Source organism: Cornus florida, unplaced genomic scaffold (genome assembly GCF_030987335.1).
Source record: "Cornus florida cultivar Cherokee Brave unplaced genomic scaffold, ASM3098733v1 CherokeeBrave_3.0.0_Hap2_Chr01, whole genome shotgun sequence".
Taxonomy (NCBI): Eukaryota; Viridiplantae; Streptophyta; class Magnoliopsida; order Cornales; family Cornaceae; genus Cornus; species Cornus florida.
In genome coordinates this window covers 88,581,972-88,654,060 of record NW_026775571.1, presented here as the reverse complement: position 1 = coordinate 88,654,060, position 72,089 = coordinate 88,581,972, and the positions used below count along the sequence as shown (strand labels likewise).

At 32.9% G+C, this 72,089-nt stretch overlaps 5 protein-coding genes and 1 non-coding gene across 8 annotated transcripts; 2 read left to right on the top strand and 4 right to left on the bottom strand.

The window, feature by feature from the left end:
* The first annotated feature begins 10,960 nt into the window (after positions 1–10,960).
* LOC132305135 (serine/threonine-protein kinase-like protein ACR4) lies at positions 10,961–12,662 on the top strand. The gene has a single exon (XM_059802819.1). The coding sequence runs from the start codon at positions 11,307–11,309 to the stop codon at positions 12,306–12,308; it is 1,002 nt and encodes a 333-aa protein (XP_059658802.1). The 5' UTR covers positions 10,961–11,306; the 3' UTR covers positions 12,309–12,662.
* A 5,661-nt stretch (positions 12,663–18,323) lies between these two features.
* On the top strand, positions 18,324–25,092 carry LOC132305123 (NAC domain-containing protein 73-like). 2 transcript variants are annotated; one of them, XM_059802805.1, is made up of 4 exons: positions 18,324–18,408; positions 18,604–18,823; positions 18,994–19,186; positions 24,252–25,092. In XM_059802805.1, exons 2-4 carry the CDS (start codon positions 18,674–18,676, stop codon positions 24,803–24,805), a joined length of 897 nt encoding a protein of 298 aa, XP_059658788.1. In that variant the 5' UTR covers positions 18,324–18,408; positions 18,604–18,673; the 3' UTR covers positions 24,806–25,092. The 2 variants fall into 2 exon arrangements, with proteins under 2 accessions (XP_059658788.1, XP_059658795.1); XM_059802812.1 differs by lacking the exon at positions 18,324–18,408 and having other exon boundaries at positions 18,467–18,823.
* Positions 25,093–28,890: 3,798 nt separating this feature from the next.
* Positions 28,891–43,945, bottom strand: LOC132305110 (uncharacterized). Of its 2 annotated transcripts, none has more exons than XM_059802792.1 (14): positions 43,523–43,945; positions 40,275–40,436; positions 39,874–39,939; positions 39,556–39,699; positions 39,278–39,391; positions 38,734–38,835; positions 38,421–38,606; positions 36,877–36,966; positions 36,674–36,808; positions 35,323–35,445; positions 31,943–32,028; positions 31,257–31,869; positions 31,063–31,140; positions 28,891–30,169 (listed from the first exon to the last, which is right to left on the bottom strand). In XM_059802792.1, exons 1-14 carry the CDS (start codon positions 43,769–43,771, stop codon positions 29,123–29,125), a joined length of 3,195 nt encoding a protein of 1,064 aa, XP_059658775.1. In that variant the 5' UTR covers positions 43,772–43,945; the 3' UTR covers positions 28,891–29,122. The 2 variants fall into 2 exon arrangements, with proteins under 2 accessions (XP_059658775.1, XP_059658779.1); XM_059802796.1 differs by lacking the exon at positions 43,523–43,945 and adding an exon at positions 42,375–42,524.
* A 788-nt stretch (positions 43,946–44,733) lies between these two features.
* Positions 44,734–44,805, bottom strand: TRNAQ-CUG (transfer RNA glutamine (anticodon CUG)). The gene has a single exon. It is a non-coding gene; the product is annotated as a tRNA-Gln (tRNA).
* Positions 44,806–51,217: 6,412 nt separating this feature from the next.
* On the bottom strand, positions 51,218–52,983 carry LOC132305102 (probable O-methyltransferase 3). Its single transcript, XM_059802785.1, has 2 exons — positions 52,104–52,983; positions 51,218–51,823 (listed from the first exon to the last, which is right to left on the bottom strand). Exons 1-2 carry the CDS (start codon positions 52,881–52,883, stop codon positions 51,524–51,526), a joined length of 1,080 nt encoding a protein of 359 aa, XP_059658768.1. The 5' UTR covers positions 52,884–52,983; the 3' UTR covers positions 51,218–51,523.
* Positions 52,984–59,094: 6,111 nt separating this feature from the next.
* On the bottom strand, positions 59,095–60,863 carry LOC132306516 (trans-resveratrol di-O-methyltransferase-like). The gene is made up of 2 exons (XM_059803960.1): positions 60,068–60,863; positions 59,095–59,777 (listed from the first exon to the last, which is right to left on the bottom strand). Exons 1-2 carry the CDS (start codon positions 60,845–60,847, stop codon positions 59,475–59,477), a joined length of 1,083 nt encoding a protein of 360 aa, XP_059659943.1. The 5' UTR covers positions 60,848–60,863; the 3' UTR covers positions 59,095–59,474.
* Positions 60,864–72,089: the final 11,226 nt, after the last annotated feature.

Genomic DNA, 72,089 nt, shown 5'->3' with positions numbered 1-72,089 from the left:
CTGTTACCACCGCCCTTACCTCTCCCTTGTCTAGTCCATGCAACTCTTCTTCTCTTATTCCCTTTAAAAGTCTCATCACTTCTTCCTTGTATTGTCCCTGCTGCTCTCGCTCTCCCAGTCTCTTATGTGGTTGCAACTCTTCTAACTGTCTCATTCATATTACCTCTACCATTCCTATCACCTCCTTGATTCTCAACATCTTGAATGTCACCACTAGAAATATGCAATATTCTGAGGGTTTGAAGGCCTGTCTCCCTTGCTTTTTGGTGATCTAGGCTCTACTCGTTGGTTTTTGCATATGACAATGAGCTTTATACTTTCCACGCATAAGGTAAGGTCTTTCTTTGAATATATTCTTTGATTTAGATGTACCTTCACCATGAGCTTTTATTTTTGTTTTCTTTGGCCTTCCAAGAGGTTTCCTACCTATTAGAGAGATCAAAGGCACAAGTGGCAGTTTCTTCATGTGCCTAAGGACCAATGGATTGAACGCGAATGCATATGCCTTCAAAAATGTTGACCTATGGTGGTAGGCATCAACATATTCTTCAATTGACAGTTTTGTTCTTAGTCATAACAGTAATGGCATACTTGCATGGGATACCTATGACATTCCATTCCTCGCAGGTACAACTTTTCTCTTGTAGATTTACAGACTTATTGTCAATCTCAACTTGGACATCATAACAAGATAATGAAGAAAAATATACTACACAGTTTTTTTTATTCCTTCTTGTTTGCTAACACTTTAGCCTTTGCAGCTGGACACAAGAGCCCATTTTGTTACCCCATGTATTCCCTTCTCTCATGTAACCTTGATATTAAACCTTTATAATCATCTCAAACATTGTAATGATGGGCTTGTCTCTTGCCTTTAATATATGTGAATTCTATTATTCACACATATTATTACTATTAAGACAACACTTAGAAGAATTTGTGAACTTAGACTTGGTCCAAAACCTAAATGAGATTCTGCACAACTAATCATATACCTCACCATTAAGTTCCCTTATGTTCTATATATGTTTCTCAAACTCAGGTTTATTGAATGCATTTGCAGCATTCCACATCATTTGCTTCAACTTCATGCCTGGATATTTCTTTTTAAATTTCTCATGCAAGTGCCTGACACAAAACTTATGATTTTGACCATTATCCAAAGATGTAAGTGCGTCCACTAAGCCCCAAAGGTAACATATAAAACAATTTCCCTGTTAGCTTGACATATAAACTGCATATGAGTGCATTTGAACAAAATAACTGAATTATCTCAAAAAAAATAAATAACAAATTTATCTTATGTTTGTCTGGAATCCAAGTTATTGCTTTGTGGGGACTAATAACAACCGTCAACCCCTCTATGAACCAATACTAGCTGTCTTTAGTCTATGTTTCAACAACAGCAAGTGCAATGGGTTAAAAACTGTTGTCTCTATCTCTACCAACAGTACTAAACAGAATCTGATTATAATAAGTCTTTAAGAAACACCTATCCACTCCAATAAAAGCCCTACAACCCTCCTTAAACCCCCTCCACATTGCATTTAAAAAGAAAAAAGACTCTCTCCAATTAGTTGACATCCTATTAAGCTCCAACTTTGTCTTTACCTTGCAAATACTACCAGGGTTTTTATTCATTACAAGGGCAAAATATTCTCTAATTTTGGAAAACTGGTCCTCATGGTGACTTTTAATAATCTCTAAGGCCTTCCTCTTTGCTCTTATCACTTTAAACCTAAACACTTTAATCTCCAAGTTATCAGCAACATGGTGTTGGATACCATCATTTTTTCATTTAGGTAACTTCCTAAATTTGTGCACATACTTCTTTGCAATGTAGGTTAAAGTTGTTCTTCAGGGCAATCAAGATCATGAGGTTTAATTGTACTTAGCTCAAAGCTGCCATTTCCTCTTAAAGAGGCATGTATCCTCTATCCACATCCATTCACACATATAGTAGTGACCATTTTTCTTTCATTCTTCTTAAACCTTAAGTCATACCTGTAAGCAATAACATGCTCTCTCAAGACAGCTTTAAATTCTTTAGCATTAACAAACTTCATGCCTATAACCAATTCTTTGTTCCTCTCATGCTTTGCAATTTGGTTTTTGGTTATCTAAGTGCACTATTAATCTCTTTTTCATCAGATTCACCCTGAATACTCCATAACTCATCACTTGATGCATACAGGGACACATCATCCAATTCCTCATCATCCACTTCAATATTACCAAACTCATCATTCTCAGCATTCTGATTTTTATCATTGCCATCACTGTCAGAATTCTCATTCTCAGCATTCTGATTTTCAGCATTGCCATCACTGTCAGCATTATGATTTTTAACATTGAAAACACTGTCATTATCAGTGTCAACTTATTCTTCCATTGATCTAACAACTTCATTATCCTCTTCATTTGGCTTACTGACATAAATGTATATCAGTGGAATATTTTTGTATGTCTCAAACATAGCCATCACACTTAGGTCATTAAAAACTTGTAATAAATACCCATGGATAGGATCCATGTAGAAAATCTTGCTGTGTGCATTCAAATGAAGGATTTTGAGCATGCCTTAAAGTTCACCATATGACATTATATCAGTGTCCACTTTATCAAACAGCTCAAAGTCACCTCCAACATACTTGTTACGCTTGTCGAAATTGCCCGAATAATGCAAATGAATTAAATGACTTGTCTCCATGTACTAAATAGTTACAAAGTACACAACACCACTAAGAATGAGTAAAACTCTGAAACTATCCATGCATATCAGAGCAGGATCTATAGATCCGTCATACAATATGCATGGCATGGACACTAGAAAATTATGGTTAGTATACATGTACAATAAAGAACAATGTGGACTTTAAAAAATAATAAAGTTATTATAGATATGTAATATTAAAGTCAGTATACATGAACAATAAAGAATAATGTGTAGCAATAAATAATAAACAAAATAGCCAATTTGACAACTTATAGTAAAAATATATAAATAATAATAATATGTTATGCTAGGGACCACATAAAAATTGATCCGAGAGAGTATAACAGTGTAAACCAATTTAAAAGATGGAAAGGAAAAAAAAACATTGCTAATTTAGTAATCCTACCTGACCCAGATATCAAATAAGAATATTTGTTCCAAGAGACCACAAACCTTTTAGCAAGGTCTTGCAACAAAGAAGGATGTAAATATACATATTAGTGAAATTAACTCTAATACAAAAATCAAGTTTCCTAGTTTTTAACTGTAAAAAGAGGTAAAAAAAATTGGAAGAATGAGAATTGTACAAGTTTTCAAGTTAGTGTAAAATTCAGCTATTTTTATGAGCCATAACAGCCTATATGCATGACACTACAAACACTTTAAAAAAAAAAAAAAAGTGGTAGCCAATGCAAGACCATAAAGGTATAGCTGATTCAACAAAAACTCATTTTCTGACTCAAATTAAAATTTTCTGACTCAAGTTAAAATTTAAGAAACAATAAAAAATTATTTTCTGACTCAAGAAGGAGACAGATGTAGGGGTTTGCATTTGAATAATACGGACATGTACACCAAATCAATATCTAGTTCAGCAGTCAAAACTAGGGTCTTTGGTCTCTAATCGATAGAGAAAAAAAAAAAAACAAATAGAGAGAGAGAGAAAAAACCCCTAATCAAGAGAAAAAAAAAAAATCCTAATTGAGAGAGAGAAAAAAAAACCCTAATCAAGAGAGAAAAAAAATCCTAATCGAGAGAGGAAAAAAAAACCCAAATCGAGAGACAGAAAAACCTTAATATAATCTGCATATGTAATCATTAATATAGAAATCATAAATCAATACATCACATGGACATAAACAAAATACAAAGATAAATAAGGGTTAGAGAGAACTTACAGTTTCGCATAAATACATGAACCAATCTTAGTTTCTGAATCAATGAGAATAGACCTACCGTGCTCAGTTTCTGAATCAACGAAGTGGATGAAATATATCGCGATCAAAACCTAAGGTCTTTGGTCTATCTGTCAAGAATGTGAGATCACGATCGCCATCGAAACCTAGGGCTAAGGTTTGTGGCCTTTTTCTCTGAAGAACGCGAGGCAGATGGAGGACTTGTGAAATGATGGAATGTGTTGTAGACTTGTTGTAGTCGTGTAAATGGGTGTGCAAAACGAAGTCACTATTCATTGTCCTTTTTGGTCTTTTTACAAAATTTTGTATTTTTATATATTTTATAAAATTGTTGACTAAGGGTACTTTAGTCAAGTTTGGTTTTAAATGTGCCGGGGTGTTTTTTGCACTTTACCCCTTTATATTAAGATCAATAAGTTTAGAGTGGTAAAAAAACTGACTATGCTGGTTGTCAGGATAGTACAAAATCCAATTTAAGTATTATTTTACTTTTATTATTGTTGAGGCTGAAATTCGCGCAGTCCGATATGATACTGTTTTCCTGCAAGGAAGAGAGGAGAAGATCGATGAACCTTGACGACACCGGTGTAGTGCCTGCCAAGAGCTCTCTGACGATTAAATTAGTCACGGAAGTCTAAAAAGAAGGCAGGGATTAATAATAGTTTTTACGTCGTACCTTCTTTAATGGCTTGGTGCCCTATTTATGGCTGTCGATTGGAATCAAAATCGTTCCACTGATATCGATGGTTGATCTTATCTTCCGCTTGTGCGAAATCATAAGAGATTTATTGCCAGATTTATCGGGGATATGATTTAATCCTTTTGACCTACTTCAGTTATAGTATGATTATTCTTACCTGTTGAATCACGTCAGATTTGATTTCATTATCCTTGATAATGAAATCTAATCAATCTTATCGAGGGTAGGGTAGGTTTATATTTTTCCCTATTAGTTGCCCCCATTCCCAAGCTTGCATGTCTAGCTTTGGGAATGTAATAAATAATATATATATATTATTTTTTCTAACCTCTGTGAACAGTACCCGTGGGTATTATTCATGTAAATAGTTACTCAGGATTTTTTTTTCAACTCCCGTGAACAGTACCCACGGGTACTATTCATGTGAATAGTAACTCAGGGAATTTTTTTTTTTTTTTTTTAAAATATCCCTGTGAACAGTACCCGCGCGTATTATTCCCGCGGGCACTATTCACTTGAATAGTAACTCAGGAATTATTTTTATTTATTTTGCACCCGAGGGAACAGTACTCTTCCTTTGATAAGGGAATAAATTGTATGAGTTTCACTCCTTAATAAGGGAATTGAATTTTACGAGTTTTACTCAGCTCGTCCCTTTAGTAAGGGAATTGAACTTTACGAGTTTTACTCAGCTCACCTCTTTAATAAAGGATTTTTATTTACTATCCCTTATTATAAGGGGATATTAATTACGGGATTCATCCAACCCGAGTCCTTGTAGTACAGGACATTCATTTATTATCCCTTATATTACAGGGATATGGATTACGGGATTCATTCAGCCTGGGTCCTAATAATACATGATACTTATCCCCTATAGTCCGGGGATATAGATGACGGGATTCATTCAGCCCGGGTCTTATAATACAGGACACCCATTTACTATTCCCTTATAATACGGGGATACGGATTACGGGATTCACTTAGCCCGGGTCCTTATAATGCAGGATACTCATTTACTATCCCTTATAGTACGGGGATACGGATTATGGGATTCACTCACCTCGGGTCCTTGTAATACAAGACACTCATTTACTATTCCTTATAGTACGGGGATACTGATTACGGGATTCACTCAGCCCGGGTCCTTATAATACAGGACACTCATTTACTATCCCTTATAGTACGGGGATACTGCACGTATAAACTAAAAGGAATTTTATTAAAGACCATCATTGCCTCAAGGCTTATTAAAAACAAAATAACACGTGATGGAGCTACCCTCCATTTAAAATGATTAACTAAGATGCCCCCAGTTTTTATTGTGAATGACTTGATAAGGCTAATTCCAACCGTGAGACAATTTCTAGTCGGTATACTCATCTGAGTCATTCTCATGATATGTGCTGTTGCTCTGGCTGAAAACGATTTCTTATATTTGGTATTATTTTCATCCCTGGCGAGAGGGGCTGGCATCTTCTTGTCCTCTCCTTCCTTCCGTGCACTCATGGTGTTTTCAGCGTTGATGTGTTTTTGCGCTCTGACCAACAACTCTATCATGCTGGTGGGAGGTTCTTTTGATAAGGAGAACAAGAATCTAGAGGTTTGGAGTCCTCCTATGAAAGCGGTCAAAGCTACTTTGTCGTCCGCCTATTCTACCTGCAACATCTTTGCGTTGAATCGGGTGATGTATTCCCGAATCGACTCTTCCTTTTGTTGCTCCACGGTAAACAGGTAGGTAGCCGGCCTCCTATGCCTCTGACCTGCAATGAAGTGGCTCACAAACTGCTTACTTAATTCTTCGAAGGTGTTGATGGTTCATGGCTTTAACTTGTTAACCAAACTCTCGCTGATCCCTTAAGTGTAGTGGGAAAAGCTCGGCACATGATTTCATCTGGTACAGCATGTAAATGCATAAGAGCTTGAAAAGTTTCCAGGTGATCGAGGGGATCTTTGGTCCCATCTAAGCTTTCGAACGAGGGTATCTTGAACTTGCTAGGTAATTGACATTTCATAACGGCGGGGCTGAAAGACAGGTTGGTCCTTTGTACCAGGTCATTTACGGTGGCAGGACCTTTTCCTTTCATAGCCTGCATTACATCTTCCATTTCCCCTTGAGATCCTTGATCTACAAGTCGATATGGGTAACTTTCTTTGTCTTTTCCTTAAGACAGAAGGCTATGCTTTCAGGAGGTTGGGAACTCCGTGGGAGAGATGGGTGAACCACCTCTCTATGTTGGGTTCCCACCTGGCTTTGTTCCACTTCAGTCTCATTTTGGGGGGGATGATTATCCTTCTCTTCAAGATTCCCATTACCTCTGTTTGGACTTGAGAGATCTTGTCTTGGATTTGTTGAACCGGTGGAACAAGGTGTTGCAAGAGCGTTGCATTTTGCTGGATCAACTGGTTCATACCCTGACTCAGAGTTTGAACCTGCAGTTCCAACGCTGCAAGCCGTGCCTGGTCGTTTGGGATGTCCAGGTTTTCACCCGACTCTACCCCTTGACCAGATCCCTGCGACGGTGTTCCTTTGGTAACCATACCAGACTACAAACGTATATACCCAACGAGTAATTAATTGATTCAAGGGAATCGTCGTTCTCACAGACGGCGCCAACTGTTGAGGCTAAAATTCGCGCAGTCCGATACGATACCATTTTCCTGCAAGGAAAAGAGGAGAAGATCGATGAACCTTGATGACACCGGTGTGGTGCCTGCCAAGAGCTCTCCGACGATCAAATTAGTCACGAAGGTCTAAAAAGAAGGCAGGGATTAATAATAGTTTTTACGTCGTACCTTCTTTAATGGCTTAGTGCCCTATTTATGGCTGTCGATTGGAATCAAAATCGTTCCGCTGATGTCGATGGTTGATCTTATCTTCCGCTTGTGTGAAATCTTAAGAGATTTATTGCCAGATTTGTCAGGGATATGATTTAATCCTTTTGACCTCCTCCAGTTATAGTAGGATTATTCTTACCTGTTGAACCACGTCAGATTTGATTTCATTATCCTTGATAATGAAATCTAATCAATCTTATCGAGGGTAGGGTAGGTTTATATTTTTCCATATCAATTATAATTGATGAAAGCGAAATTTATTTGCATATTATAAGACCACGTTTCATGCATTATAAAATATCAATTTTGGATTTCAGGTCAATACCGCTATAGTCTTGTAGTAAAGAAACAATAAGAGTTCAAGTTGGTCTAAAATATGACCGTTAAAACCTTGTTGTAAAATAGAGGATACATAACCAACTAGTGTCTGATTGAGCATATTGATACACAACCAAAGATTGTTGTTCCAATGACTAAGGGTTTGCCACTTATGTTGTATAGTAAGCATGCATGTTTCTCTTTGTCGTATTGATTTACTTATTTTAGGGGAGGTTGTATTTGGCCCAGGTAAAGACACTATTATTTTGTGATCACAGTTATTATCCTCATTTATTAGATTTTTCATATTGGTGCATGTGTGTATGAAAAATTTGTGATTTAAGTGTCTTGTTTTGAGACATGGTGTGTCCTTATTGAGACACGGTAAGACACCCATGTATATCTTTTATTAAATTTATGCATTGAAACCATGTATTCTATATATTGTTGAAATTCCATACCCAATTATTGGAAGTAGTGGAATCGAATAGAAATGAATAGATTCTGGTAAGTTCGGTTAATTTCATGCATGATTGTGTAATAGCAATGGGAACAGTGATGTTATCACTCACTTTTATGGACTTTTAATTCAATCTTTTTTAACCCCAAATTTGTTCCCTAAATACAGTTTAATTCGGTTCAATCCGATCTTGTATCTTGGTTTTTGTACACCCCTACTATAACCAATGGACATTGTCAAATAACAGTAACAATTTGTGCAGGGATAATATGAATTTTGTAAGGAAACAAAATGGGTATAAAGCATATGATAGCAATTATGTGGATTAAATCTCTATACATGCTATAATAAACAATTTTTTTTTTTAGCTATATTCATGATTAGTCCTGAACTACCATGACCTTTGTCTCTTGTCAACCCAAAACTAAATCATTTTACTTTTTAAACGCCTGTTTATCAACATTAAACCCAAATATATAGCATGCCTCACTGTCATTGAAACCGAATTAACTAGATATTGAACTACCAAAATGTACCACTTTCTATTATTGTCCACTCCTATAAATTATGACTTTTCTCCTCATTCTCCATATGCATTAAAATCAATCCTACATCACAAACTCTCCATACATTCTACAAACAAACATGGCTGCTAGTAAGACGGCAATGTGGTCATCCTGATGTGCACACTGGTGGCGCTGGTGCTGGCCGGTGAGCAGAAATCAAACACGGATTGCGTGTCGCGGTGCTACTTCGAGTGCTTGCGAATGATAACATTTTCAAGGAGTGAATGCAGGAGAAAATGTCCCATTGTTTGCAAGAATCCCAGTATGGGCATTTCTGAAGATGCCACCAGATATAGCACGTCCTCCATGCCTCATTTTCAGTAGTGTGGTGCAACACCCTCAAATGGAAGTTACAAATCTCCCAAGATTAGTTTGGGAGCCCAATAGGAAGGAAACAAAAAATTTGTTGAAGTAATGGGCTGAGCTCAGGCTAAGGGACTTAAACCTGAAATTGGGCTGAAAAGAACTTCACTCTAGGTACTTTTAATTCAAGTTGAGCAACTGTGGACTTTAGCCCGGTTCAATCTAGCCCAATTAACGACACTTGGGCTTACTCATGAGTATTGATAAGCTTCTTTCCCTGGGCTGATGATCCATGAAAAGTTTGTAGGTTGGGATACAGTGTACCCATTCTTTTGTCCATAAGGTTTTTGAATTGTAATTAACTAATTTCTCCTATTCAATCCCGAAAAGGGCCTTTGCTCTAACGATGTAACCTTCCTATCTTTAAAGAAGAGGGGAGGGGTTTTAGTTCCGGAATGGATAAAAAAGTATATTTGCTTTCCCGCTGGGGGTAATAAAGTGATATTGGTCAAAATATAACTCATTTTCATCAGTTTGCATGATTTTACTATAGTAACATGAGTTATTTACGAAATTAATTATGTGGGGGTTATTTGTCAGTAGTTAACACTCAAGCAAAATGTCAGATAAAGCTGATAAAAAATTGACGCAACAAGCTTCCTAATTGAGTTTGTACTTTCTCAACAAGAGAAATGACATTCAAGTTTTCTTAGGGTTGCGATGCTTCACAAATTGTCATACCACTTTAATTGTACGGTTGAAATGACTTAATTTGGCTGTTGTTGGTATGTTCCTTTCAAGGAAGTTTAGTAACAATGAAGTGTCATGAACAGCAGCATCGTACATATTGTTGTTTTGTTCAACAAAACTTGTTTTTTTAATTTCTTAGATTAACTTCAGACAAATAAGGGAAAACAAAAACCATATATATATCTTATATAATTAGTTAACATGAAATGGTATTAAATAACTTGTACTACAGTGGGATCATGGTACTCAAAAATTAAAACTTTCAAACAAGTTTCTTTTTAAAACTGTTGTTAGTGATGCTGATGTAATAACAGAAATTGATTAGTAAATTAATTATTCTATCTCATAAATGCTGAACTCTTTTTGCACAAGTTTATTAGTCAATCATTCTATCTCACCAATTCATCGAAAACTCCTTGGTTGTGTAAAAACGAAATCAAACTTGTAAATAACCCACTTTATATATATATATATATATAGTCAGAAATTTGGTTTTTATCCTTTTGGCACCTAACGTCAAGTCCCCAAGCAAACAAACAAAACTGTGGTTCCACGAATTTAATCATAAATAGAAATAACGCAATGCTAGACGAAGTGGACAAAATAGTTTAAACCCTGTCAAACATCCTACAAATCACAATCATTTGGTTCAAATTTTTTTTTTTTGAATATTTGTTTCTTTGACAATCATTTTTCAAAAAAACAAATATATATAAAAAATATAATTAAAGGTAAGAAGGAATCAGGCACAATATGAATGTCGTGGCCCACCAGTAATGGTGGATCCCACAATTTATGATCCAAGTAATAAAATTCGTAAAAATAAAACAGAATTAAGTCATGTTGTGATTTGTTCGAATCTATAATATGCTTAAATAATGTAATAATTTTTTAAATAAAAAATTATTGTATTACATGACGGTATCATTCCGTCCAATTACATTTGTTCGGATGATAAGTTACATTTATTTGTGTGAAAGTTTGTAGTTGCAATTGTAATAATTTTAAAAAATAAATAAATAAATATATATATCTATATTCTTTTTGCCTCCACGGGTGGTGCTACAACTGGTTGTCTTGTAACTTTCCTCACAACATTTTTACAAAGAATATTTTCCAAATTCCAACAAAAGCAGGCAGCTGCCCACCATCAACCAACACAACTAAACCTAGCCATAGATTTCCAACTTTCTCACCAATCCGCCCCAAAATTCAAAGAGCACACATTTACTCAACTAGATACCTCTCTTTTTTCTCTCACTTTACTCTTTTATACCCTTTACCTTGTCCCCTTCTTTCACTCTCTTATATGAAAAGCCAATTCTCACTCTAGACTTTTTTGGGTAGCCACTCTAACCTATGTCCCAAACCATATATTTTCCACCCAACCAAACAACCGCTCAGAAAATCAGCCCAAACCACCTTCACACATCACTAGGAAGATCTCTCTCCAACCGTCATGACTCACGCCAAGAACATCGCTTATGATACAGTCCTGGCCATCCTTTCCATGTCTCTCGTAGCTCTTGTCATCATCCTCTTCCTCTTTTGCAAGAAAAAGCCCGTTGAATCCGAAGAAAGTCTTCCAACCAAGCTCTCTGCATGCCCTTATTCATTAATGGACATCCACACCGCCACCGACGGCTTCAACCACCGGAGAATTATCGGGGAAGGCCGAATCGGGACCGTGTACGGAGCCGTTTTACCAAACAGCGAGCTCGTTGCAGTGAAACGGATTCATCCTCAGCTTGTTCTGACCCAAGCCGGATTCGGGTTTTCGTCCGTAGTCAAATGGTTATCCTTGGCCGACCACTCTCACGTGGTACCCATACTAGGGTTTTCGGAAGCTCCGGGAGAGAGAATTATCATAATGGAGCTAGCGAGCATGATGAGTTTGGACTTCTACCTCCACCAAAACTCGGACGGAGCGTCGCTCTTGGATTGGGACCGGCGGCTGAGGATCGCGGCCGGAGCCGCCCGGGGCGTGGAGTACCTGCACGAAGTGATGGTGCCTCATGTAGTGCATGGTTGCATCAAGCCCTCGAATATCTTGATAGACGTGAAGTTTTGTGCTAGGGTTTGTGATTATGGGCTCTCTTTTTTGGGACCAAATGAGGTGAGAGGGCTCGAAGGGTATGTGGACGATGAATATAGGGTTGAGAGAAAGGGTTGTTCGAAGGAATGTGATGTTTATGGATTTGGGGTTGTTCTGTTGGAGCTTTTGAGCGGGAGGAGAAGTGAAGAAGGGTGGTCACTAGTTCATTGGGCATTGCCTTTGATTAAGGACACCAAGTTTAGTGAACTTTTGGACCCTAGACTTGTGATTCCCTCCAATTTGAAGCCTCTTGTTAGAATGGCTAAAGTGGCTCTGGCTTGTGTTGCAAATTGTAGAGAAAATAGGCCTTCAATTGTTCATGTGGCGGCTATTTTGAACAATCTAGAGATGGATCAATGTTTTTGATCTTTTAATGTGAATAGATTTTTAATCAATTGAATTTTCTCGTGAGTCAGATCAAGAAATTGAAAATTAGGTGGGGTTTTGACTTTGATTTTTTGTGGTAGACATTGCATAAAGGCGTACGTTAGAGATGTTCCACGAAGAATCGAGATTGTGAGAATTTTGAAATGGATAGGTTGGACGGTGACTTGTCCTTGGCGGTGAATTTAATTAGTCTCCGTTTCCGTGTGGAATTGGGGAATATCTCTTGGTGGAGAAGGGTGGCCAATTCCATCAAATTTCACTTTGTAATTACTTTCATTTAAATATACAATTAGACCTATTATATTCATTCATAATAGGATCGTACAATGTTTATATGTGTGACTCTGTGTGTTTATATATATATATATATATATGTATGTATCAGTAGTTAGCCCAGATATTTCCAACTGATCTAAATAATTGAATTAGTTGAAAGATATGTCTTGAATTTAAGATAGGTCCACATGCTTACCTCCCGAAATTACGTACTTTCATTTGGAAGAACTGTGAAGGTACGTTAAATAATAATTATATTAGTTGATGGAACAAATGAATTTGTTTATCCTTTTTATAATATTAATCATTCAAATGTGGAGATGATATACCTACCAAGTTGGTGGAATGTTTTGGATCCTATGAATCACAACAGGTGAGATAGACTATAGCGGGTGCGTATATATATTTGACTAATAAATCTTAATATTATTTTTTATTATTAAACTCGTGATAAGATATGCATCGACTGTTTTCATATGAGCGAGAAATGACGTTATAGTGATGTCAACCTTATTATATAAACTAGTTCGACTTACAAACTTTGTATCATTTTTCCATATGCATGTGATGCTGCTTGGGGCAGTTGAATTAGGCTTTACTAACATTTGGTGACCAAGGGCATGAGACAGATGGGCCAAGGTTGGGTTGGGCCAACTGCCAAAGTAGGCTCAACCGTGTTGGCAAGAAACCAGCTTGCTAAATACGGCCCTGAAATTTTTTTGCTGAGCCTGATTTAGCCATTTATGTTCAGTGGGAATGCCACGGTGAAGACTGAAGACTTCATTATCAGTAATATAGGAGTTGGAAAATTAATAGTCCAGAACATCTAATATAATGTTTGGTAAACATTGTTTCTATTGTATTTGCTGTATATATTATATTAAATTTCATATAATCACTATTTGCTACTAAGTTCGGGATTATGATTAGGGATGACAATTTGTACTGTCAGAATTCATTTTTAACGGCACGAGTATGGAAATCGTTTATGTTTCGTAAGGACAAATATGAATTTAGATTTTAAACTGTCACGGGTTACGGGACGAGTACAAATTTTGACAAACATCCGCACCGCTCCTTTCTTTATACTTTAAAATATATATATATATATATACACACACACACATTGTATAGAATTTATCAATTTATTTATACAGATAAAAAATAAAAATAAAAACGTAAACAGGGAACAAGTACACTAATCTCTTAATGGGGCGGGTATGGTCCTATGAATTATAAAATTAAAACCCGTCACGAGTATGAATTTGTTCATAATTAAACGGAACGGATATGAATTTAGACAAATTCGCTCTATTCCCGTCTCGTTGCCATCCTTAATTATGATTGTTATTGGATAGGTGGACTTCAATTTATTGGGCATGGACTAAGCCCAGCAATTAGACAGGCATTGAAACTCCTGGTTGCTGGGATGGAACCATCTATTTATTTTGAAGGACATCTTAAAAAAAAAAAAAATTAAATTAAATACTGATTAACCCAAATTGTGAGAACTAACGTTTTTTATTTTTTATTTTTATAACTTCTAATAACTATAAATGCTGCATAAATATGTAAGATAAATTCGTGAATAGTTAAGGTTGTCTTGTCCACGAAACAAGCTAATTATATATATATATAACAAAGGACAATACTAGTCTATTCATCGGTGAGAGTAGGAAGTTTTTGCTTACCATACAAAAGTAATGTGACAAGTGTCCTTAAAATAAATAATAATAAAAATTAAATAAATTGAATGCTTACCGGGTCAATCTAAAAGGATGCAAATCAAATCCTAATTTAACTCTCTTCCTTTCTTTCTCTCTCTCAAACTAGCACACTAAAACCCTAATATGCTAATACCGGAAGTTTTTACTTTTATCTTTCATAGTTTAATGTGTAATCTTTATATATACTTATCAATTGTTTTTATCTAAAAGTATATCCAATTACATAAAATCTGATTTACATGGTTTAATAGATGATTTGTTGATTGCAGGCTGGATAGATTGTTATTGCTTATTTCTGGTCTTCTTTTTCTTTTAGCAAAAAATAAATATCTATATATCATTTCATTTATAGTTATTCTTTCTATTTATAATCCACAACTTTGTTTGTATCTTGTAATATTATTTTATTTAAGAATTTTACCTTAAAATGTTTTTTTCCGACAAGATTCTCTTCTCATCCACTCTGTGGACAAATAAAGAAAATCAAAGTAGCATGAGGGGGAGGGGGAGGGGCCAGATTTGGATTACATTGGGTTTAATTCGGATAATCTCTCAAATCTTTTAATTTTTATTATTTTATAATGTAAGGATACATGTTCTACTAATTTTGCGACATATCAGGGTAAGTATGAACTCTCTACACACCAGTAAGTAGGCAAGTATTGTCCTATAACAAATTCAGGACACTTTAGAAGCCTAAGAAAATACAAAGAAATTCAAATCAGGAATATGGGTCCTTCATTTCAATCTTCCCCGTTAGCGAAAGGATATTGTGAAGAAACTTCAGCCGTTATAGCCATCCAATTGCATTTACTATTATTTTCTTGCGTTTCTTTATTTATTTTAATAATTACTATAAGCTCCTTGCATTTCCACGTCTTTGAGGGCATTTTTTTTTTAATAATATGAATATTAAAAGGAACCCATTCTTTATAACAAGCTTTTAAGATAAAGGTTTTTTTTTTACAATAAAGTTCTGGCATTTATACTTTTTATAATCATTACCATAACTTTTCTCATATCTTTTCCTCACCTGAAAAAGAAAAGAAAAAAAAAAAAATGAAAATCAAAGACTAAAACATTAGTTACCTCCATCCGTGAAGATTGATTTCTAGGATTGCTATTATACTACAATTTATCTATCAATTCAAACAGTAAACAAACTCTCAACAATTCTTTTCTTTTCTATTTTCACTATAAGAATGTTAAGCGTTACCGTTTTGCATATTTTATTTTTTTATTTTATTTTTATTTATTTATTTACTTTTATATATAAATGTATATTAGCATGAACTTTACATTATTTTTATATAAGTGTTGTATTTATGATGTAAGCATGTTTCACAACACCGCTGAATTCAGAGTGCTTAGAACGCCATTGAAGATCGGGTCCACATATATATATATATATATATATATATATATATATATATATATATATTTAACCTAGAAATGCTTTTGAAGTTGTGATTGTATGACTGTCCAATCTATTGGGGTTGAATACTCACATATATCAGACTTTATCTATGAACTTTCAACCTTTTTTTAAAGTATCTTTGGGTCAAAAAGTAAGTACATGAAGATGATCCCAAACAGAACTTCCATCCCATACTTCACGCCGTGCCCTATTTGTATATAGATCCTCTGTCATTACAATACGTGTGTTATATTACAGAACTTTCATCTCATACTTCACGCCGTGTCTTATTTGTATTTAGATCATCGGTCATTATAACACGTGTGTTGTAACAATTAAATAATCAAATCACTCGACACGTGTGAAAAATCGTTCACATAACATACACGTATTATACTATAGAAGATTTGGACGACTCATCAACGGAGCCCAGACAACGCGTCTCAAAATAGGGACAATTATTAAATAATGTGAACTTTAGGAGGAAAAAGACTCCCTTTTTCCTCTAATAGGGAAACATCTTGACATTATCCCCGAACCGTCATCCATACGTTAAAGTAAAGCCTAATAAAGCGTCGGGACGAAGCTTTGTGTTGCGATGCTTCTCTGAGAAGCTAAATTCTTGAATTGGCTTCTAATCCATTACATGGCATGTCGGGTGTGTAGACAAGTTAAAAATCATAAATGGGATCGATATTACTATTATATTATCACCTCTTTTCAGTTCCATGCTGTCCACAACCTGTCACCACCAAACTGGTCCACGTCATCAAATTACATGGTTAAGAAAAAAAGAAAAAAAAAACTTAATTAGTTAATTATATATATATATATTATATAAACACCCTCTAACCATGCAAAAAAAAAAAAAAAAAAAAAAGCTTTAAATGACTATAATCATGACATAATATGGTAGACTAATTAAATATTAATACGGCAAAGTGAGAAAAATACCTCAGGTTTTTTTGGGATATATAAGTGCTTAAAGTTTTAAAAAATAACCAGACAATTTGTAAGATATAAAATTTTGAAATATCTTTTTTTCCTTCCAATAATGCCCTTATACATATAAGAAGAAAGGAAAGAAAAAGAAAAAAAGGACACTCTAGTCATTTCATATTTAGTTATTTTTTTATTTTTTTATTTAATTATAGAGAGATATTTTAGTCTTTTTAGCATTTAAATCATTGGATGCTAAAAAATTGAATGTTAAAGATTTTTCATAACTATTGTATAAAGAGTTATGCATTCTATATGCATATACCCAATATCAATATGTAGTAATAAAATTCAAAGAAATTGATAAATTATTACTTATATGAAAGAATTTAATTGGTTTTATGTGTCATAATATTTTTGTTCACGCGGCATACCAGTAATTAAAGTGAGTGCGACAATGTGTATCAAAACTTAAACTGCTATAATATCATATTAATATGTGCTCTAAAATGTTAAATTGTTAGACAGAGTGTAAGTTGATTAATGCACTCTACCAGATATATGTAATAGGTGTAAACAGTCAAACTATATATAATGATGAATAAAATTTTAAAGCATTTATTATTATGTATATGTGTTTTTATGTCAATCAGGAGGGGGAAGAAATAGATTAATAGACATATACAGATGAGTATATACACCTATACATATATGCATATATTTGTTACTAAATCTTATTAATTTCAAAAAAATTATGACAATCCGGTTATTAAATGTGAAAAGCGTGTGACTCTTGACACAAAAAAACTCTCTTAATAGCATTATTCATTCACATATACATGTATTTTTTTTTATTCTTTTCCTACTTTCATTTCATAATTTTTTCTTAATTATCGATTTTTTTTTTTTGGTATATACAGATATTTAGAGATACAACTACATATTAATTTTTAGCACATTTTTTATTTTATTTTTTTGGGTAAATAATTTTTAGCACATTTCATTCTGTTGGCATGAATTTAAAATTTTACATGTAGCTTTAAGCACACTTTAGGTTGACACTGGAGCTAAAGCTATCTCTCTCATGAGATAAAAAGTTCCAAAAAGAATCAGGTTGCTCCATCTCCACTCGATCTACAGTCTACCCTCCTCTTTTTAGGTAAGAAATACAATTTTTTAAGTTAATTTCTTTGCCCACAATATTTACCTACTCGTTAGTGAGGAGGTAATCTATACTGACTATTGATACGTATTTTAACTTTATAACAATACATTATTTTTAATTATTAATTAAAATTTTAAAAAGAATAAAATAAAAATCCATACCAAATCTGGATTCATTTTCTTTATATATTATTTTCTTAATTTTTTTAAAAAAAATATTTGCACATATATAATTGGACCACATGTGAAATAACTTGTATTGCTCATTTCTTTAATGAGAGTGAAAAAGAATTACAACCTTCCTTATCACAGTAAAAAAGCAACCCAATTAAAAATAGTAGTTGCATATATTCTCTTACATGTGCATATATACACATGAATAAAACCCAACTTGGGGACTAAGCAAACTTTTATTTTTCTAGAAATAAGATAGTCTGGCTATTTTTTTATTTCAAGGATATATAAGGAAAATGTATGTAACCTCTATCTCTCTATATATATAAGGAATGAACTTAACAAAATACTGTTCAACCAAATACACAAGACTGAACAAAAGGTGGGGAATTCAATTCCTTTAGAATATCAAGAATAAGAAGAACAGATTTGGTTAACCGAAAACATGCTTTTATACTAATAGGGAACCTTGCTTTTTTCTTTATGCATATGTGTTTGGATATATATATACATATATATGTATGTATGTATGTACGTATGTGCTTTTCTTATTTTGTTTCTCTATCTATCTTGTTAGATCTTGGCCGAGTTTGCAGACATAGCTAGAGGAAAGAGGAGAGAGAAAGCTACTTTTGAATGCAAGAGAGATGACATGGTCCAGTGATTCCAGAGATGAAAGTGGCATCCAAATAATCTCACCTTCTTCTAAAGAAAACTCTATTATTGACTCAAAAGTCCATAAAATTCGTACCATAACATGCCCTTCGTGTGGCTTTAACATAGAACTAATAGATCAGGTCTGTATATATATATATATATATATATATATATATATATATATATGTATATATATATGAAGATGTGCATATTGTTTAAATGCTTCATATATAGATATATAATTTTTTTTTTTTTGTAATTATGTTTCTTATAAAATTGTTAGTTAATTCTTTTTTTTTGAATTATATAGGAGAGGATACATGAGTTGCCGGGGCTACCAGCCGGAGTGAAGTTCGATCCGTCGGACCAAGAAATTATTGAGCATTTAGAGGCGAAGGTGTTGTCTTCTGATGCCCACAAGCTTCATCCTCTTATCCATGAATTTATTCCTATACTGGAGGGAGAGAATGGAATTTGTTACACTCACCCAGAGAAGCTACCAGGTGATCTTCAATTACCCCCTTTATTTAATTGTGTGTACCGTGTGTGTTTCAATTCATGCATCTAACCTTTTTATTTAATTAGATCAGTTGCAATATTGGGCAAAACTTATATTATATGGAAACATATATGCTCATAATATTCTTGATGTGACAAGGGTTCAAGGAATTGATATGGTTAATACAATAAAAAAAAAAAAATAATAATAATAATAAATAAATAAGAATGATTGCCTGATCTGCATTTCTCATCATTCTTATAAGTAAATTGATAACCAAAAGGTTGGAATTAGTGGATGATAATTTGGATGGGAGCCAAAATTAGAAAGCAGAAACTTCCTCCAGCCTTTCTTTTTCACAAGTACGTGTTATACTAGTTTCTATTCTTGATTATTATTATTATTATTTGAATGAAAAAGAAGAAGAAGGTATATACAAATTAGTATCCTCAACTGTCATAACCAATTAGTTTAAGATAGTTTGATTTAATTGATCAATGATGAGGACTGCTAATTAATTAACACTAAAATTGCCTAGCTAGGGCATTTAAAAACACTCATAATAATCTTTCTCCAATGGCCTATAACAAGCTAGTTAGGGTATGCATCTTGTTGTTCCAAGACTTAACCCCATATCATCAAGTTCTACTATATAATATCCAGTTTATAATGCACTAGCTTCTATAATTTGTAGAGAAGAAGAAATGACAAATGTACAAGCAAAAATTAATTTTTTTTGCATATATGCAAAACTGAAAAAGAATGACAATTAAGACCTAGTTGATGAACCTTAAATTATGAATGTTTACTAGAGAGAAAATTATTTTCGAATTGATGAAAAAATAATATGAGAAATACTGTAACTATCCCCTCTGTCCCGTATTAGATGTTCCTTCAAAAACTTTAACTCACTACCACATTTTACCTTTGAGTCATTTGAGGTCATTTTTAGCTATATTTCGTTCATATACTTATATACTACCTTTGTCCCATATTAGATGTCCACTTCGGGAACTTTGACTCACAAAAAAATTGAGAGCCAAAATTAACATCTAATATGAGACGGAAGTAGTGTTATTTGTGAGTTGTATGCAGCGAAAAAAGTTGTGGAAAATAATATGGATAATTATCCTAGAAAGATGGTGAATATGTTTTACTTGTTTCTTTAATCAATTTTTACTTTTTTTATTTTACCGAAATAAAACTAAAATCAAACCCACAAAGGAAAAATAAAGTGCAAGTAAAGTAAATAAAGTTTGAGAAATGACATTAGGATTTTTAGCGAGGAAACTCTAATTAGTAGAATATACCAATTGTTGTGGAAAAAATCTCGTGGACTGTGCAGTCCAGAGCAAAACGATCTACTATGTTTGAAGTAAAGTATACTGAACTTTGACTTAGGCTCACACCCTATCGTTCTAGCAAATACCAATCGCTGACAATTCCTGACTTTGCGATTCCCCGTCCAATAGCTCTTGACCTCAGGCTTACTCTTGATTTTTGTAGAAGAGTTGCAGGTAGATCAAACAACACTCTACGAATGCTTTGACCCTTTAAAAGTGTGATCGCTTCACCCCTTTTCTTCAATAATCTGAATTTGATGAAAAATAAATTAATTCTGCTTTTCGGAATCTCTGAATCTTCAATTATGCTCAATTCCGATGAGATAGAGAACAACACTCTTAAATCACTCTTGTGTTTATGTGTGTGCTCTCAAAAATAAAATCAGAAAAATCAGATTGATTTTCTAAATAAAAATCTCATAAAGATAGTTCTCAATTAAATCTGAATTTTGTATGCAAAAAGCCGTGAAATCCTAATTGAGAAAACATGTTTTTATAGACTTTTAGAAACCTAGATATGCTTCGAAAATAAGGTAAATTCGTGCATAAGATTTTGGAAGGAAGTCTAGACTAAATAGGAATCAAAACATATCAGGAAACTGAAGTTACCAAAACAAATCAAAAGCCTTGAACCAGTACTAGAGTTGGCTAACCGGTTCAGGATGAACAGAACCTAATCCGACGTAATTCTGAAACCAGTAGAGGGATTGGCTACTGTTCCCAAAGGACAATGAAGATTCCTTCGAAAACAACAGTTGACTACTGGTTCCCAATGAACAAAAACAAATCTTCAAAACTTCCAAAACTTCCTAAGTATTCTCACACACTTACATACATTTTTAAAGCATTGTTCTCATTATCGCGAAGTGTATTAGAGTATGAACACTTGAACTCCTTCAATTTCGCATCCGATCTTCAATCTTGAAATTCTGAACCAAAATATTACAACTCGATCGGACTTGTTTTGACAACTAAATTAGCCAATTACAAAGTATATATATCTCACAATCTCCCCCAAAGTATATATATATCTCACACTATTTATATAGGCAATGGAAGATGCCCAATTAGAATAGACAATAAAAAGATGTTTCGTTAGAAATATATACATATCTACGCAGATATATAATTTTTGGTTAGGTAAGTCAGTTGTATAGATAAAAGTGGTACAAACAAACAAGGCTGCAAGAGAGTACAGCCAAGAAGAAAATACAATGTTTCAGAGATCACACCAATGCTTTGTTTGGTAGGAAGAAATAAAATTTAATAGAAACATGAGAAGAAAAGTTGAATGGGACATTCATAAGGAAGAGATTGTGGCATTCTCTCTTTTTGTTTGGTTAGATGAAAAAAAAAGAAAAAAAAGATGAATGGGATATTCTTAGGGAAGAGATTATGTTATTCCCTCATTTTGTTTGGATGGATGGAAGAGAAGAGAAAGAGATAATACCTTGTTATACTTGTTATGAGAGAATAGAAGATACTATGTTAATTAATTATAAGGAAAGTTTTGTAATTTAAAATCTTTTATAATAGACTTGTCTTTTTTCTTTGACACCTTCGTGCATATTTGGAGGGATGAAAATTTGTGAAGGAGAAATGGTGACTCATCCATCCTCTTATCACTTCTCTCCTTCCCTCCTCTCTACCAAAAGAAGGAAGTTTGTTTCTTCCTTCCTATCTCCTTCTCCTCTTTCCTTTCTACCAAACAGAGTATAAATCATCCAGGCTAAGTATCCTAAGAAAATACAATATTGCATTGTGAAGCAACTCTACAACTAAAGATAGCTGTATAAGATGACGAGGAACTATGAAAGTTCCTGCTACAAGTGGAATTACATTCTGTCAGGTTGCTTCCTTGGAGGTCTGACGAAGCTGCTTGGAAGCTCGCAAGTGGCTGCAATGTGTAGCTACTCTGCTATATATACTTGATAGAACATGAGGTGAGCTTTAGCCTAATGTTGTCAGCAGTCCAAGAGATGCAGTTTTGTGGAGAAAGATATATAGAACTTGAACAAAAGTATTCTTGTTATTTCTTCTACTTATATAATATTATTATATGAGCATGGTAGACGAGACTCTTTGTCATAGCAATATAGCAGATTTTTTGTTGTACAAAATTGGAGTAATTTTTACTTGCTTCTCACCAACATCTTTTAAAATTCTCTTTAGCCATGTTGCTTGTGAAGTTGTCAACAATGATGCTAAAATATACTCAGTCTTGGCAAAAGATTGTGCCACAATCTGTTCAAAAAGATAATCACACAAAGACTCTTAAAAATAAAAATGTCTCCCAAAAAACAATGCACATATACCCCCCAAAACATAATATAAAGAGCATGCTTTGTTATATAATTAAACTATGCTTCTTAGATGCCCATAGAAGGTGTTAATGGTTGATTATATATTTAGTATTTTATACTTCCCCAACTGGATAATACTGCACTATTTTCCAAATTTTCCAAATTATACCCAATAAAAGCCACATTGTGAGTGAGTTAGGGGATCAGATTAAAGAGTCATTTCATAATGCACTTCTATAATTTCTAGAAAAGAAGCAATGTTATATATACAAACAAAAATTAATTTGTTGCATGCAAACTCGAAAAAGAGAGACAATTAAGTTATAGTTGATGAAAGTAACAATGAAACAACCCTGAATTGACAAAGTTTAGCGAAGATAAAATAATTTTCTTATTGATGAATAAAAATAATCTACTAAATACTACAACTACTATTTATTTATAGAAATTTGATATAATTCGCAGTCGATTTTTATTACTGACTGATGTGACAATTATTGAGATAAACACTTTTCAAAGAGAGATAGTCTGTCTTATCTATTACTATTAAATAAAAATTGTTGAACACTATCTATTAGAATCGCACAAAAAATTAATCGAGCATTGTAGCATTAAAGATCCATGTTCTCACTAAAAATATTCTTGTCATGTCTTCCATTTTTATATATGTTGCCCCAAAAATTGGTTTCCAAAATTTTTAACCTCTTCCATGAGGGAACACAACCAAAGTCTACATTCCCAAACTATACTAGACAAAATTAACCTTGGTTATTGACCCAGATATACCCATGTGAACTGATGACTAGAAAATATTCCCCTATGTACCTATCTTGGAGAGTTACACTATGGACTTTTCCAGAAGAATGACATGCTTGTTCATATATTATTTCCATCTGATTATATATTATAATGTTTTAGTTCATCATAATATGCTAACTTGTTTCCAAAATTTTTAACCTCTTCCATGAGGGAACACAACCAAACTCTACATTCCCAAACTATACTAGACAAAATTAACCTTGGTTATTGACCCAGATATCCCCATGTGAACTAATGAATAGAAAATATTCCCCTATATAGGTATCTTGGAGAGTTACACTATGGACTTTTCCAGAAGAATGACATGCTTGTTCATATATTATTTCCATCTGATTATATATTATAATGTTTTAGTTCATCATAATATGCTAACTTTTATCCTACTAAAGGCACTTCTTTTGACATATATATTTCTTAACTATGATGAATGTGCTTCTTAATATCATCAAAGATCGTAGTATAATGGTATTTTCTCTACCTCTAGCTCAGAGTAAAAGATTAGCGTTTAAGCCTCCTTTTGGAAAAATCACAAACGGATGTGTGAATTTTCTTGCCAAAGAAAAAAAAAAAAGTGCTTCTTATCGTGCTTAATCTGATAATGCAGGTGTGACCAAAGATGGCCAAGTCCGTCACTTCTTTCACAGGCCTTCAAAGGCATACACAACCGGGACTAGGAAGCGAAGAAAGGTGGACACGGATGCCGATAGTGGCGAGACAAGATGGCATAAAACAGGCAAAACTAGGGCAATTCTCATCGACGGAGCAGTGAGAGGGTTTAAGAAGATACTAGTGCTCTATTCCAACTACGGCAGGCAAAGGAAGCCCGAGAAGACGAGCTGGGTAATGCACCAGTACCATCTCGGCAACAATGAAGAAGAGAGAGATGGGGAGATGGTGGTTTCAAAGGTTTTCTACCAAACACAGCCTAGACAATGCAGTTTGAGTAGTACTAAAGAATCAGTTAAGAAAAGATCATCAAATAACAGCCAAAGTGAGCATGATAGTCTTATGATCATGAACAAGGAATTTGTGGATTATTACAATCCTTTTCTCTCTTACAACGTTGGGAAGCAAATTAGAGAGAGCCCACCTCAGTTGATTCCAAATTTGGTTGTTCAAGGTCATGACTCTTCATTCATTTATCTGCCCAAACAGTGAATTTATAGACAAGAACTGATATATTTTTTTAGTTTTGTTGTTGGTGTGAAATATTTAGTCAGTTTAAGTTTAGACTCAGATTAAATTAGTTTAACTACGTAACCAATTTATATGGAGAGTTCTTGTGTGTGTGTGTGTGTGTTAAGTTTAGTGAGTGTATGGAGTGTGTGTAGGTGTGTTGAAGTTAGCTAGTTCACTGAGAGAGATATTTGTAGAAATGTATGAACAGGGATTGAGTAACTTCTCTTAGCTGCTCATGTTATTTATGATTTTCTTATTGATGAGGACACAGAGGACACCTTCTGAGGTTCAAACATATTGTATTTTTTTTTTTTTTTCTTGATGAATAATATTTTTTATCTTTACTAGGAAAAAAAAACAGTAATTTATAGTAAATTTCCATGACTTGTAGGGTTTTAATTTTATCTTTAAGTTACAATGTTTCTCGAGACTTGTTCGCATTTTTGTTGTGCCATCATGGCATTTTTATCAAAATAAAATGTCATTGATATGCTCACGAAAATTAGTGTCATTGAGGTGTTAATGGAATGAGACATTTCGGAAGGAACAAAGAAATTGTTATATATATATATATATATATATATATATATATAAGTGGGGTCCACTTGTATTTATTCCAAATATTAGCTTACTAGAGAAGTTCCTTACTTAGCTTATAGAAGAAGCTCATTACTTATCTTACAAAGGAAGCTTGCTATCTAGCTTACAAGAGAAGTTCTTTGCTTAGCTTACGGAAGAAGCCCATTTTTGAAGCTATATATATAAATATATAGGATTCAAATCTGCTCCAGTGCTGTATCCCTTACTGAACAGAATCCAGTGAGAATCCAAGGGCTGAGAGCAAACCACCTCAGCCCTTTTTGCCACATCAGCGCCTGACACAAACCAACTCAGCACCCAGTCAACAACACACTTAACAAAATTACTGATGCACTCTTTTTTTACCACATGTATTAATACAGCAGATCTCCAATGTATACTTATACATTATATATATACAAAAATATATATACAAATATTACACAAATCTTATATACACAAATATATTATATACAAAAATATATTATTCCATTCATTTTCAGTAAAATTTCAAATCTCAATACAACGTACACTTATATATTATATATATACAAATCTTAAATAAAAAAATATATCACAGTTTAGTATATTTGGTATAACAATATATTATATATAAAAATATTTTATTCCATTCTTTTTCAGTAAAATTACAAATCTTTATACAACATACAATTATACATTATATATATACAAAAATATATATACAAATTACAGTTTAGTATCCAAATATATATATAACAATATATTATATACAAAAATATTTTATTCTATTCATTTTCACTAAAATTACAAATCTTAAACATTGATTATGTATCGGTATAGTTCAGTATCCAAATATAAATTTATTTGAGATTTTAGGGTTTTGAAATAATTGACTAATTATATAGATTTTAGAACTATGGAAGTTAATTTTTTAAACGTGTTAGGAAAATATGTTGATGCTATATGCAATTCATACGTGATATATGTTTAAAAAAGTTGTGATAATAATAATTTGATCTGTCCAACTTTTGTATTGTATGCTGCTACAAAAAGTAGATGATAGAATATGCAAATCTTCCTACATATATGTTGAAAGTATTTGTGGTTCTTATTATTAATTTAGGAATTGTGAAATTGAGTTGTGAAAGTTAATTTTTTTAACGTGTTAGAAAAATATGTTGATGTTATATGCAATTCATACAAGATACATGTTTTAAAAAGTTATGATAATAATAATTTGATCTCTCCAACTTTTGTATTGTATTCTGTTACAAAAAGTAAGTGATGGAATATGCAAATCTTCGTACATATATATTGAAAGTATTTGTGATTTTTATTATTAATTTAGGAATTGTGAAAATTGAGTTGTGTAAGTTAATTTTTTTAACGTGTTATGATAATATGTTGATACAATATGCAATTCATAACGTGTTAGGAAAATATGTTGATACAATATGCAATTTATACATGATACATGTTTTAATAAGTTGTGAGCATAATAAATTGATTTGTATGCTGTTACAAAAAGTAGGTGATGAACCCAGCCTTCAAATTTTGTTATTACCAATAATCACCACCGAATTGCCGCCATATAAGATAAAATCTGATATATTATTATGAATAAAGTTACAAGAAATTCAAAATAATAACCTAATACTTATAATGATCGGAGCTTCAGCTTCTTGCCGGACTGTCGGAAATATATTGGGGGAATCTCTCCTTTTCGGAAATTTTAGCTTATCGTCGGAATATATGGTGATTTTTCCGACTAGATCTCTTTTTGTTTGATATGCCTCTTCGACCTTCACCAAGAGAGTTTTTTTACACATAAACATAAATAGCAGAGTTTTGGAAAGAGTTTCTTCACCAGATTTCATATTCTTTCCTATTTGATATTTCAAACATAGTATATATAACAAAGTTTTGGGGAATGTCAACTTTTCTTTTAGGGAGAAATTGAAAATTGAAACTTAAATACGATTTTGGAAAGATGCAATAATACGGTGCATAAAGAAGATGTATAAATTACGCCGGATTGGATGATCAGAGCTTCAGCTTTTCACCGGAATGCATGGTGATTTTTCCAGACGGAGCTTCTTTGAACAAAGATTCTTTGTCTTCCACAAAACATCATAAGTTCAGCTTCTTCTTCTCCAAAATCTATGTCTGGTTCTTGGTTGCCTTCTTTCTCGATTGCGCTTGATCATGGAGTTCAATTTGCATATTTAAAAAATGAGAGGGATATTTCAAATTGACTATATATATTTCAAAAATGAGAGGGATATTTCAGATTTGTATATATATATATATATATATATATATATATATATATATATATATATATCAGTTTTGGGGGCGAGTTGAATTTTCATTTTCATTTTGGGGGGAATTTCAAATTGAAAATCAAATACAAGTACAGAGTATAGGAAAGTATGTACAGAGTATAAACAATTATATACAATTAGAAAGGGTATAAGATAAACTACTGTACCTATCCATTTTACCACTTTTGCCACATCAGCCGAGTTACCCTTCATCGGACAGTTTCAGTGGGGAAGGAAGATGATTTTTTTCCATATATATATATATATATCCTGTGAGCTTGTGTTTGTGAGATGTACTTGACAAGTGAATAAAAGAAAAATTTTCACTTCACTATTTTCTGTCTCATTATTCTTTGATCTTTGTTTCATTCTCTCTCTTCTTGGTGTATCTCTAACATAAATATTATTTTTCAAACATTAAAAACAATTGCTAATTTAGCTGTAGCGCGAAAAATAACATGTAATAGAAAAAAAGTTAAATGTAATTTGAGAGATGATACATAAAATTACGAGAACTCCATTCATATTCATATGATATAAAACCATTGCAATACTTTAATGCTACCACCTCCGTACCTTTTCACAAATCAAAGCTTGAAGTTTTAATATATATATTTTTATTGTATTGATAATGAATGAATTACCAAATTTATTCATAATTTTTTTTTTTTTTTTTTTTTATAAGATAAGAAGAGTTAGAAGTTAGATTAATAGGTGCAAAGAGTCGAAACATGGCACTCTCAAAATCCACCGGAGACACTAATCATTAGGCTATCGAAATATCTGCAAATTTATTCATAATGAAAAAGTTAAAATTGATACTTTTCAAATGGAACATTTTTGTATAAAAAAAAAAAAAAAATGGAACATTTATTTTAACAGACAAATAGACATTTATTTTGAACGGATAGAGTAAATTAAAACAAGATTTAAAAGTTTTCCTTTTAAAAAATATATATATTTATAAAATTCATTACATCTAGAAAAGCTTCAGCAATGCTACCGGTGTTTCAAATAACTACATCGCCAAGATCTTGGCGTCAATTTTATGACCAAACGTGATGAATTCATTCTTTGCCTCCCTCATATACGTATGCGTTTTTGTTTTTGTTTTTGTTTTTGTTTTTGTGCTTGTGTGTGTATGTAAAAGCACAAGAGAGCAAGACATGGATATGCATGTCGTTATAACTTCACTATCATTAAGTAACAGTACTAACACATACAAAAACATTCAGGCAATCAGAAAATACGAGGGAGTGAGATAGAGGACGCCTAAATGTCATAAATAGTGGTTGCACCAAAAGATGTTCCCAACTCTGTACTAAAAAGCTGTCAGCCAATCAACCTTGGTGCTTAATAGATCATAAACTGCCCGCAATGCAACCTTCCTTGACAAACAACAATTGAAACGTTACGACTTCTGTAGAACATGTTTCTCATAAAGAGCAATGATGTTTTTCTTGTTGGGATTCCTCAAGAGAAGCAGCTCGGCCCCAAAATTATGTTTCGTGAGTTCTTGCTTAAGTTTCTGGACCGTGAACTTTGTATAATCTTCGGAGTTGGTTTGCTGGCTGTGGTTTCCTTCATCACCCATAAACACTGAACCACCACCATCTTCTGGCTGCACAAACTGTGAAGGACTAGTTGTACTCTTGGACCTCTTATTCCCTCTGATTATGTTGTCATCATAGTCCATATCATGACCAGTATCCAGATCCATTTCATCGTCATCTACCCTCGATCGTTTCCCATGGGAAGCAGTCTTGAGCTTGCTACCTAATGCTGTTTCATTGAGACGAACTGATGTCAACTGCTGCTGGAGTAGATCAAGTTTTCCTTGTGTGGCTTGAAGCTGAAGAGAAAGTGTTTCCGCCCTCCTGTTTGCTTCTACACATGCTGCACGCTCAGTCTCCAAAAGACTCTCAAGGACTTGAACCGTACCAGCCCTTTCTTCATTGTTCGACTTTAACAGAGACTCTATTTCTTTCTCCCTTTCTTCGACACGTGCCTCCAGCATCACAACTTTGGAAACAGCACCCGTCTCAGAGAGACGGAATCTCTCTACGTCAGCAGCCAGGCCAGCTTTCTGCCTCTCCAAATTTTCAATATGCCTCTCAGCTCTCTCAATTTGAGCCAATCTTTCCATTGCTAATCGCTGAATCTCACTCTTTTCCTTCTGCACAGTGACTGCTTCTGTCCGTGCCTTGTCAGCCAACTCAGTAGCTCTTTTAGCTTCTCTTTCAGCAATTCTACATCTTTCCTGGACTTCCTCAAACCTAATGAATTCGGAACTGTACTTTTGCTCAAGATGGATTTTTTCTTGTTCCAGTATCCTAGCTTCTCTTTCGAATGATTGTGCAGTAGCATTTACTGTTTCTAACCTCGCACCCAATTCCTTAACTTCAAGCTTCAAGGTTGATAGTTCTAGATCATAGTTCTTTATCTTTGACTCAGCCGCCTGCAAAGAGGACAGAATACAGTAAGCCACCAGACCCATCATCATCAAAACATTAACACACCATGTGTACATACAAACATACAGATTTTGCTACATAAAGCATGTGCATGAATAAATCTGTATCCCTCAAATTTTTTCCAAAATGAAACTGCCACTCAACCATTTTGTGAATTAATAATCAATATATGAGCATACAGTGACTTTGCAAAATCTTTTTTTTTTTTACATTTCAATAGGAATCTGTGACGAGTTATTCCACCTAGATATACATCCACCAAAATTACTATTATTATGACTAGGAATCGGATAGAGTGCATTTGGATGGGGTAACTCCCTGTGCCCTGATATGGGGGCATATGACAACTAAAAATTGTAATCATACAAACACGCAGGCACCAACGTACAGGAACAGATTGTTCTATAACTTCACACTAATGCCACATCAAATGCAGAGACAGGTGAGGCATGCAAGTTTGAAGTCTACAACTTACTACAGAAAAATAAAAGGTATGGTGGCATTTTGTCAAGTCTCTCAGCCCATGTCAGACAGGAGACCTTATATAACTTCCCTACACCAATTTATTAATTACTGGTTCTTGGGTTAAAATTGCCAGCTAAAATATACCATACGCCATGCAATATTCCTCGCTGCAGACTGTACGTTTAGCAATCAATCCCATCATATTATCCACATCCATTACACTAACAGAACATATGCAAACATATCAAGAAAATTAAGAGAACAAGTATCAATAATCACCCATGTAAGTGTAGCATACGGAAACATATACGGTGGCTTTTATCGTGATTGCTCTTGCACGTGCATGTGGTGTGTGTGTGCATGATGTAAGATTGTAGAGTCTGTCTACATGTTCCAGGGGCCCAAAGCTTACCTTCAACTCCAAACCCAAACTTGTTAAACGCTGCTCAGCATATTCAACCTTCGTTGCCTTGTTCCTTATCACCTCCTCCTGCAGTTTCATTAATGAAGAAAACAGATCATCACCAACACACTTCCGCATACTCAAATACTGCCAAGCAAGTTGCATAACAAGAGAGAGCAAGAGAGAGAGAGAGATTTATTTACCTTATCAGTCAAAGTCCTAGAAAATTCTTCTCTCAAAACATCTTCTCTCTGTTGTGTTTGCTTACTTGCACGTTCTTGCACAACTGCTGCCTTCTCAATAGCAGCTCTTGCTTCTCTAACTGCAGTGTCATATTTCCGTTTCCACTCCACTGCTTCCTCTTGAGTAGACTGAGCTTGTTCCCGAGTAGCAGCCAACCTCGCTTCAGCAGCACTGATCTTGGACTTCAGAACCGCTATTTCTGCATTGGCATGTTCTTCCTCAGCCTTCTGCTTTGCTATTACGTGTTCGTATTTTCTTTTCCATTCCAAGGATTCCTGCCTGGCAGCATCTAACATTTTTGACAAGCTGGTGCACCTCTCTTCTAGTGAGCTACATTTACTCTGCAAATTAGTTATGCGACTCATATAGTCATCAGAAAGCTTCTTCTTGTCGTTGATAGCATCCTCATAACGCTTCAAGTATTCAGATTTATACTTCTCGCTAGCTTCTAGTTGCTTGTTAAGTAATTCCATCTTATCTTCAACCGAGCGACATTTCAACATGAAAGAGCTCCTCTCTGATCCAATTTGGTCCATTTGCTTCTTCAAAAGGTCAAGAATCGGACCCTCCAAACTGGTGAATTTGACAAATTTAGATTAAAATTAAGACATGAACCAAAAGAAACAGAAAAAATACCAATATGCACCTCTGCTGTAAGAATACAATCAGCTTCTGCCATTTCTCTGGGCCATGACATGATACTTTATACTTGGATAGAAGACCATCAAGAACCTGCATGACCGATCAGAAATCATATCACATTTAAAGGACCACATCCATGCCAATATCCATATAGATACTAATTCTATAAAGCCTTCCTGTGGGTTCCAAATGGTGATGTAAATGGTGTCAATCAATCCATATTTAAATCTGAAATGGATTCTACTCCAAGTAGTCAAGAAAGTTTGTAAAGAAAAAAATATGATATGCTTTTGGCAGCATAACATTGGAAACAAATTCTTTAATGTGCCAAACCATCAATTGATATATGGCAGGAAGGAACCTGGTGACTGATTATAGAAAAATCATGTGCATAATTTTCCAACTTATAAGATTCTATGCCAATGGCGCAACTGTCAAGATTCATGCCTGAGGTGAAGGTAACAACTGCTTCTTAATAGAAAATTATACTATATGGAGATGCAAGTAAAGATGGAAACCATGTTGTTTTAGCTGGACAGCACCTACTAGTTTAGTTGAAACTGCGCAAATACTCAAATTTTTATTTTATAAAAAATTTCAAGCCGACAATTTGTCCAAACCTATATGCTCACAATCTGGTAGTAATTACTAATTATGATGCCAATAGCCAGTCTAATACAAGACAGAAATTAGCAGCGTCTTAGATGAGGTTTCTCTATATGCTAACACGGAAAAGGTTCCTTTTAAGATAGCACAATAAGATAACTAGTTCAACATGAACTACACAGATAATCTAGGTCACATATAACTATATAACATGCATAAAGAAAGCATGTATATGTCCGTACTTCGGAGTTCCCATGTCATGATTTTAGGAGTTACTGTGTCAGACACCCTGTGTCTGTGCAAAGTGTTACTCAGCACCATGTCCATGCCTACAAATAGTCTTACAAAATAGTCATTTTTAGAATAATGCTAGCAACAAACATTGAGGCAGCCGCAAAATAATAGTTGCCTGTTTATGAGTGTCCTCAATTGGAACTTGATGCAATCGAAACCAGAATCAAAATAAAACTCAAAGATTGAAACAAAACAAAAAAACAAAAAACAATAATAATAAATAAATAAATAAATAATAAAGCAAAACCACTTGTAATATTTCAATTTTCATACGATATGAAAGTCAGCTCTCAAATAAAATACCCTTCATTTCTGGAATTAAAAAGTCAGCCCAATTTTTTCCTTTCCATTTGAGACAAAAGATTTATGAGCCATAACCTTCATTCATTAGAAGCTGCAATAGCTTCCAACAATTGAAACATCAATGGAATGCTGCAGATCTAGGTTGCAGCATCCATTAGGAGTGATCCTGTCCCGATTTATGAAGTAGTACTAAACAAGGTACTAAACAAGGACCTACACCATAAAAGTGTATCCACCATCAAGGAGAAAGAAAGAAGAAATCTTGGTCGGAATATTGAAGATAAATGATAAGGAAAATCAGTGGAAATTTCATATATAATACTCTCCCCGTCCCAAAATAAATGTTCACCTTTCCATTTTTGGCTATCCAAAAATAAATGTCCCATTTGAAAAGTCAAAAGCACTAGTATTTTTTTTGTAACATTATCAATTTAACCTTCTTGCATTGAACTTATAAAAAGTAAACCATCACATCCATGCAAACCCACCATGGATAGATTTGCTAATTCATTCACTACCAATCATGGTTCACCGTATCGTCCGATACGTGACGTATCGCCCGGTTTGTAACCCTTTTTTAAGGATCCGATACCGTTATATACCGATATTCGTCCGAGTCCGTTACACCGTTACCGAAATTGATATCGCGACTGCGAACCATGCTACCAATATAATAAAAAAATACTAAAACTCATCCTCTTAAAAAGTTAGATTCCCAAAAAGGGACATTTTTTTTGGGACGTCGGGAGTAATAAGCTTGACAAAGAATTTCGCTTCTCCTTCTAACGCATTTCATTTCCCAGTCATCTCGTTCAGCTTGTAATCCAATTTGCCTGAGGATAATGGAACATGGAAAAATATGAATACAAAGAGAAATTAATGAAAATAATGTGTGAACTAAGTTTAAGTTCTAGGAACTCTGGCAGTTTAGCACACTGACACGAACACCAAAGCGAAAAGGAAAACCAAGATAATATCATCAGTAGAATTGATCAAGGTCATAACTGCAGCACTAGCGTTGAAGCATGGTTAGGGGTACCATAATGGGAAAAAAAAAATGAAGTCAGGCTACGGTGCAGACTGGAATTCTATGGTTTTGAGGAGATTCTCGTAACAAATATATGCTATGACTGAGCTACTAAAGCTGGTTTACACACGCGCACACATTCCCAACTTAAATACTTTTTGTGCGTTACTGGCTCCCCCAGTTTTAGTAAAAGAGAGGTGGCAAATCATGCAGGCAGAGGTTCGTGCCTCGTTGTCTCGGCAACTATCACAGGCATTCCTACTATTTTTATCTAAAAGTACTGAGCATTACATTATGTCAAAAGATGACCAAATAACCTCCACTCGGTTACCAGCAAATTGAACGGCTAAAGTAACTGCCAACTGGTATCATATCCTATAATAAATATCCTTCACCCTTTTTCTCGGTGTATATTGTGGACAAAAGTAGTCCTCACTCTAGAGGTCACACAAAGGAAGGGCATTGGACGACCTTTTCTGGGCTTTAGGTTTCGATATATATATGTATGTATATATTAGTGCCTTTTTTAGGTCAATGATTTCCTTGAGAGGTTTCTGGTATTCTTCCCAATTAGAAATTTAATAACATCTATGAGAATAATATGTCAATGGAATGTCCGTGGCATAATTTTTTTCAATTACCATGTCAAAGCGTCATTGTACATGGAACATATTGTGTGCAGCCTGTGCATCAAATTTACACTCACACTAAATTACAGACACTGCTATTTCTAGGCTATATAAACCATACTACACCATGAGCATTAACTTCAGGTTTTAGCCCTTTATTTATTTTTGATAAGTAACTTCACGTTTTAGCCCTTAATTACTCTAAGCAGCTTCTTATCATTTTTCAATGGTTGTCCATCAGTAAGCCATAGAAATTCTCAATGTGATGATTTGACATAACAGATAAATTATGTCTTCCTTCAGAGAAAGTATAGAAAAATATCTACAGGGAATTTTAAAAGCTTCTATGCAGATAAGAATAATATAACATATATATTCAACCAATAACAAGAAATAAGGAAACAAAACAATTAAGTTAAAAAGTAACAATGAATAGAAACAAATTTAAATGCAAGAAAATCATGATATGGAGAACAACTTCTGACAAAATAAGGAGCAACAATAAACTGAAGATTGAATGCTTACTTTAAGGACAGTATCTATTTTTGCATCAGGAGCATGACAAGCCGTTCTCAGTTCCTTTTCCATGTTGTGAATAGCATTTGTACATTGTAAATGTGCCTCCCTAAAAGCGTCCCTTTTATAATCCTGCATCAGTAGCTAATCCAAATCAACAACCTCACAAGGTATGTATGTTAAAATTAAGTTGAAAAATAACCTCAACAGACGGGTATTCACCAAGAGCTACCATGTAACACATACTCCCTATACGTCCAGAGAACATGAGATATGTTCTAGTTATTGCATAAAAGACATCTAACCGCATACATTTCAAATTTTATTAAAACCCATCAGGTCTCAGGATCGATTCCTGCTAGGTGCAAACAATTCCTTGGGGGGTGGGGTGTTTGGGGGGGGGGGGGAGGGAAAGATTGTTGGGGAGTACCAACTAGGAAAAAAAACCCATCATATTTCTAAATATAAAATGACATGATTATAGCACTTTTTTAACTTGGCCCAAAAGAAAATGTTCCCTGGGTGAATGAAACAAGTAAAATTAAAATACAGTCAATTAGAGTGTAAATTGTAATTGTAGTAAAGATATAACCCACTATTAGACATTTTTTAGTAATGCATATAACATATTGTTTTATATGCAATTCATGTCTGCAACAGACACGCACAAACTACCAACACACCATACTGCATTGCACATGCTGATTAGTACTACAAGTTAGACACCAAAGCATATCATCCACAACTCTTTGATTTAGATTAAGTACTAAATTGAAGCCTAAACATTGTGAGGGTCAGGCTCCATGTATGAAAGCATATGCCTCATGCATTTGCATAAGCTAAAGCCTTTGCCTCTGACTTCACCAAATTTTCCTATGTGGTTCTGCCAATAGCTTCAACCATTTACTTCACTGATTTGCACTGCTGATCTAAATATAGATAAACATCATCATCATCCCTACCTTTATCGGGCCCCCCTCATGAATTCTCTTTTTCCATTCTTTCCTATTATATCTAAATATAGATAAACATGTTGGTAATAATTCTAACCTGCTAGTAATAATTGCAGCTGCTCATAGAATCAGTAACTTAACAAAGCCATGCACATTAGATATAGAAAGACAAGGGATTACAAGGTGAACATGTCCTTTTATGCTAGAAACTGACTGTTATGCTGATTGTTAGTCTCATAGTAAATGGAATAATTTCTATCACCACAATACATTCAACAAAGAAGAAAGGCAAAAAGAAACAAAATAGAATAACTATATTATCTTATATCATCAAAAATTAGATTAACATCATCTATGTACATCTCTAAATTTGTGTTCCATACTATATTGTGAGAGAGAAACATTACCTCAAATGCCTTTTTTATAAATTTCTGAAGGCGCGCTTCATATTTCTGCCTAGCTGAACCAGCCCCAACAGCACTAGCATCAAATGCAGCCACAGATTTCTGAACAGCCTCTTCATGTGCTTCTCTTATTGCAAACTAAAGAACTTGGAAATTAGAAAACAAACCAGGATAGGGCAAAAAATAGTTGCTCAAGAAAAACTTACTTCCTCAGGAGGTTTTGAACGGTCAAAAGCAGACATATAAACTTCAGCTGCAATATCATATGCTCTCTGACACTCCGCTTCTTCGACACTCTGTTAAACAATAATAGTTGAGACACTGAAATATATATATATATATATATATATATATATATATATATAATCTAATATAATATAATATAAGCTGTACGACCACTAAGCATAACTCTTGTTTCTATCAATAAAAATTAAAATCACAAGCCTATAGAAGAGCATAACAAGAAAACAGAAAAACAAAGAAAGAATAACAAAACACATGTCTCATTGATTAGAAAACTTTCCTTTATTGAATTCATTTAATGACTGAATTTTTTTATTTCAAGGAAAACAAGAAACCTGTTTCCCTTTTCACTACTGACCTCAAAATTCTAGAGTAACCACAAAACTAAGAACAGCACAAAGAAGCAACCATGACAGAAGGCCAACTCCTTCGCACAAATTATAAAATCTTGGTTGTTTCTTCACGTTAGAATTGAACAATTCACATTTTGCTTCTTCATTCTATCAGAAAGCAACTCCGATGTCATCCGGATCTAATCTCAGCAGTTCGATTACTTGGCTGATTCATGTCTTTCAACTTCAAATTGTCCTATCTCTCCACCATAGGTAAAGGAGTTTGTATTTGTGTGAGGAAAATAACATGGTTAGATTTAATTAAGTAGCTAAAAAAACACACATTATAATCCTATCAAAACTTACAATTTACAATCTTAGAGTAATTTTTATGTAGTACAACTTCCTCATTAAAAAAATCATACAATCCTATAAAAGATCCTACAATTAACAAGCTAAATTTTATCCAATCAAATCAGACAATTTTAGTTACTAATATATATATTTCAAGTGAGATAAACAACTTTATGAGGACCCTTTTTTTCCTTTCACATAATATTTTTTCATAGCGTCAACAATGGAGTATATCTTTATAGTTATTATATTAGAAAATGTAGCATCAAAATTTCCACAATGGAAAAATTCTTTCCCAGGATTATCCTGAGTCATGCAATTATGGGTGTGCTTTACTTGCTAGTTACCTAAAAAAAAAAAAAAAAAAAAAAACTGATTTCTTAATTCTAAACCAGTCCACAAAAATAGATATAAATGGAAGGGGACAAGAATCAAACTCATTGAGGAGTTTTTGGCATAAGTGCAAACACAAAATAATTATATATGATCAAGGACGTATGATTGAGATATTTTTATAATACCTTCTTTTCAGAATGTTTATTTATTATTTATTTTTATTTAATCATACCATGCAATAGGGAAAACATTTGAACTGCCATTTCCTCTGTTTCTCATTCTGACATACATTACCAATACCGTAACAACAAGAACATTAATAATTATGTTGGTCAAATGATCACATCAAGTCATTATTGACATGCTGAGAACTGAAAATACAACATCTGAGAGTAGCAAAAGTGAACATATCAAAATTGTCAAATACGGGGAGAGAAAAAAAAAGTGAATGAGAAATGATAAAGAGATGTGGAAACCACACTAACCTGCCATGAAGAGGTTATTGTAGGCACTGCACCATTGTTAAGTGCATCTAGGAAAGACTGAGTAATGCGAGCAAGAATAGGTCCTGTCATTACTGTAGCTCCTACTTGCTTTGGCCTTGCCCTCTCAAAAACAAACCTTGTAAAAGCATCAAGACCAGACCTAAATTCTGGTCTTAATTTGTCCAACTGCATTAAAAACTTATAAAATTAAAAACACCAATAGAGCGGAAAGAAAAAACTAAGAGACATAAACATAAGCACAATAATAACAAAATCAATAATATAAATTTACATAAGGACAGTAAGAACTGACTAGAATTTGGTCAAGTCGCTGAAGATCATTTTCGTTGCTCAAAGGCCGCACAAGGGTGAAGCATTCTCTGTCTGGAAAAAGTGCTCGAATCGACTCCCTGATCTAGTAATCATCATATTTGTATCATTATGGCATCTATTTTGACATGCACAACAAATGATAGCATTTAAAAAAAATCAAGTGCTATATATGCTCCACAAAATCACTGAATAATAAATCTATAAATGTTGGACATGCAAATTGGGTGGGTCGAAGTAGTTGGTCAATTCAAATTGGGCTTAGCCTCTTAAGGTTGCCTGACATCTCAACCCAAGCCCAACCTAATTGAGTTCAATTTTAAAAAATTTAACCCAAGCTAAACCCAAACAACCAAAAAAGTAGTCGACTCCCATTCAAGAATCAAGTTGGATTTGGGTTGACCCACCAAAATTGCACCAACAATAAACGTATCTTATGTGGATGGTTGAGAGAAGGTTGTCAATAAAACACAGAACCTGGGAAAAAGCTACAAATCATAATAGCTATAATGGAGTCAGTTGATAACCTCATTTTTGGCAGTTAGATCTCTTCCACCGCCTTGGACTGACCTCAAAGCAAGCTCTAGGTAATCACGCGGTGTTATTTTCCTGTTATCCTCCACCAAGTCCAAATAAAAGTCCTGCTCGTAATAAAATGGAAGTTAGAAGGAGAATCAGTAATGTTTATCAGCAAACATGAAAGTTTCTTAATGACTTAATGGTACTAGAAACTGGTACCGAGAGAACATAATGGCATTATTATATATTCAGAAGATGGATAGTAGAATGGTAGCAAGACAATTACCCTTAGAAGCCAGACAAAGATTGGGGAGAACTGCCCGAGTTCAGAAGCATTAGTTCTCCCCCCTGAGGCTCTAACACGAATATGTTTTGTCATTTCAGTGACAAGAGAGAGCCGATCAAGCGCAGCTTCATCAATTCCACCCATCTGAATTACAGGAAGAATACAAAGAAGCACAGTCAGTAATCCAGAAAATTGATAGATAGAGATTATCAAAGCTTATCATGCAAACAGAAGATGAACATATAAAATAAAATGTTTCAACTACAACACCCAAGATATAATTATTGTGAATGAGGTCTCACACCAAGTTGTCCAAACCTGGTTGTAAATGAACATGCTTGATAGGAGAACGGCTAAGGAGAATATCTGCGTGCTGTATGTTCCCTGTAAGAAAGCACCCCCCAAAAAAAAGGCAAAGAGAAGGAAAAAAACATCAAGATTACATAATAACATTGTGTAAAAAACAAGATATGGGAAATAAAAATAAAAATAAAAAAAAGAGAAAAGAAGTAGATTAAATATCACTGAGTTGAGAAAAATGGTTACATCTATGTTGGAGAAAAATGAAGACATGTAACATAGATGTTGAAGAATGACAAAACTAAGAAACACAACCATCACAGTAATTCTATTAGTTACAAATTAATCAAATAGATAAAAAGAAGGAAAGACCACAGAACCATAATCAATTTATTCCCATGTGAAAAAACAAAGCTCACCGTTTGATCATAAGCATCAATTCCTTCACTATCTAATAGTAAGAGATTGTATTCAGTTCCATCAAGAGCAGTTCTCTTTATGGGTGCACTCCACAACCAGAGCCCTTTAGTACAAGGCCGATGAGTTGAAGCCACTTGAAATCCACTACTCCTCCCAAGAAGCTACAGCACAAGTGTAAGCAGCATGTTAGTTACAGATGTGATAAATACCATATTCAGTATTTCCGTAACATTCAGGCAACAACAGGGGTAGAAGAAGAAAGTTGTTACACTATAAGGACAATATTTTAAATAAAAAAATTCAATTCATCAGCAATTTTTTAGTACAAATTCCACAATCACCTTTTTTTGCGTTAAGTTCCGTGTTACATCAAATAAGTATTAAATGGATTAGTATAAAAACCATACTAACATAAAAAAAAAATGCCATTAAACACTACAGGGATAGATGTTTAAAATTAATAATTGAATTTTCTACAGGCAAATTTTGCTTGCTGGGAATGCTTCATGAAATAGTGATCAGGGAGGGAATAGCGTAACAGACTAACGTAAGTATCATCTGGCCCCACATCAGGATCTCTAAAAATTATCAATTGCAAGCTGTTGTTATCTACTCTCTAAAATATATCTTAGCCAAACCCAACAAAGAAAAAAGTGATGGCTGCGGGCTCTGATTGCTCATCCTTCCAATGTTCAAAAGGTTACAAGTTGCAGTACACTGGCTCATTAATTCATATAAATCAAGTTGAAATTTATCTAGGAAGGAAATTTCTAAATCTTAAGTATAAATTCAATAAATTTTATTTTTATTTTGTCACAGGAGACTCTTATAGTGAAGCAGACCCACCCTGCTGCAAAAGGTTCCTTCTCTCTACAATAGAGTTCTTCAAAATCTCTAGGATTTAAATTGTGGGTTGACTATTCGGCAAGCTTCCAACTTTGAGGGCAGCACCCATTTTCAGCACCCACTATCTGTCAGTTCAACACATTTTGTTATTTGTAATTTCCCACGTTTCTTTCCACCGCTTGAATAAGAAATATAACTATCCCTAATCAGAACTCTTCCCATGCTTGTTTCTTGTTCACTAGGACATAAAGCATCATACAGTCTCCAGAATCTCTTTCCCATTATTATCTGTATCAAATTGAACATGAACACAATCCATCCTTGCCAGAGTAAGCATTGGTCATACCTGCACCTATAAAATTAACTTCCTACAACCATTCCGTCAATTGGTGCTCGCCACTTAATCCATATCAACGTCTTTTTTACTGTTAATCAGATTGCAATCTCCTAAAAAGCTTTACTATTTAATGGATAAACAAAACAATAAGTGGATGTTTAACTACCCAAACATCATAACAATTAGATTTAGTTGGTACAAAATGATTTGTAGTCAAGGCATCACACTTGTCAGATTATGTGATGTTTGAGTACTAAAAGATGTAATCATACAACACCAAAAGTAATTGCAAAAGGATCTCAAATCCAAAATAAAGATGGAGCAATAAACCCCCTTATATGCTTGTTGCTTATGAAAAGAGCTTCATGTTTAGTTTTCTAAGTCATCACAAAGCCATGCCAAAACTGAATTATAAAATGGGTAATACAGAACTGGGCAGCTCTGGGTTATTGTGGAAGCATGGAATAAAAACCACAACCAGAGTACAAAATTCTTACTGATCACAATGTCCAAAATCAACAAAAAAAACCAAACAGAATTTAAGCCAAACTGCGGACTTAGATCTCAAAGGGGGGCTGAAAAAAGGCAGCACAATTTTTTATTTTTTATTTTCTCTCTCTAAGTGTACCAAAATCCACCTAAGCCAATCCCACTTCTTTTTTTTTTTCCCTACTTCCACTTAATGTGAAGGTCCTCACGTAATCGATCACATGAATGGCTTACTAGAGCAAAAGCCTTAAATAGAGGGGAAAAAACGGATGATGGTGGGTTTTTTTTTTTTTTTTTTTTTTTGTTGGGGGGTGGGGGTGGAGGTGGATTTGAAGAATTTTTAACTTATATAAGCCCCAAAATTCCATAGCCAGAAGTTCAAGCACACTTTTTGGAAAAGAAGTGCAACAGCAAGTAGAGGGCAAACCTAGGTGCAACGGTAAGGTTGTTCCGTTGTGACCTGGAGGTCATGCGTACGAAACAAGAAAACAACCTCCCCGCATGTGGAGGTAAGATTGCGTACATCTGACCCTCCTCAGACCCTGCAACGGCAGGAACCTCATGCACTGGGTTTGCCCTTTAAGTGCAACCACAAGTACATGAACCATAATTAATATTTGAATTCACCCAAAAAAAAAAAAACACAAACGCAATGCAATGCAAGTAATTTTTGCAATTCACACCTCTATGTTTCTTCTATTGACAGTCTGATTGATTATATATCCTCGTTTTTATCATGCATGGTAAAAATAAGTCATTGATGGTAGGCATGACCTAGAAATTTGGGGGATCCATATGGTGAAGGACAAGAGAAAATGGCACTCTTGGATTGACTCCTTAATGGTTTCCACCTAAACAATAAATATCTTCAAAACAAAGACAAACTACTTCATCAACATTAAGTTTCTAATAAGGTTCTATTCTTATATTTTTACTTATAAAAGAAACATTAGATAAGTTCATGAAAAAGGTGCCTAAATATGATTGATTTAATACCACTAACCAAACACTATAAAGGCATTGTAATCCAACAACTAAACGAACAATAGACAAATTATAGATAAACTTATTGAGGAATTATTCTTATGCCAGATGTAAGTTGAACTGCCCCTTTTGGCAAAGCACATTAATCTTTTTGCACCATTTAAATTAGCCATTCTACAACCCCTTCTTCACAACCCATGATCAAACACCTCATGATTTTATATTCCTGTAATATACAACGGTGTCTACTAGATGAATGAGTGAATAAAACAAAATGAATAGTCTCCATTGCAACGTGTAGAGGTCTCTGCTACATTGCATTGTATTTTATCACTCATTAATCAAACTAAAATACCATCCAATTCCAAATACTAACAATAATAGGAACGAAAAAACCCTAATTCAGAATTAGTAAAACCCCTTCAAGGAAAACAAAAAAAATTCCACATTCTGTACATCAATTTCATTAAAAAAAAAAAAAAAAAAATTTAGAAAGTGAATTTGCAAACCTTAAAATAAAAGGAGTACCTCCCTCAAATGAAATTTTTCTTAAAGTTTCTCAATATTGCGAGTAAGAACATAACAGGGTACCTGATTAAGTATAAAGCTCTTGCCTTGGCGAGCGCGACCGCAAACGGAGACGACCCCGACGGGTCCTTTGACGAGCTGAAGCGTCGCCACGGCCTCCGGGTCCATCCGAAACTTCCCCTTCTCGTCGCAGTACACGAGGCGGATCGGCCTCGCCGGTCCGAGTGCGGCGGCAGCCGCCGGCGACGGAGGTGTTGGCGGCTCCGGCGGTGTTTGGGGAGAGTCACCGGAACCCCTGCCGAAGAATCTCATCGTGTACTCGTTGCTCTTTCTCCTCCTCCTTCTTCAGTTTGAGAGAGAATTTTTAAAGGGCGTGTTCAAAACAGGGGAGGGAAAAGGCGAGTCGCGAGCGAGAGGCTTTTGAGCATTAGCGGGTTGGTCCAGAGAGGGTGATTTCGGGGCGTGTAAGAGCAACAGCGTGGTTATGAAGCTAAGAATTAAATAATGCGTACATAAGTACAGTACAGTATATGAAATTACCAATTGAGAACTAGATGGTACTATGATTTTCCCTTTTAGGATCGAGACTTATTATTAACTAAGCATGACTTAAATAGTATCTTGTCAAATGAGCAAAATGAATTTATAAGTGATATGTATATACATGAATTTCCCACCAATAACAAATATATATATATATATACATATATATATTATATTATATTATATTATTAATATTGTGGTGTTAAATGGTTAATAGTTATTAAGCCGTGTATATCAAATTTTATACCTATAATATATTTGTATATTAGTATAAATTAACTTAAATGAATATTCTTTTGGTACGCAAAATGATAAAATGTGTTCAAAATAAATGTTTTTATGATTTTGGGTCATGGAAAATTCTTAAAATAAGTATAAATTAACTTAAATAAATATTCTTTTGGTATGCAAAATGATAAAATGTGTTCAAAATAAATATTCTTATGGTTTTGGACTATGAACGGTTGTCAAAATAAGAAAAAATAATTTTTTGGTATTTTGATTTTGAATCATTATTCACGAAGTGTTTTAGTACGGTGTAAAATAAAACAAGGTAAAATCGACACGCAGCCCCAAAACAAAAAGCATGGGCCTTAACCTCTAAAATTTATAATATTTTTTTAAATATTCACACCTTGTTTTTAAGTTAAAATTAATTTTGGGTCGTAATTGGTTTATCAATATTTTTATAAAAAGTGTTTTTATCCACAAAAGGCAAAAGGTAGAGGTGAAGGTTCCACCGAGACTTGAACTCGGGTTACTGGATTCAGAGTCCAATGTCCTGACCACTAGACCATGGAACCCTTTTGTTATTGGGCCAGTATTAAATTCTTTTAAAAGCAATGCTAAGGACAATTTGTAATGTTCCCTGCTTTCATGACACACTAAAATTATATATTTTTTAACAGAACGGCCCTTTTAACCCTCTGCACTTCATCGCATATACACAGTTTGTATACATATATATATATATATAAACAACTACTTTGCTCTTTATTTAGAAAAATATATATTTTCCTCTTTATTTACCGAAAGAAAAAAAAAAAACCTACTTTCCTTCTCTTTATTTTTTTTTCTCTCTCTCCTCATTTGATCCCTATGACTGCGTATGTATATAAACTATAAATATATATAAACAACTACGTCCCTTTCCTTTTCTTTTTTCCAATTCTCTTATATATATATATATATATCACTTGCTATTATCTAATTCTATATTTTAGTAACTAAATAATCTTTATGAGACTCAATTCTTATCTCTCAATTAAAAAAATAAAATAAAATAAATTATCTCTCGACTGTCATTTAATAATAGTATATATATCTATATTTATATTATTATTAAATGTGCAAAGAGTTTTAATTTTTCAATATATATTTATTTATTAATATAAAAATTATTATTAATTGATATAAAAAGAATTCTTATAAAAAAAAAGATATTTATTAATTGATATAAAAAGAGAATTACCTAATAAAATTCAAATCACCAAATTACAAATTGATAAAATTTAAATTACCTATTTATTTATTTATTTCTAAAAAAATTTATACTATTATTAAAAGGGTATCTATTGTTAATTTTATATGTATAGTTTGTTGATGATTGTACATATTTTAAGTTTGCAAATTATTAGAGAGTCGAAGTTAAAAAGTACGTTAGAATGGGCAATCCATCTGGCATGGTTGATTGATAAATAATTGATAGTACTAAAATTAACACACCATCCATCTGAATCATACGTAATGAATTATGTCAGTCCTGGGATTATCACAACTATTCAACTCATCTCTCTTACTTTCTTCCATACTCCAAATAAAAAATGCATTTAGGAATTTCATATTTATATACATGGCTTAAAGAATCTTGCATGAGTTCTCTACATACCCCAAGATTTCTAACAATGACCATACCAAAATATTTGATCATATCACATTAAACCTGGGCTTAAATGATATGTATGGTTGACGAATAATTGTACATATTCAGAGTTCAGAGTTTGCAAATCATTCGAGAGTATAAGTTAAAAAGTTACACTGAGCAATCCATGGCATATGATTGATTGATAAATAATTGACAATCAATTATGTCAGTCCTGGGAATTATTCAACTCATCTCTCTTACTTTCTTCCATAAGAAATCTTCAACTAATACTCCAAATCCTAGTACAAAGAATGTTCCATCCTAAATAATACTCCAAAGCCACGAGAGCAGCCTCTTGGAGGAGCTGAGACAACTTTGCTCCTGTCCATCCTAAATAATGAATGCACAATTTCAGATATGGAAGAGAGTATAAATCTGCTCTGGAAGAGAATTCACAAACTCCTAGAAAACTATAAAATTTGCAATCTTAAGTCCTAAATCAGTGAGGAGATGCATGCATCATTGACCATAATTTGCCACAAATGAAATGTGTTTGTTTATAATCATGAGGGATTGAATAACTAAAACATTGCAAGCTATAGTCACATGTTCAACAAACCATCAAATAGAGATTGTAAAACAACTGGCTACACGCCTACACATGGCTCTTAGAATCTGTCTTTTATCAACTAGGGGAAAAAAAAAAAAACATGTTTTTTGTTTTCCCACCGAAAACCTATTCCTGCCAATATTATAGATATAAAGAAGCTACATTTCAGAAGATTGTGAGTTCAGTGATCCAAAGGTCAAGCAGCACAAGTCAACTACTTATTCAGTTTCCATAAATATAAGACTGAACTTGAATTAAAGTATCTGATTCAAAAACACAAATGGATGATTCATTTAAATCCATTCCGAAATTGTCAACAATATCATGAAAAAATAATCAATAAACCACACACCCTTTGTTCAGGTGATAAAAGAGTAATATGCTACCAGCAAGTCCAATCAGAATAACAACAAATTCAAATTTATACTCTCTAAAAAACAGACTGATTGCATAATTCTTGAAAAATACAAATCCAAACTCATTGCTTTCCAGTAGTTAACGAAAACATAATCCACAGCTTAATGGTCAAATTTAACGAATAAATTCTTTATAACGAAATAAGAAGTGTATATTCACCACTTTTTTCTTTGTAAGTTCTTGTCACTGGAAATTTCTTTCAAGTCCACAATATAATCCTTGAATCTGTAACTGCAAGGCACGCCTGTTTCCTCCTTCATCGTCAAAAGCTTTATCTCATCATTCCTCAAGGTTTTTCGAAAATCCTCGAAGCTCATTTCAGCAATGCCTCGAAACCCCTATCGAATTCTTCCTCTTCCACAAATTGGCGCCAAAAATTTGCTCGGGTACATAAAGCTTCCCTATGTACTCCCCCAAAATATCATCAAATACACAACATCAGACTTCACCCCATTCTCGTGTCGAACCTTATCGCTCTGCTTCTTCTTCTTCTTCTTAGACTCCAATCTCTTCAGAATTTCAAAAACCCCAAAAATCAGAACTTGTCTTCACGTCCTCTTTTTCCAAATACTAGGTTCCACCTGGGCTAGGGTTTTCTTTCGAAACCCTGGTAACAAAATCCTCTTCAGTCGAATGGGCACCGTTATTGGACCGAGCGGAAGCCTTTGAACCCAATTTTTGCAATATGGCGAACGCTCAAGGAAGGAAACGAGATCTCATTCTGATGCTGAGTGAAATTCAAATAAATTATTGAAGGGTTTTGAAGTCTAACTGAGCACTGGAAGTTGAGGGTGGTTTTAGGATGAAGAGGACACTCTGCCCATTTGTGAACTAGGGTTTTAGATGTATGTAGATGACGAGCATTTGGGCATCTCATCATCTAAAGAGTGTTTTGGTGGTTATGATGTGAAACTTTTCAAATCCTCCCTGGGTTACCAAACCACAGCCAACAATTTTTTTCTTTAGAAGGTAAATGGAATAGAAAAAGTTCAATTAGAAGAAGATATGGTAAATTACCTACCTAATAAAAAATAAATTTAGAAAAAATAAAAAATAAAAATAATGATATTCTTATTGCGTATTTATTTATGACATCACATCACAGTATAAAAATTGGCAATTTATTGACTTGACTATCACAGTATAAAAATTGGCAATTTATTGACTTGACTATCACATTTATTATTATTTCAGTAGATAAAATGGGTTGAATGAGTATAAAATTATTAACAAAGCAGCAAAGCAGCACAAAATTCTGAAGTTGATATTCAAAGCCAAACTATGTTATATTATTTTATTTTTGTATTGGAAGTGACATTACTTAATTCACTCATACTTGTTTGTATTTATTATCAAAATATACTTATCATTCAAGAAAATATACGTAAATAAACGTTTAAACTTTGTGGCTGGATATCGGACAATTGATTTACATCCCTATTTATAGGCAGAGCGCGTTACAATAAAAGGCCATAAAAGGGACGTACACCACATGTAGAGCTTTTAGAATGGATCTTTAGAATATTCCCTAAAGAATATCTAAGATATTTTACCTACCTACTAAACAATTCTACAGCATTTTAGACCAAACAAATAAAGTATACAATTTTACACTATCATAATTCTAAAACAACTTGCCATGCAAACCATCAATATCAAGCTGTGCGTCCTGGGCGTTTATATGGCATAACCTTCCAATATCCGATATATATATATACACATATACACACAGTATATATTAAGAAAATCCACTTGCAGCATGTGATTGTCAATTTATTTTTGCAAAAAAAAAAAAAAAGAATTAAAAGAATTCACAAAAGATCAATTTACTCTAATATGTAAATATTTACTTCATAATGGTGTTTAACCCAATATAAGGATAACCATTTGATCAGACATAAATACTTAGTATATATTTGCCTAACTTGAATATTGTCTAATTAAATTCAAATCAAAATGACCTTGAAAAAATAAGTAAAATAATAACAGTAAAAAAGTCGAAAAAAAAAAAAATAAGTACATCAAAATATGCCATGTTAATTATTGGTTTTCTAAGTTTAAAATTAGACATTCATGAAACGATCACAACTCGAAGCATCAGGCTCTCTTTTTGTTCATCCATCAATGCATTACTGAAACTATACATGAAAATTTCAAATAGAGTTCGAAAATTTAGACAATAAACTTAAAGTTACAAACATATAAAAGTCTGGAAAAAAAAAAGTACAAATAAAAAAATAAAAAATAAAAAAAAAATCCGTAAACCTGAGAGTAGTGGGACAAAAAAACAGAGAACACTCCTTTTTTTTTCCAACTAAAGTAAAATCTAGAGAGAGAAAATGATAGGAGAGAGAAATAAACGATTTGTGAGTTTCAGTTTTCCATTTAAGGAAGGGGAAATTTTTTTCAATAATAATTATATATGCATGTATTACGTGGGAGGTGCTATTTCTTTTTGGAATTATGTTGAAACAGACTTGGGTAATATATGAATTTAAATATATAATATGTAGGTTTGTATATTATATTACTTAGGAGGAAATGATACAATTAATTCAAGGAAGAGGAAAAGTTTTTCAATAATATGATGTGTATGTATGTATATATTTATACGTGGGACGCCCTATTTTTATTGAAATTAATGGAGGTGATTTAATTAGACTTTTTATTTTTTAAAAAAAATGAAAAACGTTAAGAAAATAGGATAGGGGCTCATTTTCACTAGAAGTTTAAAGTAAATTTCAATTTTCTAATTAAGGAAGAGGAAAAGTTTTTCAATAACTATATAGGCATGTATATATTTATACGTGAGAGGTGTTAATTTTTATTCGAATTAATGGAGGCCATTGAATGAGAATTTATTAGACTTTTTATTATACAAAAAATAAAAATGTTAAGAAATTAGGATGGGGCTTATACTATTTTTATTGGAATTAATGGAGGTGATTTAATTAGATTTTATTAGACTTTTTTATTTTTCTATTTTTAAATAAAAAATGTTAAGAAATTAGGATAGGGGCTAATTTTTATTAAGAAATTTAAAGTGAATTTCAATTTTCTATTCAAGGAAGAGGAAAATTTTTCAATAACTATATATGCATGCATATATTTATATGTGAGACGTGCTATTTTTTATTGAAATTAATGGAGGCAGTTTTATGAGACTTTATTAGACTTTTTTATTTTACAAAAAATGAAAAATATTTTAAAATTAGAATAGTATATATAGATAGATAAAGCAGATGTCTCGATAGCCCAATGAATTAATGCTTCGGGTGAATTTTGAAATGTCAGGCTACTACTCTATGCATCTACTAATTTAACTTCTAAGATTTTTTACTTTGTAAAAATATATATATATAGATAGATATATAAGGATGTACGTGTTTGTTCTGACTCATCATTAAAATATCTTTTAACCTTTTAAGCATTTTGGTTAATTGCAAATTATTTTTAACATTTTTAATTTACCGGAAAAGGAGAATAGCTTTCATAACTTAAATGCCACTTCTCTTCTCTTCTCTTCTTTTTTTCCATGCAACCTAGTAACTTTTGAAATATATGGAAACTCATATACCCAAACAATAATTATTTATATAAATATACATAGATGCTAAAAATATATATATATATACATATACATAGGAATAATTTAATCAATTATAACTATTGGGGACACAGTTTAAAATACCAGAAAGAATGCTTAGGATAAAACAACTTAACAAAAGTATTTACCAAAAAGAATCATACAAAAATAATCCAAAATACCCATCAGCCTTTAGTATATTACAGAAATGCCCACTAAATCTAAAATAAAATTACAAAACAAACCTTTAACAATCTAACAAAAAATCTTATTTTCAGCTCTGGAACCCATTTCCCATCTTTCCTCTCTATTTCATCTTTGTGGCTCACGCTAGGCAAGCAAACCGAATTAAAGAACACGTTATTCCATCATAATTTCCGACTAAACGCTGAATTCAAACACAATAAAATTCATTAAAGGCTCATTTGCAGACACTATATTTTATTCTCTCTCGTCTATGTGGCTCACGCTAGGGCAAAATAAATGGTTTTGACCAAAGGCCAATTTCAAACACAATTAAAGCTGTATCTCTCTTAGTTTGTTTTTCATAACAATAAAAAATTTCAATGCTTCATTGTCATCAGCCTTTGGTTTATTGTGTTTCTTTTGCTACAGCAGCAGCCAATTGCATCAGAGTATTAAGTGTAGAATATTTTCTGAATAATGTAAAACATTTACTGAATAATATAAAACTTGTGCTTAAGCAACGTAAAAAAATTTACTTCACTGATGTAAAACATTCATTGCGCTAATGTAAAACTTTTACTGAATAATGTAGAACATTTACTGTTTAATATTAAACATTTATTGAATAATGTAAATCTTGAAATTCCAAAACGATTTGGCTGCAAATTTGAAACTTCTTCATCGAAGGCGTCAATGGCAAGAGGGAGAGAGACAGTGACTCCATCATGGACTGGTAACCCCATCATCGAATCATAAGTTTTTCAAAATACATACATAATTGTAAAGTAGACGTACACTTCCATAGCCATAAAGAAGTTCATTATTCATTAGGCTCTCACAGAACATAATTAAGCCTCTCTAAGGAAAAACCTCAATAACTGACCTTAAACCAAAGATGGGTGTTATCTTGTAGCTACTAAAACCGGCTTCCAGGAAGAGTTTCTCCCATTCTTTCTCATTTCTCTCTCTCCCAGTAGCCAGAACCATCATCAGTATATCAAAGACGAGCTTTGTTTCTGCAATGTCATGTTCATCTTTCTCACCATTTATCACCATGTCTATGATAATAACTTTCCCTCCACTTTTGCTTGGAATGGCTTCTCTGCATCTCTTCAGTATCTTCACACAATCCTCGTCGCTCCAATCATGCAAGACACACTGCCAATCACTTGTCTTCACCATCATAAATTCTTACAACATAACATAAATTCCATTTATTTTTCTTAAATTTTTCGCACTATTTTCAATTTTAAATTAAATTTAACAATTTCACAACTATTCAAAATTTGGAAAACAAGTCCTCTCCTATAACTATTCCATAAACAATAGTTGAGTTTGGTAATAAATTAATAATCCCCTTGGCACAAATTCTTGGTAATAGAGCAAAATAATTTTAAAAGGACAAATAAGTTATTCTCAAATGGAAGAAAATTCGAACCTTTAATAAAATGGCATCTGCAGAAGGGATAGACTGAAACATATTCCCTCCAACATAATTCAGGTTCTCACTCTCTGGAGAGCTGGCGACAACTTGTGGGAGGTCAAATACTGTGCATTTGATATGAGGGAACGCCTCCAAAACAATCCGAGCAACGACTCCTGTGCCACCTCCTACATCAACCAGTGAATGCAACACCCCAAATATATCCTTGCAGTCTCTAACAATCAGTCTCATCATTTGAGAATCGCTGGCCATGGCCTTATTGAAAATGTTGTTGAATTCGGGGTTTTGATCTCCAAATTCCCATATCTTAACCCCATGTGCAGTTTCGAATGTATTGATGTCATTGCTGCGAAACCAATCTCCCAAGAACTGCCATGGAGTGAATAGAACCGGATGAACAAGTGCCTGAACAAATGGCGCCAAGGTGACGAGTTCATCTTTGAGGAGGAGCTTAGAACATGGAGTGAGAACATACCCTTCTTCTTCTTCCTCTTCTTCTTGATTTACTTGAATTTTTGTGATAGCAAAGAAATTAGAGTGCACCAATAAGCGCATGAGCCGGTGGACATGACTGGTTTTTGTGGGAGGAAGTTGAAGGGCTGTGACTAGCTGGGGAAGAGTAATGGGTTGTTTATGGTTGTGAATGATGTTTGGTATGCCTAGTTGAAGAGCAGAACTAAGGCACATGGAATGTGCAACATTCAATATGTGTTTGTAGATGTGAGCTTGAGCTTGAAGCAACTCACTTGATTCTTCACCGTGATTGGGATCCATGAATTCTGTTGTTCCTTTTTTCCTTTTTTGTTCCTCACAAATTAGTCATGGATCGAGCTGATATTAATAAAGATTCAAAGTTGTTGCATGGGAATGTTGTCCTGTTAGGAACCTAGAATTATCGACCTACTATAGTTTACAAAATCAATAGATACAATGAAAATGACTTGACTTGTTTCAAAATTCAATAAATTAATATAAAACACGTGCAACCATGTGAAGAGTACTGTTAGCACACTTGCATCCACCGAGCATCTATAAAGAACTCTGCTCAAGGCTCGGGTCCCTCTAGCATTATTTTAAGAAACTCATGGAAAATTTTGGATGAGAGAAGCCAAAAGCAATTTGATTTTTCATTCTTCATGCTTAGTTGATTTTGAAAAAAAGTTGGAGCTACTTACCCTTCCACAATTGAATATTATATGACAAATGGCATAATAACTGAATATTGCATAAATAAAGAAAAATGATACATTCTCTTAATTTGAAGATGTTGATTGGTGTTGTGTTAGTATAGCGTAAGCTTCACCATATGCGTAATCTCTATTTGACATTTTTTAAATTCGTAAAATGTGTCAAAACTTTACCATTTTGTTCTTTGTATTGTTACCCAAATACATTTGCAACCGTATTAAATTATCAAGAAGGATAAGTCCTACTGGTGGAATCAAATACATTTGCAACCATATTGAATTCTATTTGAGAATTCGAATCCCCTTAGGACAACGTATAAAAATTTATCGTGCCAATACATATTGGATTAGATGGAGGATGACATGTGCTCAATGATATATTATGCACGTGCCAATACATATTGGATTAGATGGAGGATGACATGTGCTCAATGATATATTATGCACTTGCTATAAGAAGCCGGACATCAAAGAACAGATTCATCAAAGATTAATCCTCATAATATCATACAAATATAAAATGACCAATTAATATATAATTCCTTACAAGTAAAGGCCAATTATTTACCATAAGGAGCTAACGAAAGAAGGCTTCTACCCCCTCATGAGATGGTAAGAAGCTAATATTTACATTTCACATCCAATAATAATTGCTCCACAATTCTAACCCAAATTTTATCTTAAAATAGATAAAACTTGTTAAATCAATGAAGTCACAGAGACTGCTAAATCAATAGAACTCTTAACAACATTCATTAATATTGTTGGACAATAGAGTTTGCAAGAGCTCATGGTTTTTATGTCTTGTACACACACAATGCTAACTCACACAACGACCACCTATACAAAAGACACATTGTACCCCTTTGAGTTAGCTCTTTTTAGCTTTGAACATTTACCATTTTGTTGTCCCTTGGATGTGCATGCAGATGAGAAACTAGTCTGAGGAAAAGAAGCCTTAGAATTGGATGGAGAAGTAGGCTCAGAAAAATTAAAAGAGGGGGATTTCAAGATCCCTTTCAGAGGCTTTTTACTCACGGAAACCACCACCTTCCCGGAATGATCATTGCCTGTAAAGTACTCTTTCCTGTCTTCGTCGTGCCTCCAAACACCGTTGCCATACTCGTGATAATGATCATGATCATGATGATCATCATACCTCATGGTTTGGATTTTGGACATTTTGGGCAAATTCAATTTTTGAATTTTCCAAAATGAATTTTTGTTATCAAATATGGTTTCAATTTTTACCCAAAACACTCCTACAACAAAACGATTGTTTTAGTATTGACCAAAAACATAATGTCTAAAACACATCACATGCTAATTGGACCATAGGGTTCAAAATTGTGTTAGGTTTTTTTATGAATTTTTTCATCATATGTATGTATACCATATAAAACAAAATTATTTATTAATTAATAATATTTTTTGGAGCTTTTTTACCAGTATTTCATGACTTCAAATAATTTATTGTTTATTCATGACCTTTCCAACCTTTCGGGTCGTGAAACGAGGACGTGTGATATTTTGTCAATATTTGAGTTAGAAAAACTTTTTAAGACTAATTGAAGAGAAGAGACAAACTCAGGCTTGTCATTAGTTTGTTGGGAGTAAAGACTTCTCTCATTCACTGAACGAGAGAAGCCAAAAGCAAAATTTGATTTGGCTTTGGTTCCAATCATGGAGGAGGTAGAGCACTTGGTTATGTTGGCTGCGATCTCTACTCTGATTTGGGTGTCTCGAACTCAAAATGTTGTTACTCATGTTGTTAGCTGGATGGCTCTTCAGTTCAGAATCAATGATTTAGAGTGGCATTCCTTGCCACCTAAGTTGATTGAGGCTTTGAGTTGTGATTTCCCTTCTTCTCCTTAGTCTCTGTTTTCTTTCGCTGCTGGGAAAAGGAAGAAAAAAAAAATAATAATAATAATTTGATTTGTCATTCTCGATGCTTTGTATAAATAAAGAAAAATGATACTTTCTCTTAATTTGAAGATGCTGATTGGTATTGTATCACTACAGCGTAAACTCCACCACATGCATATCCTCTATTCGACATTTTTTACTCGTAATTTGCGAACTTGTTTTAGATCAAACTTTGATATTTTGTTCTTTGTATTATTACCCGAATACATTTGCAACCGTATTAAATTATCAAGAAGGACAAGTCTTATTGGTGGAATCATATATATTTGCAACCATATTGAATTCTATTTGAGAATTCGGATCCCCTTGGGATAATGTATAAAAAAATTCTCGTGCTAGTAGATATTGAATCGAATGGAGGTAGGCATATGCTCAGCGATATATTATGCACTTGTTATAAGAAACCGGACATCAAAAAAACAGATTCATCAATGATTAATCCTCATAATATCATACAAATATAAAATGACCAACTAATATATAATTCCTTACAAGTAATGCAGCTGAGATGGTAAGAAGCTAATATTTACATTTCACATTCAATAATTGCTCTTATTGCTGCACAATTCTAACCCAATTTTTATATTATAATTGATAAAACTTGTTAAATCAATGAAGTCACAGAGAGTGCTAAATCAATAGAACTCTTAACAACATTCATTAATATTGTTGGACAAGAGAGTTTGCAAGAGCTCAAATTGTTAACCAAAGCAACGAATATGAAACTTTTTGTACCTTGGTCCATGAGTATGGGTAGTAGAGTAATTGTGGTATGCCCCCAGTTTCATGTTGAATTCGAATGGTCCTACACAAAAATATCAAAGCCCATAAAATGATTTCCTCACAAAAAATAATTCATCTTCCGAATTATGATGTTATATAAAGAAAGGGAATGATGTTAGTGGGAACGAGCCTCATTACATCACATAACCCTCATTCCGCATCTCTAAACCTATAATTATATATGCATCTATTGTGTGGGAGGCACTATTTCTTTTTGGAATTATGTTGAAACAAACGTGGGTTATATATGAATATAAATATATAATATATAGGTTTGTACATTATATCACTTATTTATAGGAGGGAGGAAATGATACATATTAAGCACCTTGGATACTTGCAAATTATATTTAATTTCGCGGAAAATGAGAATAGCTTTCATAACTTGGAAATGAGCTCTTTTTTTCTTTTTGTTTTTTTTTTTTTTTGTTTTTTTTCATGTAACCTAGTAACTTTTGAAATATATGGAAACTCATATACCCAAACAATAAGTACTTATATATTGATACATACATAGGGATAATTTAATAAATTTTAAGTGTTGGGGACACAATTTAAAATACGAAAAAGAATGTTAGTATAAAATAACTTAACAAAAGTATTTACAAAAAAAGGAATCATACAAAAATACCCCTCAGCCTTTGTTAAGTATATTACAAAAATGCCCACTTAATCTAACATAAAATTACAAAACTAACCTTCAACAATCTAACAAAAAAGTCTCATTTTCAATTTTGGAACCCATTTCCCATCTATCCTCTCTTTCATCTTTGTGGCACACGCTAGGGCAAGCAAATAGAAACTAAAGATCACATTCTTCTATCACAATTTCCGCCTAAACGTTAATTTCAAACACAATAGAATCCATTAAAGGCTCATTTGCAGACACTATATTTTCTTCTCTCTCATCTTTGTGGCTCATGCTAGGGCAAGACAACATATCTAGCGAACAGCACAGTATGGCGACTGTTCCGACCAAAAGCTAATTTCAAACATAATTGAAGCCATCTCTCTCTTTCAATGTTGCGCTTAGTTTGTTTTTAATAGCAATAAAAAATTTCAATGCTTCTTCATTGTCATGGGCCTTTGGTTTATTGTGTTTCTTTGTTATACCAGGAGCCAATTGCATCGGAGCATTAAGTGTTTCCTGAATAATATACAACTTGCACTTAAGCAATGTAAAAAATTCACAGAACTCATGTAAAACATTCACTGTGCTAATGTAAAACTTTTACTGAATACTGTAGAACATTTACTATCTAATATAAATCCTTTATTGAATAATGTAAAACTTGAAATCCTAAAATGACTTTGCTGCAAATTTGAAGCTTCTTCATCGAAGGCGTCAATAACAAGAGGGAGAGAGAGACAGTGACACTAGTACAGCTTTGAACTGCAAAAGTGGGTATGTTCTTTGGTGCCAATCACCGTAGATCTGAAACTTCGTGCCGTCGTTAATGGCGAGAAGGAGAGATAGAGAGTGTTTGCATATTTGAACCCTAATTTTTTGCGTTTCATGATGCATAAATGTTTGTTGGGAGATGTTTGATGGGGCATAAATAGGTTGAGTGGCTCATATTTTAGTGTGGGCAATTTTGACTTTTTGATTTCTAATAATTTTTTTGTTATATATATATTTTTGTAATTCAAGGGCAATTCGGTAAAGTCAAATAAAGTGCCTTAGGGGTAATTATGTCCTAAATGTATAGATACTTTGTCATACACAAAATTACTTTGTATAACTCATCATATTTGTAATTTCTTTTTATTAAGTTGCTTTATACTGACATTCTTTTTCGTATTTGTCGAATTTTAAATTGTGCTCGTAATGCTTACCATTTATTTAATTATTCCCACATAATATAATATGTGTACTGTGTACATGCTCAAATACACACACACACACATATTAAAATTCTGTTTAAGTTCTAATTGTACACACACAAATTCATATACCACCTATAAAATTTCTATTTCTTCTCCCATATATTAAAATTCTGTTTAAGTTCTAATTGTACACACACAAATTCATATACCACCTATAAAATTTCTATTTCTTCTCCCCGTGTGTGTGTGCGCAAGTGTTTATTTTGCAATATTTAAGAGTTGATGCATTATTCCCATATTTTTAATCAGGATTGTTTAGGAGTCCATTTGATCAGAGTGCCAAATCTAAACAGTGAATTGGCAGATTGTTTGGACTGGGCTAGTATTTATGCAACTTTATAAGAAAACGAATGTAAATTAATTTGAATGTGTTTTGGATGAAGTATGTCACATGTCTGCATCAGGATTATAATATTGACAAGAGGCTATGAAAAACTTAATATTCGATATTATTTGAGCAAAGTCCATTTGTAGGTGAACCTCCAATCCAGTACTTGGTTGAATTTAAGCTTGTGGTTTGATAGTGAATGCGAAAAGTAAATATTAGTTTTAGTACTATGTGAAATTACCTTTATTATTGTTTTTCAAAGGGAAAATTTATAGAAAAGTAGACTTTTAAAAAAAAACAATTTACCTAGGAGTTAAAGTCCACACTTTTCACAGTTACTAACTTTGACAAAAAAGAAAAAATTATATAAAACGTGGATTTTGAGAGATTATTTACCTATAGTCAAAGTAACGATTTTCAAAGTTTTGAATTTTAACCATGAACATGAATTTTCACTGTTTATTTTCTAAAAGTCATTCTTACTGTATAACTAAAATCCCGTAACTACCCCTCAGTATAACTTTATTTTATGTGCTACCACATTTCATATTTGTACTTTCAGGTCCTAGTTTTGTGAAATTAGTGGATGATATTCTCATTTTAGCAATTGGAGGTGCATTCTACTGGGCAGATACTTTGGGTTGAGTCCAAGATAAGTTGAGTCCAAGATTCATGAGTTGCACTTCTCTACTTCATGTTTGTAATATTATTCTTGTTCACGATTTTCAAAACTTTGAAAACGTGCCTACATATTTAGAAATTGAAGATGAAATATGTAATGGGACACAATGCTAATTTTTAGTTATTGAAGATCATGTCACATGGCCAGCTAACCCAATATCACCAGAAAACAAAATCTAACAAGGAAAGAAGAAACAAAAAGAAAGGCAGATATTTTTCAGAAAGATGGATCACTATGTCGAAAAATATGAGAATGATGGGCACTTACAAGTTTCGCAAGAATAAATCCATAAATGACAAAAATAATTAGACAACTAAAAATAATTGGGCTTTTTCGAATGAGTCGAGGATCCAAATTCCTACTAAATGCCACCAGGCTCACTCTCATGACATAGAAGTGTTAAGTCATAAAAAGTTCCCTTAATTGCAACCTATCTGCATGAGTAGACTGGTAACACCATCATAGTATCATAAGTTTTTTAAATTACATATATAATTGTAAAGTAGGCACTTCCATAGCCATAAAGAAGTTCATTATTCATTAGGCTATCACAGTACATAATTAAGCCTCTCCTAAGGAAAAACCTCAATAACTGACCTTAAACCAAAGATGGGTGCTATCTTGTAGCTACTAAAACCAGCTTCCAGGAAGAGTTTCTTCCATTCTTTCTCATTTCTCTCTTTCCCAGTAACCTGAACCATCATCAGTATATCATAGACGAGCTTTGTTTCTGCAATGTCATGTTCATCTTTCTGATCACCATTTATCACCATGTCTATGATAATAACTTTCCCTCCTCCTTTGCTTGGAATGGCTTCTCTGCATCTCTTCAGTATCTTCACACAATCCTCGTCGCTCCAATTATGCAAAACACACTGCCAATCACTTGTCTTCATCATCATAAATTCTTAAAACATAAATATTTTCCATTTATTTTTCTTAATTTTTTCTCACTATTTTCAATTTTAAATTAAATTTAACAATTTCAGAACTCTTCAAAATTTGGAAAACAAGTCCTCCCTCTTCTATAACTATTCCATAAACAATAGCTGAGTTTGGTAATAAATTAATAATCCCCTTGGCACAAATTTTAGGTAATACAGCAAAATAATTTTGAAAGGACAAATAAGTTATCTCAAATTTCACAAAGAAAGAAAATTCAAACCTTCAATAAAATGGCATCTGCAGAAGGGATAGACTGAAACATATTTCCTCCAACATAATTCAGGTTCTCACACTCTGGAGAGCTCGCGACAACTTGTGGGAGGTCAAATACTGTGCATTTGATATGAGGGAACGCCTCCAAAACAATCCGAGCAACCACTCCTGTGCCACCTCCTACATCAACCAGTGAATGCAACTCTCCAAATATATCCTTGCAGTCTCCAACAATCAGTCTCATCATTTGAGACTCGCTCGCCATGGCCTTATTGAAAATGTTGTTGAATTCGGGGTTTTGATCTCCAAATTCCCACATCTTAACCCCATGTGCAGTTTGGAATGCATTGATATCATTGCTGCGAAACCAATCTCCCAAGAATTGCCATGGAGTGAATAGAACCGGATGAACCGCTGCATGAACAAATGGCGCCAAAGTGATGAGTTCATCTTTGAGGAGGAGCTTAGAACATGGAGTGAGAACATACCCTTCTTCTTCTTCTTCTTCTTCTTGATTTACATGAATTTTCGTGGTAGCGAAGAAATTAGAGTGCACCAATAAGCGCATGAGCCGGTGGACATGACTGGTTTTTGTGGGAGGAAGCTGAAGTGCTGTGACTAGCTGGGGAAGAGTAATGGGTTGTTTATGGTTGTGAATGATGTCTGGTATGCCTAGTTGAAGAGCAGAACTAAGGCACATGGAATTCGCAAAGTTGAATATGTGTTTGTAGATGTGAGCTTGAGCTTGAAACAACTCACTTGATTCTTCACCATGAATGGGATCCATGAATTCTGTAGCTCCTTTTTACCTTTTTTGTTCCTCGCATATTAGTCATGAATCTGCTATTTATAAAGATTCAAAGTAGTTGGATGGGAATCAGGTGCGCGGGAGCCTTAGGCGACTGGCTAGTTAGGCAGTCGCCTAGCCAATAAGAACGTTATCATAATTTTTTATTTCTGAATATATTATAACTTTTTTTTTAAATAATTATGTTAAATATTAAACATCAACAAATAGAGGGATCTGACATTGAGCTAAAAGATTTTTATTGTTTATCACCTTCTTCTATTTTTTTTTCAAGTCCCCAAAATTTTTTTCCTTATATATTATAAGTTACCTAAAAATTTTATTTTATTATATTATTAAACTTCAATCAATAGAGAAATTTAATATTAGGTCCAAAATATTTCTATATTTATATTATTATTTTTTTCTCTCTCGTCCTTATTACATAGGGCTGATCATGGATTGGATCGGATTGGTTTTGGATAAAATTCAAACCAATCCGGTCCTCACGGATTGGCTAAATCAGAAACCAAACCGATCCGTAGGAACTCTCAATCCGAACCAAACCGATCCGTGAAATAATGGATTGGTTCGGTTTGATTCTCACGGATTAGGCTTGACAAAATACAACTAAGAAAACTGAAACTAGAGGCAAAATACTATTTTCGTCATTTAAAGGGAAAAAGAGAATCTATTATTGTTAACTCTGTTCTGAAACTTTTGAAAACTGCATGAATTTAATGATTAAAGAAAATAAAAACATTAATAATGTATTCCGCATATACTTATACTATATATGGTATATAATATATGTATATTAGTTCTACGGATCGGTTTACGGATTGGTTTGGTTTTTTTAGCACCTAATCTATTAACCGATCCGATCATTACGGATTACTAATTTTTCAATCCGTCACCAAACAACGACACTAGAAAACCAAATTGAACCGCACAGATCGGATCGGATTGGTTCGGTTTAGCAGATTGACGGGTTATTTGAACACCTTAGCGTATATATATTACTCCTAGCTATCATTACACCAATCATAAATATTATCCACATTGTGGTGGGACTTGTGAAACTTTCAATATTTTTGTAAGACGCCTATTAACTTTTATTTTCTCTTTTTTTCTTATTCGTCTACATATTTTTTTCCTATGATTATAATTTATTTATTTATTTTTTCATCTTCTCCACTCCAACAATTTACAATCTCACTTTGTCACAAGATATTAAATGAACTTATTATTCCTATTAAAGAAATTTTTAGAGTATTGAACCAAATTCTTCGAAATCAGTTTCTAGTATTCTATAATTTCAATTATTTATAGTTTTATTAAAAAAATTTTTTGGTTAAAACAGTTTTATTAAATTTTGTTATCATAAAATTATTTCTTTTGTTTGTGAGTTGTCATCATTTTTATTTATATTGCTGAATTTGTTTTTTAGAAAGTACATAGTCAATTAGCTAACGACACTATTAGACATTAAAAAATTTGTAATACTACACTTAAAAATAACAAAACAAATAATGAACAGATTACTATCATAAACATATGAATATGTTTTATTAAAAGACTATTTTATTTTTTTTTATTTAATATTTTAAATTATATTGAGCTGCCTATGATGAAAATGCTATTGTTAAAAAAATGTCCTATTGGGAAAAATGACCGACTTGTTTCAAAATCAATAGATACCGTATGAAGTCCTATTAACGAAAGTCAATAGATACCGTAACGACTTGTTTTTTCGTTTAAAGTCCTATTGCATGGTTGACATCGTTTTACAAAATCAATAGATACTGTATTATTAAAAATGACCGACTTGTTTCAAAATTCAATAAATATAAAACCTAAAAAGACTTCTGCTCAAGGCTTGGGTCCCTCTAGCATTATTTTAAGAAATTTATGCGGACTTGGTCCTCTAAATTATGCAGGAAAGTGAAGTATGGTGAGAATTGAATTTACCGATTTAAGTGAGTGGATAAGAATTGTTTGCACCAAAATAACAATTCTGGGAAGCGGTACAATAAATGGTTTAAAGTTGGGATTCTTATTATATGTTGGAATTATTATTTATTATATTTATCATTTAATGGAATTAAAATTTCATAATTTTTTAAAAAATAAAAACATAAAAAAATATTAATTTATCATTTAATAGAATCAAAATTTTATAATTTCAAAAAAATAAAAACATGAAAAAATATTATTTATACTCAGATATACCACTTTTAAACATATATATATCACTTTTTGTGTATGTAGGTGCTACTTTTTGTCATCAGGTATCATTTTTTGTGTTACATAAAAAGTTATACCTGATTTATAAAAAGTGATACCTATATGAATAAAAGTGGTATATCGATTTATGTCTAAAACAAAAGTAGTACTTGATGCACAAAAAGTAATACATGTGTTCATAAAAAGTGATACTTTCGTGAGGGAAAACATTATTTTGGTATGTCCACGTCAGCATTTTAGTTAACTTTACTTTTTCGAAATTATGATACTTTAACTCCATCAAATGATAAATATGAATTTATTTAAATAATAAATATTTAAATTCATGAAATACTGGTAAAAAAAAAAAAAAAAACTTCGAAAATTTTATTATATATATGTGTACCATATGAAACAAAATTATTTATTAATTAATAATATTTTTCGGAGTTTTTTTTACTAGTATTTCATGAATTCAAATAATTTATTATTTATTCATGAACTTTCATACCTTTCGGTTCGTGGAACGAGAACATGTGATATTTTGTCAATATTTGAGTTAGAAAGATTTTTTTGAAGAATAATTGTAAGGAAGAGCCAAACTCATGCAAGTAACCAGTTTGTCAGGAGTAAAGACTTACCTCGTTCCCTCAATGAGAGAAGCCAAAAGCAATTTGATTTGTCATTCTTGACGCTTAGTTGACTTTGTTCCTCGCAAATTAGTCATGAATCTGCTATTTATAAAGATTCAAAGTAGTTGGATGGGAATCAGGTGCGCGGGAGCCTTAGGCGACTGGCTAGTTAGGCAGTCGCCTAGCCAATAAGAACGTTATCATAATTTTTTATTTCTGTATATATTATAACTTTTTTTTAAATAATTATGTTAAATATTAAACATCAACAAATAGAGGGATTTGACATTGAGCTAAAAGATTTTTATTGTTTATCACCTTCTTCTATTTTTTTTTCAAGTCCCCAAAAATTTTTTTCCTTATATATTATAAGTTACCTAAAAATTTTATTTTATTATATTATTAAACTTCAATCAATAGAGAAATTTAATATTAGGTCCAAAATATTTCTATATTTATATTATTATTTTTTTCTCTCTCGTCCTTATTACAAAGGGCTGATCATGGATTGGATCGGATTGGTTTTAGATAAAATTCAAACCAATCCGGTCCTCACGGATTGGCTAAATCAGAAACCAAACCGATCCGTAGGAACTCTCAATCCGAACCAAACCGATCCGTGAAATAATGGATTGGTTCGGTTTGATTCTCACGGATTAGGCTTGACAAAATACAACTAAGAAAACTGAAACTAGAGGCAAAATACTATTTTCGTCATTTAAAGGGAAAAAGAGAATCTATTATTGTTAACTCTGTTCTGAAACTTTTGAAACTGCATGAATTTAATGATTAAAGAAAATAAAAACATTAATAATGTATTCCGCATATACTTATACTATATATGGTATATAATATATGTATATTAGTTCTACAGATCGGTTTACGGATTGGTTTGGTTTTTTTAGCACCTAATCTATTAACCGATCCGATCATTATGGATTAATAATTTTTCAATCCGTCACCAAACCACGACACTAGAAAACCAAATTGAACCGCACAGATCGGATCGGATTGGTTCGGTTTAGCAGATTGACGGGTTATTTGAACACCTTAGCGTATATATATTACTCCTAGCTATCATTACACCAATCATAAATATTATCCACATTGTGGTGGGACTTGTGAAACTTTCTATATTTTTGTAAGACACCTATTAACTTTTATTTTCTCTTTTTTTCTTATTCATCTACATATTTTTTTCCTATGATTATAATTTATTTATTTATTTTTTCATCTTCTCCACTCCAACAATTTACAATCTCACTTTGTCACAAGATATTAAATGAACTTTTTATTCTATTAAAGAAATTTTTAGAGTATTGAACCAAATTCTTCGAAATCAGTTTCTAGTATTCTATAATTTCAATTATTTATAGTTTTATTAAATTTTTTTTTTGGTTAAAACAGTTTTATTAAATTTTGTTATTATAAAATTATTTCTTTTGTTTGTGAGTTGTCATCATTTTTATTTATATTGCTGAATTTGTTTTTTAGAAAGTACATAGTCAATTAGCTAACGACACTATTAGACATTAAAAAATTTGTAATACTGCACTTAAAAATAACAAAACAAATAATGAACAGATTACTATCATAAACATATGAATATGTTTTATTAAAAGACTATTTTATTTTTTTTTATTTAATATTTTAAATTATATTGAGCTGCCTATGATGAAAATGCTATTGTTAAGAAAATGTCCTATTGGGAAAAATGACCGACTTGTTTCAAAATCAATAGATACCGTATGAAGTCCTATTAACCAAAGTCAATAGATACCGTAACGACTTGTTTTTTCGTTTAAAGTCCTATTGCATGGTTGACATCGTTGTACAAAATCAATAGATACTGTATTATTAAAAATGACCGACTTGTTTCAAAATTCAATAAATATAAAACCTAAAAGGACTTCTGCTCAAGGCTTGGGTCCCTCTAGCATTATTTTAAGAAATTTATGCGGACTTGGTCCTCTAAATTATGCAGGAAAGTGAAGTATGGTGAGAATTGAATTTACCGATTTAAGTGAGTGGATAAGAATTGTTTGCACCAAAATAACAATTCTGGGAAGCGGTACAATAAATGGTTTAAAGTTGGGATTCTTATTATATGTTGGAATTATTATTTATTATATTTATCATTTAATGGAATTAAAATTTCATAATTTTTTAAAAAATAAAAACATAAAAAAATATTAATTTATCATTTAATAGAATCAAAATTTTATAATTTCAAAAAAATAAAAACATGAAAAAATATTATTTATACTCAGATATACCACTTTTAAATATATATGTATCACTTTTTGTGTATGTAGGTGCTACTTTTTGTCATCAGGTATCATTTTTTGTGTTACATAAAAAGTTATACCTGATTTATAAAAAGTGATAGCTATATGAATAAAAGTGGTATATCGATTTATGTCTAAAACAAAAGTAGTACTTGATGCACAAAAAGTAATACATGTGTTCATAAAAAGTGATACTTTCGTGAGGGAAAACATTATTTTGGTATGTCCACGTCAGCATTTTAGTTAACTTTACTTTTTCGAAATTATGATACTTTAACTCCATCAAATGATAAATATGAATTTATTTAAATAATAAATATTTAAATTCATGAAATACTGGTAAAAAAAAAAAAAAAAACTTCGAAAATTTTATTATATATATGTGTACCATATGAAACAAAATTATTTATTAATTAATAATATTTTTCGGAGTTTTTTTTACTAGTATTTCATGAATTCAAATAATTTATTATTTATTCATGAACTTTCATACCTTTTGGTTCGTGGAACGAGAACATGTGATATTTTGTCAATATTTGAGTTAGAAAGATTTTTTTGAAGAATAATTGTAAGGAAGAGCCAAACTCATGCAAGTAACCAGTTTGTCAGGAGTAAAGACTTACCTCGTTCCCTCAATGAGAGAAGCCAAAAGCAATTTGATTTGTCATTCTTGACGCTTAGTTGACTTTGTTCCTCGCATATTAGTCATGAATCTGCTATTTATACAGATTCAAAGTAGTTGGATGGGAATCAGGTGCGCGGGAGCCTTAGGCGACTGGCTAGTTAGGCAGTCGCCTAATGTAACGGATCGGCGCTTGCCCATTTACCTAAAAGCTCGAACTGTTAGGTAAGGTTGCATACCCACCCATTTATACCCAATCTCTTTCCCATCCGATTCCGATATGGGACAAAATGACCCTTGTTACATTCTCCCCCACCCAAACTCGCAACGCCCTCGTTGCGGTTGGGCCACCCTGCCTACCCGGGTGAACTCACCCGGCCGCCTTCCGGGCCGGGCGCTTGGCGTGGCACCGGATCAAGGACTGGGTTTGCCTCTGATACCAACTGTAACGGGTCGGCGCTTGCCCATTTACCCAAAAGCTCAAATTGTTAGGTAAGGCTACATACCCACCCATTTATACCCAATCTCTTTCCCATCCGATTCCGATGTGGGACAAAATGACCCTTGTTACACCTAGCCAATAAGAACGTTATCATAATTTTTTATTTCTGTATATATTATAACTTTTTTTTAAATAATTATGTTAAATATTAAAAATCAACAAATAGAGGGATTTGACATTGAGCTAAAAGATTTTTTTTGTTTATCACCTTCTTCTATTTTTTTTTCAAGTCCCCAAAATTTTTTTCCTTATATATTATAAGTTACCTAAAAATTTTATTTTATTATATTATTAAACTTCAATCAATAGATAAATTTAATATTAGGTCCAAAATATTTCTATATTTATATTATTATTTTTTTCTCTCTCGTCCTTATTACAAAGGGCTGATCATGGATTGGATCGGATTGGTTTTAGATAAAATTCAAACCAATCCGGTCCTCACGGATTGGCTAAATCAGAAACCAAACCGATCTGTAGGAACTCTCAATCCGAACCAAACCGATCCGTGAAATAATGGATTGGTTCGGTTTGATTCTCACGGATTAGGCTTGACAAAATACAACTAAGAAAACTGAAACTAGAGGCAAAATACTATTTTCGTCATTTAAAGGGAAAAAGAGAATCTATTATTGTTAACTCTGTTCTGAAACTTTTGAAAACTGCATGAATTTAATGATTAAAGAAAATAAAAACATTAATAATGTATTCCGCATATACTTATACTATATATGGTATATAATATATGTATATTAGTTCTACGGATCGGTTTACGGATTGGTTTGGTTTTTTTAGCACCTAATCTACTAACCGATCCGATCATTTCGGATTACTAATTTTTCAATCCGTCACCAAACCACGACACTAGAAAACCAAATTGAACCGCACAGATCGGATCGGATTGGTTCGGTTTAGCAGATTGACGGGTTATTTGAACACCTTAGCGTATATATATTACTCCTAGCTATCATTACACCAATCATAAATATTATCCACATTGTGGTGGGACTTGTGAAACTTTCTATATTTTTGTAAGACACCTATTAACTTTTATTTTCTCTTTTTTTCTTATTCATCTACATATTTTTTTCCTATGATTATAATTTATTTATTTATTTTTTCATCTTCTCCACTCCAACAATTTACAATCTCACTTTGTCACAAGATATTAAATGAACTTTTTATTCTATTAAAGAAATTTTTAGAGTATTGAACCAAATTCTTCGAAATCAGTTTCTAGTATTCTATAATTTCAATTATTTATAGTTTTATTAAAATTTTTTTTTGGTTAAAACAGTTTTATTAAATTTTGTTATCATAAAATTATTTCTTTTGTTTGTGAGTTGTCATCATTTTTATTTATATTGCTGAATTTGTTTTTTAGAAAGTACATAGTCAATTAGCTAACGACACTATTAGACATTAAAAAATTTGTAATACTGCACTTAAAAATAACAAAACAAATAATGAACAGATTACTATCATAAACATATGAATATGTTTTATTAAAAGACTATTTTATTTTTTTTTATTTAATATTTTAAATTATATTGAGCTGCCTATGATGAAAATGCTATTGTTAAGAAAATGTCCAATTGGGAAAAATGACCGACTTGTTTCAAAATCAATAGATACCGTATGAAGTCCTATTAACCAAAGTCAATAGATACCGTAACGACTTGTTTTTTCGTTTAAAGTCCTATTGCATGGTTGACATCGTTGTACAAAATCAATAGATACTGTATTATTAAAAATGACCGACTTGTTTCAAAATTCAATAAATATAAAACCTAAAAGGACTTCTGCTCAAGGCTTGGGTCCCTCTAGCATTATTTTAAGAAATTTATGCGGACTTGGTCCTCTAAATTATGCAGGAAAGTGAAGTATGGTGAGAATTGAATTTACCGATTTAAGTGAGTGGATAAGAATTGTTTGCACCAAAATAACAATTCTGGGAAGCGGTACAATAAATGGTTTAAAGTTGGGATTCTTATTATATGTTGGAATTATTATTTATTATATTTATCATTTAATGGAATTAAAATTTCATAATTTTTTAAAAAATAAAAACATAAAAAAATATTAATTTATCATTTAATAGAATCAAAATTTTATAATTTCAAAAAAATAAAAACATGAAAAAATATTATTTATACTCAGATATACCACTTTTAAATATATATGTATCACTTTTTGTGTATGTAGGTGCTACTTTTTGTCATCAGGTATCATTTTTTGTGTTACATAAAAAGTTATACCTGATTTATAAAAAGTGATAGCTATATGAATAAAAGTGGTATATCGATTTATGTCTAAAACAAAAGTAGTACTTGATGCACAAAAAGTAATACATGTGTTCATAAAAAGTGATACTTTCGTGAGGGAAAACATTATTTTGGTATGTCCACGTCAGCATTTTAGTTAACTTTACTTTTTCGAAATTATGATACTTTAACTCCATCAAATGATAAATATGAATTTATTTAAATAATAAATATTTAAATTCATGAAATACTGGTAAAAAAAAAAAAAAAAACTTCGAAAATTTTATTATATATATGTGTACCATATGAAACAAAATTATTTATTAATTAATAATATTTTTCGGAGTTTTTTTTACTAGTATTTCATGAATTCAAATAATTTATTATTTATTCATGAACTTTCATACCTTTCGGTTCGTGGAACGAGAACATGTGATATTTTGTCAATATTTGAGTTAGAAAGATTTTTTTGAAGAATAATTGTAAGGAAGAGCCAAACTCATGCAAGTAACCAGTTTGTCAGGAGTAAAGACTTACCTCGTTCCCTCAATGAGAGAAGCCAAAAGCAATTTGATTTGTCATTCTTGACGCTTAGTTGACTTTGTTCCTCGCATATTAGTCATGAATCTGCTATTTATACAGATTCAAAGTAGTTGGATGGGAATCAGGTGCGCGGGAGCCTTAGGCGACTGGCTAGTTAGGCAGTCGCCTAATGTAACGGATCGGCGCTTGCCCATTTACCTAAAAGCTCGAACTGTTAGGTAAGGTTGCATACCCACCCATTTATACCCAATCTCTTTCCCATCCGATTCCGATATGGGACAAAATGACCCTTGTTACATTCTCCCCCACCCAAACTCGCAACGCCCTCGTTGCGGTTGGGCCACCCTGCCTACCCGGGTGAACTCACCCGGCCGCCTTCCGGGCCGGGCGCTTGGCGTGGCACCGGATCAAGGACTGGGTTTGGCTCTGATACCAACTGTAACGGGTCGGCGCTTGCCCATTTACCCAAAAGCTCAAATTGTTAGGTAAGGCTACATACCCACCCATTTATACCCAATCTCTTTCCCATCCGATTCCGATGTGGGACAAAATGACCCTTGTTACACCTAGCCAATAAGAACGTTATCATAATTTTTTATTTCTGTATATATTATAACTTTTTTTTAAATAATTATGTTAAATATTAAAAATCAACAAATAGAGGGATTTGACATTGAGCTAAAAGATTTTTTTTGTTTATCACCTTCTTCTATTTTTTTTTCAAGTCCCCAAAATTTTTTTCCTTATATATTATAAGTTACCTAAAAATTTTATTTTATTATATTATTAAACTTCAATCAATAGATAAATTTAATATTAGGTCCAAAATATTTCTATATTTATATTATTATTTTTTTCTCTCTCGTCCTTATTACAAAGGGCTGATCATGGATTGGATCGGATTGGTTTTAGATAAAATTCAAACCAATCCGGTCCTCACGGATTGGCTAAATCAGAAACCAAACCGATCTGTAGGAACTCTCAATCCGAACCAAACCGATCCGTGAAATAATGGATTGGTTCGGTTTGATTCTCACGGATTAGGCTTGACAAAATACAACTAAGAAAACTGAAACTAGAGGCAAAATACTATTTTCTTTATTTAAAGGGAAAAAGAGAATCTATTATTGTTAACTCTGTTCTGAAACTTTTGAAAACTGCATGAATTTAATGATTAAAGAAAATAAAAACATTAATAATGTATTCCGCATATACTTATACTATATATGGTATATAATATATGTATATTAGTTCTACGGATCGGTTTACGGATTGGTTTGGTTTTTTTAGCACCTAATCTATTAACCGATCCGATCATTACGGATTACTAATTTTTCAATCCGTCACCAAACCACGACACTAGAAAACCAAATTGAACCGCACAGATCGGATCAGATTGGTTCGGTTTAGCAGATTGACGGGTTATTTGAACACCTTAGCGTATATATATTACTCCTAGCTATCATTACACCAATCATAAATATTATCCACATTGTGGTGGGACTTGTGAAACTTTCTATATTTTTGTAAGACACCTATTAACTTTTATTTTCTCTTTTTTTCTTATTCATCTACATATTTTTTTCCTATGATTATAATTTATTTATTTATTTTTTCATCTTCTCCACTCCAACAATTTACAATCTCACTTTGTCACAAGATATTAAATGAACTTTTTATTCTATTAAAGAAATTTTTAGAGTATTGAACCAAATTCTTCGAAATCAGTTTCTAGTATTCTATAATTTCAATTATTTATAGTTTTATTAAAAAATTTTTTTGGTTAAAACAGTTTTATTAAATTTTGTTATCATAAAATTATTTCTTTTGTTTGTGAGTTGTCATCATTTTTATTTATATTGCTGAATTTGTTTTTTAGAAAGTACATAGTCAATTAGCTAACGACACTATTAGACATTAAAAAATTTGTAATACTACACTTAAAAATAACAAAACAAATAATGAACAGATTACTATCATAAACATATGAATATGTTTTATTAAAAGACTATTTTATTTTTTCTTATTTAATATTTTAAATTATATTGAGCTGCCTATGATGAAAATGCTATTGTTAAGAAAATGTCCTATTGGGAAAAATGACCGACTTGTTTCAAAATCAATAGATACCGTATGAAGTCCTATTAACCAAAGTCAATAGATAC

What these genes read in the sequence shown, in the direction of transcription:
- LOC132305135 (XM_059802819.1), top strand. Translation starts at nt 11,307, where the DNA reads ATGACTCACGCCAAGAACATCGCTTATGATACAGTCCTGGCCATCCTT.
- LOC132305123 (XM_059802805.1), top strand. Translation starts at nt 18,674, where the DNA reads ATGACATGGTCCAGTGATTCCAGAGATGAAAGTGGCATCCAAATAATC. An exon ending in ACATAGAACTAATAGATCAG is followed by an intron (nt 18,824 to 18,993) that starts GTCTGTATATAT and finishes TGAATTATATAG; the next exon opens with GAGAGGATACATGAGTTGCC. An exon ending in TCACCCAGAGAAGCTACCAG is followed by an intron (nt 19,187 to 24,251) that starts GTGATCTTCAAT and finishes CTGATAATGCAG; the next exon opens with GTGTGACCAAAGATGGCCAA.
- LOC132305110 (XM_059802792.1), bottom strand. Translation starts at nt 43,771, where the DNA reads ATGAGATTCTTCGGCAGGGGTTCCGGTGACTCTCCCCAAACACCGCCG. An exon ending in AAATAGATACTGTCCTTAAA is followed by an intron (nt 32,029 to 35,322) that starts GTAAGCATTCAA and finishes TCGGTCATGCAG; the next exon opens with GTTCTTGATGGTCTTCTATC. An exon ending in CTAGGACTTTGACTGATAAG is followed by an intron (nt 31,141 to 31,256) that starts GTAAATAAATCT and finishes ATGAAACTGCAG; the next exon opens with GAGGAGGTGATAAGGAACAA.
- LOC132305102 (XM_059802785.1), bottom strand. Translation starts at nt 52,883, where the DNA reads ATGGATCCCAATCACGGTGAAGAATCAAGTGAGTTGCTTCAAGCTCAA. An exon ending in CAGATGCCATTTTATTAAAG is followed by an intron (nt 51,824 to 52,103) that starts GTTCGAATTTTC and finishes AGTGATTGGCAG; the next exon opens with TGTGTCTTGCATGATTGGAG.
- LOC132306516 (XM_059803960.1), bottom strand. Translation starts at nt 60,847, where the DNA reads ATGGATCCCATTCATGGTGAAGAATCAAGTGAGTTGTTTCAAGCTCAA. An exon ending in CAGATGCCATTTTATTGAAG is followed by an intron (nt 59,778 to 60,067) that starts GTTTGAATTTTC and finishes AGTGATTGGCAG; the next exon opens with TGTGTTTTGCATAATTGGAG.